This window comes from Hakea prostrata, chromosome 1, assembly GCF_041222555.1.
Source record: "Hakea prostrata isolate BN-2017 chromosome 1, UWA_Hpros_2, whole genome shotgun sequence".
Lineage (NCBI taxonomy): Eukaryota > Viridiplantae > Streptophyta > Magnoliopsida > Proteales > Proteaceae > Hakea > Hakea prostrata.
Genome location: NC_142600.1, coordinates 49,402,116 through 49,474,204, shown reverse-complemented (window position 1 = coordinate 49,474,204; position 72,089 = coordinate 49,402,116). Strand labels below are relative to the sequence as shown.

Sequence of the window (72,089 nt, the reverse complement as noted above, 5' to 3'; positions counted from 1 at the left end):
AGTCTCTAGAATCAACCTGATACAGAGAAATTATGATCAGACCGGGTTCATACCTGGTTCGACCCTCGACCCCGGTCGAGACAGAGGGAACCGACTCGCTCCCAAGCGAACCGGATCCAGAAGATGGCTTGCTGAAGAAGAAGAAAACTGATTCAGCTACAGGCACGCCCTGATCCTACTTATGGATTAGGGTAATTACCCTAATGATGGCAGACTCGAATTGACGGCTGCGGATAATCATTATCGAAGGGATAATCATCACATAACCTAAAGGTTATCTCAGGAGTCCTCTACTAGTCCAAACTAGTAGAAGTCTATTGCTCAACGGATCTAACTGTTAAGATCCAACGACTACCCGAAGAAGGCTCAAGTGCATCCAACGAAGGAGATTCGAAGGTACACTCTATATAAACCTCACTACCATATGAGGTGAGGGGATCAAAAACACACAATTTGAGACTCAGGTTCAGATACATACTGATAGACTTAAACTATCAGCGCCCTGCTATCTAGATCACCTTTCCCAGTTCTTCATTCCTTAGCTCTGTGCTTCTAGCAGAGCCGTTTGTGATTAAGTTTATCAACTGACTTAGCCTTCGGAGGTGGACTCCCGACCCCAGCGGTCGGGCCACATCTGACGCTTTTGTTTTGCAGGTCATCACGAGGAGATCTAAGGGCTGAGCAGATTTTGGACGCATCATTTGGCGCCGTCTATGGGAAACGACTTGAAAAGCCATGGTGACTAGATCAGCAGCCGCAACAGCCGCTGCACAGCGTAATTCCGGTGTTCAGATCCCTAAAGCGAATAATCCAGATATTCCCCAGGGAAGCCAAAATCCTATCGAGGTAGATGGTGGCCAGGGAGGACGTAATCCTCCTCCTGATACACTCCAAGATCAATTGGATCAGGTAAAGATTCAACTCTTGGAGGTGAGCCAAGCACTCCGCATGCTCACCAGACGAGTGGTTTTACCACAAGAACCTGATCAACGCGATTCAGGGAGACGTGCATTGCCACGTGATCAGAGATTGGCTGAAGACCGGAATATCGGTCAGAATTTTCGTGAAGGAGACCGAGGAACTAGGAGGATGGATATGATCAACCTAGGCGAGACGATCGGTTCGACAGATCACAAGAGAGTACAACTGATTCAAATACAAGGTTGGATACAGGGGTAAGAACTCACTCACCCACTGTCATTCGGAAGACTCCCTTTGCCAATCCAATTACAGGATATCAGTTTTCCCATAACTTCCGTTTGCCTACCTTTTCAACATTCGATGGCTCCGGAGATCCAACAGCTCACATCGGCTATTACCAACAGACCATGGCAGTTTCGGGTAATTCTGATGAAATTTTATGTAGGGTTTTTGGTTCATCTCTAACTAGAGCAGCACAAAAGTGGTTTTCGAACCTCCCCTCTGGAAGGATCGTAAACTTTGATGAATTGGCGCGCAAATTCATAGGACGATTCCAGAGTGGAATACAGGTCAAGAAAACGGAAGAAACCTTGTTTATTGTCAGACAAGGAAAGAACGAATCAATCAGAGAGTTTCTGAAAAGATTCAACAAAGTAACGATGGAGATAGAAAATTTGGATGAGCAAGTAGCCAAAACTGCTCTATTCACGGGACTCACTAATCGGAAACTCCTGGAGTTATTACTACAGGATATGCATGCGACTTATGCTGAGTTGGTACAGAGATGCCGAGAAGTGCTGAAGTCATGGAGATTCTAGACGCGCACCAAGGAGATAATAAAGTCTCCAATAAGGAACTGAAGGCTCCTGAGCAGAAAGAAGCCAAAGAAAAATGTCCATGATCGGGTTGGAAAATCTCAGGCTTGGCGCCAAAGATCTCCCGGTAAAAGTGAGTACACTCCATTGAATGTTCCTCGGGCTGATATTTTAAATATCATCAAAAGAAAAAATATCTTGAAGTGGCCGCCTAAAATTCTTTTGAAACCCGGAGAGCAGCAGGATCGAGAAAAGTATTGCCGATTCCACAAGGACTATGGTCATTATACTAATGACTGTCGTCATCTGAAAGCTGATATTGAGAGATTAATATCTCAGGGACATCTGTCCAGTTTTGTTAGCAGAAGGAGGGAGGAGCCACGTGAGCCACGTACGGCTGCTCCTAAAAGGGATCGTTCGGTTAGTTTGGAACGATCAAGGGAGGCCTCGAAGTCTAAGAAGGGCAAGGAGGTGATTGAAGCTACTCGGTCACCGATCCTTACCATCTTCGGGGGACCAGAGCCCGAATCACTCCGGAGTCTGAAAACAAAATCCAAATTTGTTGGAACCGGAGAGACGCAGAAGCGGAAGAAGCTGAATGGTGAAGATTCTATCACCTTTAGTGAGGAGGACGAAAGAGATGTTTGTTTACCTCATGATGATGCCATAGTCATCAAGGTAGAGATTGCACGTCGGGAAGTGCATAGAGTGTTGGTTGATACAGGGTCTGCAGCTGACCTAATTTCTTACGAAGTGTATCAAAAATTGAAGGTGGATCAGGACTTGATGAAACCTTCATCCACACATCTATATGGTTTTGCAGGGTCATCTGCAGTGGCGGAAGGATCAGTCCAGTTGGACTTATCTATTGGAAGTTTTCCTAAGGAAACAACCGTCCGAATCAATTTTTTGGTGGTTCGGGAACTGCCAGCTTATAATATGATCCTCGGGCGACCATCTTTATCCAAGCTAGGTGCTATTGTTTCGACAAAACACCTGAAGATAAAATTCCCGACTGATATGGGAATTGGTCAAGTCTCCTCTGACCAGAAGATCTCTCGGCAGTGTTACGTTGCCTATTTAAAGGACAAGGAGGGCCTGAGGAAGGTAACTACCCTACCTATAGAAGTTCGAGACGATCGGGAAGAGGCAGAGATGCAAAGACCTGAACCAGTGAAGAAGCTGGAACAAATCCAGCTGTGTACCGAGGATGAGAAAAAGATTACTTATATCAGGTCTGAACAGCTGGAGGAATTTAAAGATAAGTTGAAGTTATTTCTTCAACAGAATAAAGATGTATTTGCATGGTCTGCTGAAGACATGCCAGGAATCGATCGGGCTGTCGCAGAGCATAAACTCTGAATAGATCCTAAGGCGAAACCAGTGATACAGAAAAGGAGAAATTTCTCCATTGAAAAATATGAAGCCGTTCGTAGCGAAGTTGAAAAACTCAAGAATTCTGGTTTCATAGAACCGATTGAATGCCCAACTTGGTTGGCCAACGTGGTAATGGTAAAAAAGGCGAATGGGAAGTGGAGGATGTGTACAGACTACACAGATCTTAACAAAGCTTGCCCTAAAGATTGCTATCCGTTGCCTCAAATTGACCTCTTGATAGATGCGACTGCAGGATATGAAACTTTAAGTTTCATGGATGCCTACTCAGGGTATAATCAGATCCTTATGAATAAGGAGGATGAGAAGTTTACGGCTTTCATGACTGATCATGAAGCTATTATTATAAGGTCATGCCTTTTGGCCTGAAGAACGCAGGAGCAACATATCAGAGGGTCGTCAACAAGATCTTCAAAGAGCTGATAGGAAAGAATGTTGAAGCTTATGTTGACGATATGCTAGTGAAAAGCTTTACAAAAGCAAATCATATTGCAGATTTGACTGAGGTTTTCTCAGTACTGTAGAAACATCAAATGAAGCTAAACCCAGAAAAGTGCGCCTTTGGAGTCTCCTCGGGCAAATTTTTGGGCTTCATGGTATCACAGAGGGGAGTTGAGGCTAATCCTGCCAAAATACAAGCTCTGGTTGATATGGAGGCTCCCAAAACTGTTCGTGATGTGCAGTGTTTAACAGGGAGAGTTGCTGCTTTGAATCGATTCATCTCCAAGTCTGGAGAAAAATGTTTGCCTTTCTTCAAGGCACTTAAAGACTTGAAGGGCAGCAAGGAAGCAAAATGGACTGAAGAGTGCCAGAAAGCTTTCGAGGATTTAAAAGAAGCACTTGGACAACCACTGATCTTGTCCAGACCAGAGAAGGGGGAAATATTACAACTATATCTAGCGACGTCCCTTTCAGCGGTCAGTGCGGTACTTGTTCGTGGAAAAGATAAAAAACAGTGGCCGATCTACTATGTAAGCCACGTGTTGCTAGATGCGGAGACAAGATATTCGCAGATTGAGAAGCAGGCTCGGCTCTCATGATGGCCGCCAGGAAGCTAAGGCCATATTTTCAGGCTCATCCAATTGAGGTATTTACAACTTTTCCTCTTAGTAAAGTTCTTAATAAACCTGATTTGTCTGGAAGGATGGTGGCCTGGTCAATTGAACTCAGTGAGTTCCAAGTGAGTTTTAAGCCCAGAACTGCAATCAAGGCTCAGGCATTAGCCGATTTTGTAGTAGAAACTACTGCACCGGTGGAACCCACCATCGAGGATCCCGTTATACCAACCACTTGGGAGGTATATGTGGATGGTTCAAGTAATAAAGATGGAGCAGGAGCTGGAATTCTATTAAAAAGTCCAGCGAGGATTTATTATTCGATATGCTTTGAGATTTGCATTTGAAGCAAGTAATAACGAAGCGAGAATATGAGGCTCTGATAGCTGAACTTCGGTTGTCAAAAGCATTGTCTATTGCAGATGTTACTATTTATAGTGACTCTCAACTTATAGTCAACCAAGTCCAGGGGGAGTATGGTATTAAAGAACCTCACTTGCAGAAATATCAAGAGATAGTGCAGGCATTTCAAGGCCAATTTCGGAATTTGAAGATATCTCAGATTTCGAGGAATGAAAATTCAGTGGCAGATGAGCTATCCCGACTAGCCAATGCCAAAGAAAAGAATCTAGACCCTTCGGTCTATATTGAAGAGATAACTTTTCCAAGTTATCATGAGAAAGAAATTTCTTATATTGAAGCGAACGTTCTTTGGATGGATCCGATAATCGAGTATCTGAGAGATGATAAATTACCTGAGGATCCGAAAGAGGCAAAGTTGATCAAGATTCGATCAGCTAGATTTGTCATTCAGAATGGGAGACTATACAAAAGATCTTATTCTGGACCCCTTATGAGATGTATAGGCCCCGAAGGAGCAAAATCAGCTTTGGCTGAAGTTCATGAAGGAATTTGTGGAGCTCACATGGGTGGACGAGCCCTGGCTCACAAAATTCTGAGACTTTGGTTATATTGGCCTAAGGTCCAAGAGGCTGCTATGGAATATGTTCGTCGATGTGGTAACTGTCAAATTCACGCTACAGTATCGAAGCGCCCGGCGGAAACCATGACTTCAATTCTAGATCCCATTCCCTTTGCGATGTGGGGAATTGATATCATGGGCAAATTCACCAAGGCATCAGGCGGACAAGAATATCTGATAGTAGCAATTGATTACTTCACGAAATGGGTTGAAGCCAGTGCACTAGCAGCAATTACTGAGAAAAAAGTGGAGAAATTCGTGCTTGAATCAATCATATATAGCTTTGGGATTCCAAAGATTATCGTCACTGACCATGGTACTCAGTTCGACTGTCCGCAATTTGAGCAATTTTGCGGAACATATATGATCGAGCATCGTATGTCCTCAGTGGCATACCCCCAGAGCAATGGACAGGTAGAGGTTACTAACCGAACGCTACTGGAAGGAATAAAGAGAAGACTCGAAGCTGACAAAGCTTCTTGGGTCGAAGAACTTCATAATGTACTGTGGGCCTATAGAACTACGGTTCGAACACCCACAGGAGAAACTCCATTTAGGTTGGCATATGGATCCGAAGCATTGGCACCAGTGGAGATAATGGCAGGGACATTACAGGATCGTGAGTTCGAGGAAAAAGCAAATGAACAAGGACTGCTTGATAGTCTTGATCTGTTGGATGAAGTTCGGGCAAAGGCAATAGCACGAACTCAACATTATCAAAGAAGGATAGCGTCTCATTATAATACTTGAGTGAAGAATCGTCGGTACTTATCCGGAGATTTGGTGTTGAGAAACACCCTAGCTTCCGACCTGCGTCACCAAAGAAAATTGGACCCTTCCTGGGAAGGACCTTATATGGTTGTAAAACCAGTCGGTTCAGGAGCTTACAGGCTGAAGAACATCAACACCCAGAAAGAGTTGGATCGTTCGTGGAATGCCAGGCATCTCAAAAAGTTTTATCCTTGATGATGATTTCAATTTTGTTCGCGATGTAATCATTTTCAACTCAATCAATGCAATTTTTGGCTTTCAACAAACTATCTTTTGATTGGGGGGCATCATACACCACATTCAAGAACAAGATCCAACTATAAGGCATCGGATGAAAATTCGTGTGGGTCCTTCAACACTTATGGAATTTTTTCGGACTTTCTTAAGTCGAGGCATCGATTGAAAATCCGAGTGAGTTCCTTTTGCAAGGCGTCGGTTTAAAACCCGAGTAAGTTCCTTCAAGACTTATTGAATTTTTGAATTATCCTTAAGTAAAGGCATCGGTTTAAAACCCGAGTGAGTTCCTTCTCAGACTTATTGTATTTCTCCGGAAATCCTTAAGTAAAGGCATCGGTTTAAAACCCAAGTGAGTTCCTTCTAAGACTTATTGTATTTCTCCGGAAATCTTTAAGTATAGGCATTGTTTCAAACAACTAAGACCTAATTCAACAGCGATTCAAGTGGCTAGCAAAGTTCAAGATGAAGTTAATTTCTTATTTCTTCAAAAGATCGAAAGAGGCAATATCAAAACAACTACAAAAGTTGGATACAATCTTCGGTCAAAAAAGAAAGTCATCATCGGTGACTGTTAAGAAGTTATACAAGATCGACATGACTTTGCTAGAACAACATATGAGTCAACCATTGGTGTGGATTCAAGGAAAAGAAGAGGAGAAATGAGGATTACAAAAAATATTTCGGTATGCATAAAATACTCCGCAATTTCATACTCTTTGTCCAGCTTGTCCAGGAGAAGTATGGTCCTCGACCAAACTTGCATTCAAGACGAGCTCGTCATAATTGACTTCTTCCAGGGGAGAATAAACAGGAGAATCTTCCAGATAATGCATAATATCTGGATCGGAAGGTGGAGGATCAATCTTATCTTTGGTCCAGTCAGGAGGAGAAATACCCAGGTTGGTAAATACTTCAGGATGGCAAACAGCATCGTAGGGAGTCGTATCAAAATGAGGATCCTTCCTTAATATTGATTCCCATACTTCGTTCTCACCATCCCGGTACGCCTGCAAGTTATAAGCATTCAGCATATCAACAAAGGGCTTACTGTGTAAATACTTGAAGATGCAGGCTCTGCGAACATCAGTTTGATGGGATTCGGGCAAAGGAACTACAGCTTGCCTTTGAGGTAATGTCTCAGATCCTTTGGCTCCTGACTTTCCAACTGCTCGCTCCAGTCGCCGGATCTTCTCCCTGACATCATCCAAGTCCGACTGAAGACGACCGATCATCGAATTCTTTTCTCCTGCCACCTCCCAAGCTAGTTTCCGAAGGCGAGCAATCTTAGCATCTTTAGCTTCAGAGATTTCCCGAAGCCTGGAAACTTCATTGCTCAACCTACTGAGCCTAGAAACTGCTTCCACTTGGTTGTGGAAGTTACTAGTAAGACTCTTGCAAACAACTTCCGAGTTAAAAAGGAGCAGAAGAGTAATTTTTCAGAATCGAAAGATAATGAAGAAAGACTTACATCACCAGTGACTTCGTAAAGACTTCATCTGGAAGTTTGGAAAGAACTGCGCTCTCGAAGTCATTCGAGCAGCGAAGACACCATTCCAACGCTCTGTCAAACTCGTTTGACACTAATTCAGGCGAAGGATGAGAAGGATGAGCTACATCAAGAGAAGGATGAGCTGCATCACTTGTCACCCGACGGCGCTTCCTGGTGGCAAAATCCTCCAACTCGGAAGGAGAGGAAGAGGATGCCAAACAAGCACTAGAGTTGGAAATAGCAAGAGCACCTGCTAGGACCACACCTTCATCAGACGCCAACATAGTTGCCTCAGATGCCCCAAGAGTCTCCTTCGGGGGTGCACCAACAGTCTCACCAAGCAGGGCGTCGGCAGCGCCATCAACAATGGAGTGATCAAGATCTTCCTGGGAAAGACGAGCGATCACTTTGGGCAAAAGAGGCGTACGGGCGGCATCAATAGAAACTGTGGGAATCTGACTTGAAGATTCACCAACAGTAGTCGCCTTACGCTTGGAGGATTCACTAGCTGAAACCACCTCACTGGCCCCAACCACCGCCGACGGAACGATTCTCTTGCTAGATTTCGTTCTGATAAAGTTCGGGTTGATCTTGGGAGCCACTATGCAAAAAGAAAAGCCGTATCAGGACAGAAATCCAATGACGACGACAAAAAAGAGGGAAAACCCCAGTTCTCTATCACTTCTGACAAACCCGATTAAATAAACCCCAAGTATTACTACTGTGCAGTTTACTCAGGGGGGAAGTGGGGAAAGAGATGAGTAATCAAAAACAAAAACTCACTTGTTTAGAAGTTGATAGAGCTATTGTTGGAGTACGAGAAATACGGTCGCAGGCAGAACGACGGAATGTCGCTTCAGCACTTTAGCAAATCTAACTTGCAGATAGCAGGATAGATGGAGAGTACCCACGAAGGCTTTAAATAGCCTCAGGTATTAAGACGACGGTTGAAGGCTAAGGACAACCAACGACTCAGATCGAAATGACGCTTCGAAATCCGCAGAAAGCAAGATCAACGGTCGGAGGGATGCCACATGGAAACATGTGGAAACGAGCACCCGATGCAGAGATACCTCCAATCGTCGCACCGCCATTATAATAATGGATGTATTTCCGATTCATTGGAAACAGTGAATGGTATACAAAAGCAAGAAAACGCTTGAACTTCGCAGAAGGGAAACGTGTGGACTTTGCAATAAATGAAGTAGTGGGGAAGATTAATGCATCTTTCCGAAACGCATCTTCACAATATTTCTACAAGATTATCATTCGGCAAGGAATGTAAAGTTAAGTGATAAGTTTTATCATTTATACTTTGATATTCAAGGCAAGATTTCGGCAGGAGACAGGGAAATGGAAAGGCCAACATGAAAAAGAAATGTCTATTCATTAATAAGGAGGTCAATCTTTACAAAGAAATAAAAGATAACTCCCTAAGCCTCTTCTTCATTGTTGCCCGAGGGACCCTGGTCGGGAGGACTTTTCTCAGGATCTTGAGAAGAGCCTTCCTCAAGAACAACATTGGCTGAGTCCTCTACAGCAGCAACTTGAGACTCGACTTGTGATTTCTCCTCTGGAAGCGCCGGCTCGTCAGCTAGGTATGCCTCATATTGAGGGTCAGCTGGAAAAGGATCATCTTCTTCCCGAGCCCAGTCTGGGAGATCCATGCCAACTTTCCAGAAGACCTCTTTATGGCACACCTCATGAAAGGGAGCAGTATCGAAGGAAGGGATTGATGCGAGAATTCGCTCCCAAACGTCATTCTGCCCCAAGCGATAAGCTTGAATGTTGTAGGCACCTAGCAGCTCGGAGAAAGGTACGCTGTTCAGGTATTTCCGAACACACTCCTTCCGAAGCTCTGGCTTTATATGCTCAGGCTTGCTAGGGATCGCCAACTTCAGATATTCTTCGTTCTCCCTACATCGGAATTCAAGCCTATCACCAAACAACGTGGCAGCTGCTTTTTGCTTCCTGGCCTCGCGCTCGGCAGCAGTGGCACGAATCTTCGAAGCATCGAGGGCTTCCTTGAGGGAGATCATTTCTTCCTCATGCTTTTTCTGCAGCTCCTCGACAGCTGCAGTCAGCCGGTCTATTTCAGAATTGGTCTTGGCCAAATTCTCTTCACAGGTTTGCAGCAAGGAGCTGGTGCGACCAACCCGGCTCAATGCTTCCATGTGTTGATAAAAGTTCAACACAACATTCCTGGGAAGGCGGAAAATATCAGAAGAAGTCATAAGAAATTATGAAAAAATAAGTAAGCAAGAAGATTGGTACCTTGTGGATTGACTAACAAGGGAAATGCCATCCAGGGCTTCAAATTCTTGGCGATCAGAAGGAGCAAGACTGAGGGAGCTCCACTCTGCAGCTTTCTCAGGGTCCCGAGTCACCCTGTCGGTCAACTTCAGGGTCCACTGGGGGGTGAAGACCTCCTCACAATCCGTTGAAGCTTTGGATTTTTTATGGGAGGAAGCATCAATTGCGTCATGCCTCCTTTTGGTCCGGGCGGAGAAAGAGACATTAGACCTCTCCACCATCGGCTTCTTCCCTTTACCCAAAGCATCAGCCACGGGCCTGATATTCTTGATACCCCTATAAGAGGGGTCGGGAGAGGGAACAGAAGCCTATTGATCTACAGTCAAGGCTCTGGGTGATCGTTGCTCGGTTGTCACAACGGCCCTTGCGGCCTTCACTCGCAAGTTCTCAGGGTTCATTCTTGGAGGCACTGCAAAGAAGAATGACGAGAGTCAGAATTAAAGACATATCACTTTAGTAAATTTAAAGGATGATGGTTAGAAGCTCACAATGAGCCAAGCCCCAGTACTGAAGAATGGAGTTATATTCCACTTCAAGTCCATGTATCTCTTGATACCATGGAATGGATTTGATCTTCCTGACGGCCGCCTCGTCTTCTCTGGATAAGTGAAGGCCTTGGTTATTCTCGGAAGAAGAAGTACACCTCCTCCAGGCGGTTGGGAAGTTAAGATCTGATGGAGGCGCTCGACAGAAAAAGTATAGTTCGCGCCATCTTTTGTGGTTAGAAGGGCAAGTTCCTTTAACAAGGATGTTGCCCCTCCAATCAAGTTCAGCCTTATTGCGTTTAGACAGAAAAACCATCCGAGAGGATGGGAGATAGAAAGAACATGAAAATGTACAAAGAGAGAAAGAGATGGCGTAATGCCAAGTTCAAAACACAAACCCAAGAAGCCGACGATGAGACGCCAGCTATTGGGAAGGAGCATTCCGGGACAAATGTCCCAATGATTCGAATGCATGGAGAACAAAGGATTAAAAAAGGGAAAGCGAACCCCGCTTTCAAAGTGCATCTATTTACGAGAGAAAATTCACCCGAAAGGGTTGAATCAACCCTCTCATCGAAAGGGGAGCCCTAACCTGATAAGAGGAAGGAAAATCAAAATCTTGGATGGCTGAAAGAAGGGTTTCCTCATTATAAATGGAGGGAACAGAGCCAGGTCCACCATCGGACCTGGAAGTTTGAGGCTGCCTAGAAGACTCGACAATCTTGGAAGATCCAGACTCGAGGAAGGCAGAAGGAGTTTCAGTTTTTCTCTCTGAACCTTTCTGAGAAACTTCAAGCAAACTCGCGCCAGAGGACAGTTAGGGTTTTGTTATCACTATCCGACTGTTCGGGGACGGGAGAAGCAAAAGCCTCACTGCTATTACCGACATTGGGTACCGAGAGAAGCCCCGTCGTCCGCCATTACTTGTTTCGAGAGAACTACAAAAAGAAAAAGACCAAGTAAACTTACCGATTCGGTGAGGCAGAAGCTTGAGAGCAAGAAGGCGCGAAGCAGACAACAAAGGTTCAAATTCCAGACAGGAAGAATGAAACCTACGAAGACAACGAACCACTTTTAAAACCCCCGCACGAGTGTTTGGGAATCTAAACGATCGAGATTGATTCAAAATCAACGATCGAGATTGAAAGACGTTTTGAAAGTTTGAACTCACGAATCCGAAATAGGCGTTCGGAAACCGTCGCTTGGATGACGTGAGCCACGACAGATCGACTGCAAGGAGACACGTGGCCTTACCCTCACAACGCTCGAGGAAAAGTGACCATCGCATTAAACGTGATATGACATTTAATGAAGCACGCAGAGATTAACGCCTGACGAAGAACCCAGTTAAAAACCAAGCCCTCGGGATCGACCGAATGCTTGGTCTGGGGGGCTCGTGATACGGAGAAATTATGATCAGACCGGGTTCATACCTGGTTCGACCCTCGACCCCGGTCGAGACAGAGGGAACCGACTCGCTCCCGAGTGAACCGGATCCAGAAGATGGCTTGCTGAAGAAGAAAACTGATTCAGCTACAAGCACGCCCTAATCCTACTTATGGATTAGGGTAATTACCCTAATGATGGCAGACTCGAATTGACGGCTGCGGATAATCATTATCGAAGGGATAATCATCACATAACTTAAAGGTTATCTCAGGTTTCCTCTACTAGTCCAAACTAGTAGAAGTCTATTGCTCAACGGATCTAACTGTTAAGATCCAACGACTACCCGAAGAAGGCTCAAGTGCATCCAACGAAGGAGATTCGAAGGTACACTCTATATAAACCTCACTACCATACGAGGTGAGGGGATCAAAAACACACAATCTGAGACTCAGGTTCAGATACATACTGATAGACTTAAACTATCAGCGCCCTGCTATCTAGATCACCTTTCACAGTTCTTCATTCCTTAGCTCTGTGCTTCTAGCAGAGCCGTTTGTGATTAAGTTCATCAACTGACTTAGCCTTCGGAGGTGGACTCCCGACCCCAACGGTCGGGCCACATCTGACGCTTTCGTTTTGCAGGTCATCACGAGGAGATCTAAGGGCTGAGCAGATTTTGGTCGCATCACAACCAAAACTCTAAGCTCACTCTGATTGAACTCCATTACTAGCATTTTAGAAGCTCTAGAGAGCTCTAAAAACACCATCGACACTATACTGACTAAATCGTCAGAGATGAGACGCCGATCAAGACGATCGGCTCCGTTTCTTACTGGTATTCTGTCTTTTTCAGGAGTGAGAGGTTGATCGATTGAAGAGCAAACCAGATCGAATCAGATCTGAGGAGTTCGGTGCGGCACACTACGGTTCGAGGCGATCGGCAGAAATAGCACCAACACACATGAGGGTTAAATCAACTGATTTAATCCAAGAGTCGAAAGCATTTTGAGGGCATCTAGCTCAAGCTGCAACGAAACCCGAATCTTTGAGCCGACCCGATACGAAGATGCAAAGTTGTAAACAAACTCCTCCACAACCAGACCGCAGTTGGTTATGGTTATATGATGCTTCGTAACGACCAATGAATCGACGAAAATACTTTTCAGGTGACAAGTTCTGGTTTGAAGTCTCATAGAAGAAAGACAAAGATCACCGAAAATGGCGGCCTCTGCGCCGGTCCCAAGCAGTAGTAACGACATCGCCACCACTACAGTCAGCGTCAATGGCACCATCGCAGCAGCCGCCACTTTACAGCGTTCCGACGCACCGAAGCAGAACCTTCGTGGCCTTAACAAGCCCAAGTGCTCCAAGTGCGGCAACGTCGCTCGTTCCAGGTTTCTCTCACTTCATTGTTACCCTTTTATGAAGAACAAGCGAATTGTGAATCTACATTCCTTAGGAAACCCTAATGTTTCTTTCTAGGGCACCTTTTTCTCTGATGTTGTTCGTCACTCGAAAATTTGTTTTCTGTAAGTCAATTTGATTCGATGCCTATAACGTTGTTGACATAATTCGTTGAATCAAGCTATATTTTCTGTTTTCTTTCTCTCCACCTCATGCGAACTTGTTTATCAGTGTATGCTCATCTTCTTTCCTGGGTATCTCCCTGCATCGAGCGAACACAACTGAAGCTTTTACTTGCTAATGTGTGTTCCTTTCTTACGATATAATTGATAAAATTCCTCCTGGGTTAGCTCCCCGTGCATTATTGAGACTGTGATCCTCTATTTGGATGGTACTGTCATATCTGAATTTGTATACCGTATATTTCGTCATGGGTGTTTCAGGACGTTTTACATTTTCTCTTCTGGTGACTTATTGCCAGAGAGTTCTCTAAACCTCACAGAATCAATTTGATATTTTACCCCCGGAAAAAAAAAAAGAAAAGAATCAATTTAATATAGGTCAATTTAATTAGCTGGATGAAAAAGTGAACTTACAAACTTACCATTAGTTTAGTTGGAAGGGTTGATTTATATATTGTACGCAGCTCATGTGTTACCAGGACCATCCTTGGTTCTTTAACCTACTTAGAAACAAAAACTTTTTAACAACTCACTGTCGGAATAAAATCTGCAGAGGAGTCTTGATGTGACTTAGTCAAGGCATCGTTGTAGATTAGTACTGTTTTGTAACCATTGAGTTCGTTGTTATCGTTGGGGGAGATCGGAACCTGATGATCAAATTAGAGTGTGAAAATTTGAAACTAGTAGCCTACCTTCTTGTGGACTGTAATAGCCTGCCATCATGGGATGTTGGCATTAGTTAGCGCAGATCCTTAAAAGAGTACTTATCATTTCGTTGTGTCTCTCTAGATTGAGTCATTGATGGGGCAAACTCGATGTCATACTGTGGAATGATCCAATGAGGGACTCAAGATTTCTACTCTATATGTAACTCTTCCAACTTCTCCCACTAAGGAAGTTGAGGTGATGCAGTTACACTGTCCTTGACTGACCCAAACCCATTTGGTTTCCATGTGAAGATGAACAAGTTTAATCAGGACTTTGGGTTCAGTTAGGTGATTTACTTTATTTATTGGGTTTTTATTAGCTAAGATTTGTTCTTGTAATTTTTTATATTTAATGTTGATAGGTTATTTAGTGATATAGTTGTATTAGGATTTTAATTTTAGTTAAAATTTAAATTCTAGTTCTCAGCACCGAATGATTAGATCTGAAGAATGAATCTATTGTTGCTTGAAATCATCATTTGGGTTGACTGCTTCTATGAGCTTCTCTTCTTCTTCTTTCTCTTTTTTTAAGTTATTTCCTTCACTGTTGATGCTCTGTTCTTGGGTAACAGTTGCAGCCATGTGTGAGTAACTGATCTTTGTTGTACACCATCTCTTTAGATTAGAGTTTTGGGTTGCTGAACAACCTTCGAGGCCAGTTATAACGTTAGATCCCTATTCTCAGAGCCCTCTATTACCCCAATATTCTGTTGCATCTCAGACCTGCACCTCCATTGTTACTGCTGATCCACATTTAGTTCAGAGAAAAAAACATGCTTCACTTGCTGTTTGGGGTTTGGTATTTCTTTTTAAAGATTTGAAAACCCCAAGTCAATTAGGCTTGCTTGAGGGAGGTTTTCCTTCAATTCCTATATTTCTACTGGTTCTGTTGTTGAAATGTAAGGAAGAAGACAAACTTCTTAATGTAGTACTGTATTTGATTGGTCAAAACAGTAGCCAAATAGGACCTTTCACAGGGAATCAAGTTCAGATTTGATAGACTTAAGAGGAGGCAGAATTTAGATGTGAAAGAGAGCTGAAACTAGAGTGGTATTATGAGGATAATAACATAATAATACGGGCGGAATAGATCTTCAAAACAGGAGCAGAAATATGATGAAGAAATTGAAAGGACAATACGAGGGAATTGAGAATAACAATGTAACACCTGGGCTTCACACCGCAAGGTGGATCGATTGGATCGAACACCAACCTACCTTGATCAAACACAAGGATTCTTCATAAAGAAGGAATGCTAACAAAGCAATTTGATTTCAATTGACGAGTTGTGTTTTCACCTCTTACATAAGTCTCTTTATATAACATTCTAAAGAGACATAAACATTAATGGTAACATCCAACTACTAGCTAACACTACCTACCTATTAATAATTCAACTACTACCTAACTATTGATAAAGGAAAACTCTTTTGACAATGAGTTCTTTTATTTTCAAACCACAACCCCTTTTATTGACTTTTCAAAAACTAGACTTGGGCTCAGCTCTAGACTATGAAGTTTAACATATGTGGGCTAACTTTAACCCACTAAAACAGTCTTAGCCTATGAAAGCCATGGGCTGATTCAGGTGATGGCTTTAGGCCTTTGATGGGCCTAACCCAATGGGCTTTTTATCCCTTAATTATGTCTTTAATTCTGCATCAACTCTCCCCGGCTTGAAAACATTCGTCTCCAACAAATGAATGAATGACGTGTAACGTTCATACAAATCGGGATCGAGTTTATTGAAATCATCAGCATGAATCCAAGTACTGTCATGTTGTGGACGATTCTTCCATTTGATGAGGAAAGCATGGTATGCCATGACGAGTGGTTTTGTAAGAGTCATCCAAAACCTCCTCAATAATGTCAGTGATTGGTGGCTTGAGTTGGGGCAGCGTCAACATTTGTTCAGTGTCTCCATCATCAAAGTGATGTCCTACATAAAGATGTTAGTCAACCACGTTGAAGGCAATGCTTATGTTCATATCTAACATGGCATCAAGCTGCGGTATAGGAAACCTATACCCAACTGTAATTTTATTGATTGCTTGATTGTCCACACACTTATGCCATGAGCCGTCCTTCTTTGGAGTGAGTAATGTCGGTACAACACATGGACTTAAGCTCTTTTGAATGAATCCTTTATGTAGTGACTCATCCACCTATTGTTTGAATTCATTGTGCTCTGCTAGGCTAAGGTGATAGGCCGGTAGGTTTGGTAACACCGAACCCGATACCAAATCAGTGGCATGCAGATTATCGCGCATAAGAGGTAGCTCATTAGGCAACTCATCAGGAACCACCTTAGGATAATCAAAAAGTAACTCTTTGATAAGTGGAGGGAATGTCACCTTAGGTTGAGGGGTAACTTCTCTTGTAACAAGAGCCAATACCAGCCTTGTGTTATGGCTAGTGTGAATGAACTCTTGGTGTTCAAGCTTTACCTTTTGAGAGTCACCAACATGCTCATTAAATGTAGGTTGTTCTCTAGTGAAATAACTTCGTATGTGCTCTTCGAGGGTTGGTAGCACAACTGGAATCCTTTGGGGCCCTCTTCCTATATTCATCCGGGTAGGAAAGTTGGCTATAAAGTGAGTTGGTTGGGATTCTTCACCAAGTGGAGGGTGTGGAGCATGAGTAGAGGCAACAACTCTTAACCTCCATTGTTGAGAACCTCTCTTCCACTTGCTTGTGGCTTGTAGTGATTTGGTTGCTCAATTGTTGCAACATCCCCATCATTGCTGCCATAAGGTCAGTATCCAATCCAAAGTTTCACTCCCTGTCATACCTCTGATACCAAATAATGTAGTATTGTATTTAATTGATCAAAACAGTAGCCAAATAGGACATTTCACAGGGAATCAAGTTCAGATTTGATAGACTTAAGAGGAGGCATAATTTAGATGGGAAAGAGGGCTGAAACTAGAATGGTATTATGAGGATAATAACATCACAATATGGGCTGAATAGATATTCTAAATAGGGGCAGAAATATGATGAAGAAATTGAAAGGACAATATGAGGGAATTGGGAATAACAATGTCACACCCAGGCTTCACACCGCAAAGTGGATCGATTGGATCGAACACCAACCTACCTTGATCAAACACAAGGATTCTTCATAAAGAAGGAATGCTAACAAAGCAATTTGATTTCAATTGATGAGTTGTGTCTTCACCTCTTACATAAATCTCTTTATATAGCGTTCTAAAGAGACATAAACATTAATGGTAACATTCAACCACTAGCTAACACCACCTACCCTATTAATAACTCAACTACTACCTAACTCTTGACAAAAGAAAACTCTTTTGACAATGAGTTCTTTTACTTTCAAACCACAGCCCATTTTATTGACTTTTCAAAACTAGACTTGGGCTTAGGTCTAGACTATGAAGTTTAACATATGTGGGCTAACTTTAACCCACTAAGCCCATGAAAGCCATGGGCTAATTCAGGTGAGAGCTTTAGGCATTTGATGGGCCTAACCCAATGGGTTTTTTCTTCCTTAAATATGTCTTTAATTTTGCATCACTTCTTTCCAACAAAACCTCTCTCTCTCTCTCTCTCTCTCTCTCTCTCTCTCTCTCTATTTGTTCTTTCTTTAACTTTCCAAGTGTACCATAACTTTTGTATTTATTCCCCTATTATCTCTATTCTATTTACTACCAAGTTTTACCCTTCTCATTTTCTACATGACTTCTCCTTTGTTCTTTCTTGTGATATTTATCTCCATAAAACTACCAATTACCCTATATAAGATCCCCTTCAATTCCAACACTGGTGTCCCATTATAACCTTCTATTATTTACCATTCTGCCATTGCTCGTATTAGGATGTAATGTTTCACTGCTTGTGCTTATTTCTAGAGTTTTGTACAATTGGGTATGCCTATAAACAATCCTAGTTGAGTTTTTTGAACCCTAGATCTGCTTCATGTGGGAGTCACACAACTTCACCACCCATTTTAAAATGGATTGGTAGTGCTATTGTGGCAGTGAAATGCTATGTCAGCCAAACTTGCATAAGATAAGCGCTGTAGTTATTTAATGCCCAATTTCTGTAATGTTCAGTGGGTGTAGGCTTCGAATTGGATGTGGTGATTAGGATTGTGGGTTTATATCTTCTGGAAGAGTATTGCCTTAAGCAGTTGATTTATGTGATCTTTGTCAAAGCTTTTGGATTGATGAGACCCAAGTGGGGATTAATACCAAATTAGAATCATGGAGAGTAGCTTTGGAATCAAAAGGCTTTAAACTTAGTAGATCGAAGACAGAATATCTAGTTTGTAACTTTAGTCATGATCGGGCAAATAATGAGGTGGTGATACTTGACGATAAAGAGATTCCTCAGAGTGATTGTTTTAGGTACCTAGGTTCAATCATAAGTAAAAGAGGTGATTTAGAGGATGAGGTTTCCCAAAGAATTAAAATAGGGTGGATGAAGTGGAGAGGTGTGTCCGGGGTCTTATGTGATTGGCGTATTCCATTAAAGCTTAAAGGAAAATTTTATAGGACCGTTGTTCGACCAGTTATGATGTACGATGCAGAGTGTTGGGCTGTTAAAAAGAATCCTATAGATAAACTCAGTGTAGCAGAATGAGGATGCTAAGATGGATGAGTGGCAAAACTAGGATGGATAAGATAAGAAATGATCATATTAGAGTTGGTCTGGGAGTTGCTCCCATAAGTGATAAGCTTCGAGAGAGTCATTTGAGGTGGCACGGCCACGTTCAACGGAGACCTATAAATGCCCATGTACGGAGAAGTGATATTATCCAGATTGAAGGAACTAGAAGAGTTAGGGGTAGACCTAAGATAACCTTAGGAGAAGTGGTGAGAAATGATATGTATAGCTTAGGCCTTGTATCTAGCATGGCCTCGAACATAACTGATTGGAGGGCAAGAATCCATGTAGCCGACCCCATTTAGTTGGGACAAGGCTTGTTGTTGTTGTTGTTTGTCAAAGCTTTTGAGTGCTGCTGGTTTTGGAGTAACTTTCATTTTGTTGGTACACATGATTGGGAGATGTTGTAGTTCCCAAGTGTGTCATGGTCCTGGAGCTTGCTTTATCGGCTCCTGTGCTAGATGTTAGGGAGTCGAACTCTTGGATGTAATCAGTTATAGACATGGTACCTTGTTTTAGTTTGTGGAACTGCTCCTGGCGTCTTGCTTTGTAATGCTCTAAAAGGTTCCTCTCTTTTAGTTCTTTCCTAATTTGTTTCCAAGTGGTTGGTTCTTTACCTTCATTGTAGAGTTCTCTTTCCATCGTTTTCCACCAATCGCTAGCTGCTCTTACCAATTTGGCTTTAACTAGCCTTATCTTCCTGTCTTCAAATAGGTTATACCAGTCGAAGTAATCATCAAGGGTAGCTCTTTCAGTCATAGAAAATTAGGGGATCCAGCTAACCCTTGAACTCCTTCAGCTCATACTTCACCTTATGGTGGTTGGCGCCTCTTCTCTGATCCTAGACTCCAGTGAAGTAGGACGAGTGTGCTCCTCTAGTGATGGTTGTGCTGCTTGGGGCCTTCTTGGTTGTTAGTCTTCCACGTCATACCTATCGTTCATAGGGTTGTCATGTTTGGACTCTCTGGTGTGTCCATTCTTGTCTCTGGAGCTCTTGGGGTGGTATGGCTCAGCATCTTCCTCTTCTCTATACCTCTGGGCTCCACTAGCTTCTTCTTTGTGGGGTATATAAACCTACGAGTTTAGCTTTGGTGGTGGCATCTCCATTCCTTTCCCGCTCTAGCTGAGCCACCCTTGTATTTAGATCTGCAACTTTATTCACTAAACTTCTAGTTTTACCATAATCTCTTGTTGGGTCCTCAAGATTTGTTCATTCTGTTTAGAAATCGCTGGTTCATCCATTGCTTTAGGGGTGTCAACGGTTTAGGGCAGTTTCAGATTGGGCTTGACGGCTTCGGATAAAAACATCAAAGCCCAAACACGGACCATTTGCAAAATAGCGTTTCGGTTCGATTTTGGTCTGGTGCGGTTTGCATTCGGGTTGGCTAATGGTTTGGACTAATAGTTTGGATTCGGGTTGGGTCCATTTTGAGACCATTACCAATCCGTTATGAAACCTTTACCATTTTAAAGTTAAAAATTTATGTGGGTGTTAGATCTTGTCTCTTGGGCTAAAGGTCCAAACAAAACCACTCTCTTTAACTTGTGTTCCTCTTTTTAATGAGTAAAATAAATGTAAAATCTTATTTAAAAAAAAAACACATGGGATGCTAATATAGAATCTTAAATAGATACAAAATATCATTTTAGTGGAAAAAAATCATTAATTGTTATGAAAAGGTGAAAATGAAACATGTACGTTTAGCATAAAAATTTCAAAATGAAAGCCATAGCTCCCAAAGATTAGGCGAGAATAAAAAGTTGAAACCAAAAGATTACTGAATGGTGGGCATGATCTAGCTAAGATCTTAGTGGCTGAGAAGATAGCAACAGAATGGTCCCAGATTTGATGAGAATTGCGATCACTAACACAATAGTCAACAAAACTTATTCACATAGTTATCTCACATTTGAGGTTCTGGAGAGAAAGGGTATTCATGCCAACAAGATGGAGAAACTGAGAAAGGGACAATGTAATTGTAAAGATAAAATTGTAAAAGGGTAAAAGCTAAAAACTAAAAACTAAAAACCAGCATAATTATAACGGTTCGGTTTGGGTAATAGTTTGGTGTATTTGGTTTGGGATAATGGGCCACTAATGGGTTGGCTTGAGCCAGCCCAACGGTTTTTAACCCCTCAGCCCATACCCGTCCAATAAGCTTTGGTTTGTTTTGGTTCAGCTATAATGGGCTGGTTCGGTTCGGTCTAAACTTTTCGGGCTACAATTTGACACCCTTAGATTGTTTTGATACCAAATTGATCTAACCCAATTCTAGGGTTAAGGATTCTTTGAAATAATTCCTTAGAATTTAGGGGAAGCCCAGAATTTTCTTTATTGAACCAGGAGTTGGATACCTGATCCTAGGGTTTAACAAAAGCTAATGGGATGATTTAAGGTAACAAAGATTCATAGGGATGATTTTGAGACACCAAAAATCACCCTAGGGTTGAAAGAGAATAAAGGGGGTTGATCTTAGGTGGGGAAGTGTTTAACAAAATTAATATTGAGTGATTAGGGGAGGTCTTTGGGACGATGAAAAAGGGATGAATCAAGAGATGGATGATGAAAAAGGGATGAATCAAGAGATGGGATGGTTTCTTGGGTTTCTTGAATGGATCTTGGGCAGTTTTTTTATTCTTTTCTTTCTATCTCTTCTTTCTTTTCTTTTCTTTCTTGTCTATTTTCTTTCTTCTCTTTCTTTTTCGTTTTCAGTCTTGCCGCAAGTCAGAGAAGGGGAAAGAGAGGGGCCAAAAGAGAAAAGAAAGGTGGGAGGGGGTGCCACAAGGGTTAGGGGAGGGTTTAAGGGTGTTCCAGGGGGTGTGGGAGGGGTCCTTAGGGGCTGCGATGGTGGGGAGGGGTTTCTAGTACTGTGATGGGAAGGGAAGGGGTAGGGGAGGGCTGCAAGTGAGAGAGGAGGAAGGGGAAGGGGGCTGGGGTGCCGTACTTACTTGAGAAGGCTGCTGTTGATGAAAGAATGCTGCTGAAATTGAAGAAAGATGCTTCTAATTCTGCCATGACCCTCCCAAGAAAGCCACGACTTGTTTCCCACAATATTCTTGACTTTTTATTCAATTCAGTCTCCTTTACAATGAGAGGAATGGCCTATTTAGCCTTACACATGGAGAGAAAGAGTTAAGACTCTATCTAGGAAATAAGGACTGACTCAACTGGGGTTTCCTTTATAGACTAAGATCCTCCTTACACTTTAGGTAAATAACAACCACACAATTTAAGTTGTTTAACTTGTACTAAAAGACCTAATTACCCACAAGGAATCTTAGTATAAAATAGATCTCCAGTGGCACTAGAAGTCACTTGACTGACTCAAACAAGGAAGTAAAAAAAGATTTGGACTCCAGAAAATAAAAATAAAAATTCTGAAATCAAAATCATTAATTAATTATGAGGAGAAATGACCAATTTGCCCCTAGAGTGTTTGGCCAGTCCCTAGTTGCACTGTGTTGGGGGCTTTGGGGGCAAATTAGGGTTTTGACCAGGGGGGATTTTGTATCACAACATGTGTTGGATTTTTGTTCAGCAAGAGGGCAGGAATATAGTGAGAGAGGAAGTGGTCAGCATCCTTAGGACAAAACAGGATGCATTTAGAAGTAGGATTTCCCTCATTGATATATGTAATCTGCGACCTTAATATCCTTGGACTTAGCATCCTTGTAGCCCGCCATTGTAGATACAGGAAGAAGGCTATCTTTTTAGCCCACAGAATTATTCACCATTATTTCTTAACAGAAGATTTCTTGAGAGTTGTGATTTTCCTATTGCCATTGGTCCACCATATTTTGCCTACACAACTGTTCTTGTGTTTTTTCCCCCCCTCTTTTTCTTTCGTGATTCCTTCTTTTCTTGCAAATGTTTTATATTATTTGGTCAAAGTGACTTTTTTTGTCTGTCAGTGACCCTATTTAAGTCAATACCTGCTCCTTCTTGGGTTTGCATGACTCCTCTCAGTCCACAACATCCAGTTAGTTTCCTACTTCAATTCAGATTACAGTAAGTTAGTCTGAACTTGTTTCCATGAACACTTGAAGCTGGGACCACGGATAAAGATTGAAAGTGGAAATAGTTACTAGAAAGGTCTGACAAGAGTTATGTTGCCCACTTTTGATACAATATGTAGTTTGTGTCCACTCACATTTTCTATAATTTCCCAAGTGGAAGCTATGGATCCTTTGTTTTCATAAGAAGCGCCCCCCCTTCTCTCTCTCTCCCCCTCCCTCCTTCAATCCCTTTATTTCTGGTGGGAAGCACAAATGAACTGATGGAATAAGACCAACCCATACTGAAAACTGGCTGGTAGATGATCAACATCTGGCACTTCAGTTATGGTGCACTTTTACTTTCAGAGTGATTTATGTTCATCTATAGAGAAATAGTGGCCAATATTATGCAAAGAATTAGAAAGATGGGATAAAAAGAGGGTTGAGATCATCTGTCCACATCTATCCCTTCAGATGTAGCAGCAATTTTACTTTAGGAGCATTGTGATATTATACAAAGAAGTGAATATGCTGGATGAAATAGAGGATATGTAATCAGGGTCGTCAGGCCTAAGATGGCCCAAAACAACCTCCTGGGCTTGCGGCAACGAGGCCTGGCCGAATGCTCTAAGGGATATTTGGTTCATTTTAATGCCCCTAGGGTGGCCCAAGTACAATAATATTCCTACCTCTTGAGGAGTCTAAAGGTATTTTGTTTTCATTAATTGTTCATGCCATGGTTAAGATAATTGGGAGTCCTAGTTAGAATATATTTGCAAGGTTCCTTTTAGCTAATTAGTATTTCATTATTTTATTATTTTTTGCGGTCCTAGTTAGTTGGCAATTACTTATTTAGTTTACTAGTGTTTTGAAGATTCTTTCTTGTGGCTACACGTAGTTGAGTCCAATTAGGTTTTCAAGATTGAGTCCAAGTCTAATTTCTTTAATGTAAGGCTATATATTGCTACCCACCTCCTTGTGAAGAATCAGTTGAAGATTAATGCAGATTAAAGGCTTGGAGTCATGGGCAGCTGCCTCGCGACCTGGGCTGGGAAGTTTAAGTGAATTTCTGAAATTTCCAGCGTTGTTCTTGGTGATCACCTTCTTCAACTCAAGTGCAACAGCAGCCTCCTAAACCAGTAAGTGCATGCCGGCCTTCCTCCCCTTTCCCCAGCCCATGCAAGAACAACCACACCCCCTCCCCTCCATTGCAAGACCTCCACATCCCTCCCCTTTCTCTTGCACCTTCCTACAGCACATCCCCAATCCTGTGGCATCCCCGAGAAACCTCTCCCACCCCTCCTAAACCCTGCAGTAGCATCTCTTGCCCCTCTTCCTCATTCCCTCTGCCTTCTTACCCCTTCTTTATCTTGCGGCAGCATTAGAGAAGAAAGAAAAATAGAAAAAAAGTAAGGAAAATAAAGGAGACAAGATCTAGGTTCTTGAAGAATCCCTAGAATCCATCCCTTACCTAACCGCAAACTTCCCTATCCCCCTTCTCCCTAATTGTTAAACCCTTACCTCCTCGCATCACGCAAGTTGAACTGTTTTCCTTCCAAAGCCCCCCCCTCTAAGGGTTTTAACAAAACTTATCTCATCTCAAACCCAACACATTGATTTTTTAAAACCCTAATCCATCCAATTTATCCCCAACTCATTTAGGTTTTGTTGACTGAGCTTTCTCCATATCTTTTCCCAAAACCCTAACCTTCCAAATTTCATTATCAGACCCATCCCATCAAGACGTGTTAAAAACCTAAACTCCCCATACCCAAGGTATAAATTTCCAAACAAATCCATCTCATCTATGGGTCTTTCTCTTCTCAAATTATCCATCACTCTCTCCAAAATCATCCCAAAGCCATACCCAAATCATCCCATAGCTCTAACCCTAACCTTATAGAGAGCCGATTTATTAGCTGGTTTTCAGTAAAGAAAGATACAGAAGGCTAAGCCAGGCCCTGGGTTACATCAAGAGGGGTGCATCCAGAGTGTTGTTGATCAGCTTCTCTATAAAACTCAAAATTGAACATTTTTTAAGTTAATTACATGTCCATGATGTAGGACAGCCCTAGATAGTAGAATCTAAGGTATCCTACAAAAGGGATAATTAGGACACTAGGAGGGTATGGGGATGGGCATTGCACAGCACACACTTACTAACAGCAAGAAATAATTGAAGCAGGATTTATTTTCATCAAGTAACAGTGTTAGTAATGTGTAAAGTAGCCTATAGCCCAAGGAGAAAAATCAGATATCAAGCATGCTGAACCCTCACAATTAGGTAAGGGGCATTGGGGCATTGCATTCAAAATAACAAGAACCACTATAGCAGGTCATAAAGATCGATCTTTCATTCAATTTGAGATAAAATATTATATTAAATGCTAAAACCCTAACCCAAATCCAAGCCAACACTAACAGGGCATCAAATAGGCATCACAGTGCATGTAGTTCTGAAGCTAGCAATCTCAAATAAATAGAGTAAACAAAACAGCAAGGTACTGCTATAGAGGAGAGAAAAAGAGGGACTGGAAGAGAAGAAAACAGAAAATTCTATTGGCAGAAAACTGCAGCAATTAATATCGAACAGAAAAAATGGAAAAAAGTGGAAGAAGGGGGCTGAATGCAAAGCCTGCCGTTGGGATGGCAGGAATTAACTCCTGTAGAGAATAAGGTTGTGAAGAAAGGACACTAGAAAAGAGAGGGCCAATAGGGCTGCAACAGGAAGAAAAGAAAAGCCAACGGCAGCCAAGGCTGCCTTACAGAAGGTAAGGAGGGAAGAAGAAAGAAGAGGGAAGAAAAAAAATAATGGCAGTAAATTCCTGCCGTGAGTTTGTGGGAACAAGGAAGAAGGGGAATCCAGCAAAAGGAATTGCTGGACTGGGAAGGGGAGGGTAAATGATGCAATCTAGGGTCTGGGCCAACATTCAGGATCCTCTCTAGTGAACCAGCAGTACAATTAGGGTAAAAAAAACTATTGTTCTAGGTGAAGTCTTGGCGGACAGCAGCTCAGGGTTAAGTTTAGGGTATGGCCAAGGGTTGTTTTCTTGTTTTTCTGTAACCAAGTTGGTTTAGGACTCTTAAGGTGTAGGGCAGGGTTAGGGTTTAGAGGGAGGCTAGAGAAGTTATAGGAAGGGTAATCCTAAAAGGGTTTAGGGTTTGGTTGAGGGATTAGGGAGATATTAGAGTTTAAGTGAAATTAGGGTTTAAGGTTGCTAGAGAAGAAGATGAAGTGCAGGAAATTCCTGCAATTAAGAGGGATGGGGCTGTGTAGGGCTTTAGAAGTAGGTAAAGAGAGGAGAGAAGTACATTTCTAAGGGAGGGTAATAGGGGAAAGGGGATGGGGGTGCTGCTGCCGTAGGGAAGGAGAAGGGTCGAGGGATGAATTGCGCAGGGGTTATGGAGGGGTGTTAGGGTTGGGGAGGGGATAGAGAATGGGCTTACTTGATAGGGAAGAAGTGCCTCCAAACTGGTTCTGAATTTGATGAACTCTCTGATTGCCGCAAGCTTGCAGAAGCTGAAAAATAACTGGAAAATTCATATCCCTAAAAAAGCCCATGTTTGTGGGATTGCTTCCCACAACTCGAAGTTTGCTGATTTGTGGGGCTTTTTATGGCCTTCCAATTGAGGGAAACCAACTAAGACTCAACTTAGAGAATTCAATTACAAGTCAACAACTTTAAAGGGACTCTCAAAACAACTAAAAAAGAGTCTTATAGAGAACTCCTGATCAAAGATAACTTGCAAAATAAACCGCTAACTTCTAGACGGAATTCTGCTTGAAAATTGGATTTCATTTGGGATTGCTATTTAGACAATGACTATTCAATAACTTGATCAAAACAAAATCAAAATTAAAAAAAAAAATAGATGCAGACTAATAACAGCATTCTGCACCTAGCTAGTCCTAGTGGGCTCCAAAAGAGGGGTAAATGATGAAAATACCCCCAGTCATATTCGGGTAGGTGCTGCATGGTCTGGGGGTTGTTATGGGCTTAAAATTTGAAGTTCCCTATGCTTGCTGATCCTGGTTTCATCAGCTCTCTGCTTCTTGAAAACATTCATTACTTGATGAGTGTGCTTATCATGTAGTGGATCAATCCTTAGAGATCTTCCATGTCAACTCTTCCTCGAATCTTGCAGTGATGAGGAAATAGCATGGTTGCACCATTCCAAGCAATACTTCGTCAAAGTGGGATTGCGAGGAATATAGTCTTGGAGGCTTGGGGCCTTTCTTCAAAGAACCCTGGGGGCATGTTAGATTTGATATGCTCTGGCTCAAAATCAGTAGTAAAAATTTGACCTTGAATCTTGTAGTGTGGTGGAGAAACAACTTGTAAAGAGCAGCATGAACTATTCCTTGGTGGAACTTTGGCAATATATGAACACTAGGAATGAACTCCTCAACTTTCGGAACTTTCTTTTCGAAGAACCATAGGGGCATATGACAAATTCAACATACTCATACTCAATATCGGGTAGCCATGTCCATGGAGTCTTCTTTAGGAACCTCCCCAGCTGGTGTTGCTGCTTCGACCATGTCTTTGTAGCCTTTTGTAGCTCCTTTAGCTGTCACATCTTTGTCATTAAGGGAGGAGGTTGCCGCTGGATCCAAGAGGGAGAATTGGCGCTGCTTCTTTCTCTCTTTCATTCTCTAATTCATATACTTTAATGATGCCCTTATATGTTTAAATAATAAAAGAAAAGAAACCTTAGAAAGACAAACCCTTAATGAAAAATTAGATAAGCTTCCAAGAATGCCCTTACACTTCCCTTACACTTAAAACATAAAAATAAATGCAAAAAAGGTGGTCCTATGGGTCCAGGAGACCCTCTACACATACGTAAGCATAGTGGTCAAGGCGACTCCAAGCAAGGGATGAGGCATCGCCTAGGTGACAAAGCGAGATACCAGGTTACCTTGACCCAACGAAGGACCAAGACACCTAGGCGTCGCGTTGATAACTATGTATGTAACAACTGGAAGTCCTCAAAATTCTTTGCCAAACCAGATCAAAGGGTTTCGAGGTGGTGAACAATGGGGGTACATGTGATGTCCCCATCAATCCATCAATCCAGAAACTCATCTGAGGTGGCATTGGCATGGGCATGTGCATGTGCTATGGAGGCCTGTGAATGCACTCCACTACGGGGAAAGTGATTTATTTTTGAGTTGGAGGAGTCAAGAAGAATGCTTGAGATACTCCTAAATAAGCTTTAGAAGAAGTGATAAAAGAAGGAAATATATAGCTTAGCAATGTGATCTTGACTCTTTATATAGAACTGTTTGAACAATACGATTCATGCAGCCAACTCAATTTAGTTGAGGATGAAGCTGGTGCTGGGGGGGGGGGGAATTTTCCTATGCAACCTTATCCAGCAATTTTGCTGAGAATCTGTTTCAATGCTGAATTGAGTCACCTTGTTTTTTCTTCTATGCTGATACAGCCTCACAAGGCCAAGAGGAAGATATTGAACCATGTATTGACATCCTGGAAGCATGAATAAATTTATGACATCATATACTACCTAAAATATAGACGTATCCAGATTCTTCATTGCATTATAAACATCAGATGAAGATCTCCTCTTGTCAATGGTTCTCTGATTGAGCTAACCATTAATATGCAGGTGTCCATACCAGTCATGCAAAAGCTGCTGTGCAAAAGCCCAAAATCCATGTCATATACACGGTATGTAACCTGTTGGTGATGATGCGGTTGCTTTCTTTCGGATGCAATTTTTTTTATGTGAAAGTTGGATCATGAACTTGATGGGTAACTTTCTATTCCGAATGGCCGGAGACTGATTGAAGTATCCAGTGATGAAGATTCTGGATAGCCCATCAGAAGAACAATTCAGATAGTCCATGGTCCAGTATCATGTATAACTGTAAAATAGGCATTTTATAGTGTGACTTTGGTGGTTGCTTTTGTTTAGGCAGTGAATCAAGTTCAGGAAGTGCTTTTGAGTAAGACTGTCTCCTGTTGTTATCAACATTTTCTCCTGCTTAGATGACGAGAGATTCACATTATGTATCAAATGATGCCCAGAGAAACAATAGTTTTCCTTCTGTCTTCATCATTAGATAACGGGGAATTGTCTATTCATGGCCTAGTAGATTTTGCAATTTCTGATGTTTCATAAGTTCTGCTGGAATTATGTGCTGAAGATGAGCAATTTAATTGTTTTTTGATTTTGCATTGCAGTTCTGAAAGCAAATGCAACTTTTCCAGACAAGACACCGTCGTCAAGCTCTCCTATGTTTAATCAGCAGTCGGCAGAGGTGTCTTCCACGAGGTAAGACATGGAATTTCTGTATCTGACTCCCTCGGAACTGCAGAATGACTTGCATTGTGAGCTTAGTTCCTGGATATGCGGTTACTCAAGCTAAAAGTATGCATTTGGTCTAACCGAGTTAAAAATCATGACAGATGAAAATATGAAGCCTTTAGTTTCAGAGTCTGCATAGACATTGATGATTCCGGAAATGGTATCTGATACAGTGATTAAATCTGGCTGCTTAGTTTTAATAGGAGTGCAACCAATTTCTAGCAACTCCCCCGCTCTTTCTGCCTCTCTTTTAACTATTAGCATCTAAATCAGTGGCTTTTTTTTTTGGTGGGGGGGGGGGGGGAAGGGCGGCGGGTTGGGAAGGTAAATCCAGTCGTTTTTCTGGTTATTTGTTTCAGATCTGTTTTTCTCAATACTGCTTTTCCAAAGAGATCTCCTCGCAAATAATTTTTGTTTGAATTTTTTAATCTGCTCAGGATATTGCTCACCAAGCAAAAGTTTTCTGGGTGAATTTCCTGGTTTTGAGCTTTTCTGTTTTGTGTTTCCAGTTCTGGACTTGGTTTTAGGGCCTCACTGAGGGCCTCTTCAATTCGACAACTTTCCAACAACTTTGCACAATTCAATGGAGCCCAAGTTCCACTCCGTTCAAGGAGGCCGCTCACTAGAAAGGTTGACATACTATGGCTGGTTACTATCTGGTTACAGCTCCAACACCCCCCCCCCCCCCAAAAAAAAAAAAAAAAAAAAAAAAAAAAAAAAAGAAGAAAAGAAAAGAAAAGAAAAAGAAAAAGAAAAGAAAAGGAAAACACACTCACAGAGACTGTAATCCTTTCCTCTTTTTCTCATCTTCGGTTATGAACATTATTTATTCTAGTTCAACCTTTGAGCTGGACATCCTTATCTGTGTTTCAGGATGCTGCGGTTATAAATCAGTGGAGGTTTTCCAAGCTGAAGGAGTACAAGGAACGAAACATTGAAGCTGAAAATGAAGCTTTTGATAGATACATGCAGAATGTAGGATTATTGGAGGAAGTCTTCCCTTTAAGTTTTTCTGGGGAAGAAACAGCTGCAGATATGTTGCATCCATTTGAACTTACCTTGAGTTCTGGAGAAGATGGAGAAGATAGCACAGAGATAATGATCTCAAGGTTAAAAATTAGGTTTAATTCAAATCAAGGAAGAAAAGATGCCTTCAGATGGAAACTAAGAGAACTCGTCGACGGGGGATTGAAGAAGTTGCAGAAGTCAGAGTGCAGTTATGAGGAGGGACAAGCCACTGTTGATGATATGGATGACCAAAAGGAGCATAAGAGGCCAAAGCGATCAAAAGATTGGCAAGCTGAAAGGGTTTCAAAAGTAAATGATCTTATTGATAAATTGACTAAGGCTAGAAATGAGGAGGATTTGAAATCCTGTTTAGTGATGAAGTCAAAGTTGTTTAATCAGTTTGGGATAGCTGATCTGACACCAACGAAGGAGGTTGAGATTCTTAAGGAGACAAATGAAGAAGATAATCCCGCACCCAAGCAAGTATCAGATAAAAGTCTGCCTAGATTGTATACAGAGGTTGAAATTAATCCAGAAATCTTATCCAGTGTTGACTTGCATTTTTCTTCTCTTGATCAAATAGGAATTCTTTGATATTAAGGTGGGAATTGAACTGTACAACCTCGAAGTTATATGGAGTTGGGCAGCCACCTTGGAAGATGTATGATTAACCTTGATAAGGTAGAAAGTTGTTGATATGGAGGTGGGGATGCGAGTGTACAACCTGGAAGTTTCATAGAGATGGGCAGCTAGCTTGAAAGATGTATCATTGACCTGAAGGTTGCTTCAAGCTGTGATTGGTTTATCATGAGGATCGAAGTTTTGTTGGTCTCAAATGAATTCATTAGTTGATTATCATGCTGTGGTGTTGTGGACTAAGTTTATTGTGTTCCCAGAAAGCTCAGTTATGGATATGAGATGGTTCTGACATAGAGTTATTGTTGTAAATTCACCTTCTTAACTGCCATTCTTGCAAAAATGTGTAGTATTTGCATAAAAATTCGCAATTATAGATTTTCTTCCTTTCTTTCAGAAATTTGAGTACCTTTTGTTTCAGTGCTTAATGGGGTTATATGCTTAAAGTTGCCAGTGTTTAATGATGCCCAGATGATTATGGATAGCTGTTCTTGTTCTTCGATTTGTTTGCTTTATCGAATTGTATAGAAAAGGTGTATAAGAATTTATCAATGAACTGTATCAGCAGTTCGAATTCAATTTCGATAAGGTTACAGCTTGCAAATGGATCCAATTTTGCCTGTGACAGCTGACTATGGAGTTTATTAATTACATGCTCAAGGCACAGAATAAAACGCCCTTCAATGTCTGAAGAGAAGTCCAGTCAGTTGTGCTGGATTGAACACAGGCTGGTACTGGTTTGTTTGATGGGGATTCCAAACTTGTTCTTATGTTTGAATTCTCAAGCCAATGGGTTTGATGTTTGAACTTGGGCTGTGCTGTCAAAAGGAAAAGGTCGAGCAAACATGGAAACTGGTTCCTAATTAATTGTTAATCCAAATAGAAAACTCTGAGCAACTTCAATCAAGGTCAACAAAACCCTGCATGCCTATACCCAGATCATTGACCCTCATTTTTCTTCTCTCTCCCAAGGTTTGACTTTCAAAGAGAGACTTAAGGCAGGTTTTTCAGTGACTGGTGAAGATGTCAACAGCAAGAAAGAGACCTCCAAATTACCCTTGTGTTCTCTTCTTTGAAGTCTCTCTCACATGCTCTCCATTCTTTCAAGAAAGCCCAACATGGAATCAAGAAAATATCATGCCTTGGAAGGTTATTTCTCAAAAAAAAAAAAAAACAACTTAAATTTGATGCCTTATTTTAGGGAATTCATATGCTTAGAACAGTTATCTTTCAATGGAAGTCATTTTAGTTTTGGATGCGTAGGTGGCTGTGGTTCCCCCATTAAGAAGAATCCAAGGACAAGCTTAAAAGCACAGACCATCATGACAAGGGAATTCCATCTTTCTTATTACTTTGTGAAGCTCTTCCTTTAAACCCCGTTTGATTTGGTGGGTACCTTCATGGGGGCAGTAGTGCTTTTGTTGCTTTATTCTTCTCCTACTCCTATTCCTCACCTTTCTTTGTGGTGCTCTTCTCTTTCCACGACACACTTCTTTCAAAACTGGCCTTTCAATGCTGCAATTCTTTTGCCTATGCTCATCATCTACACGTCTAAAGATCTACTTTTCAAAGGCCAACTGGATCAACCACATTACATTTGCAATCAATGTTTTCATGATCTTTCATCAAGATTCCTTCAAATTGTGGATTGATTAGCAGTGGTGGGTGGGCGGGCGCGCGCCGTGCTGTGCCGATCGAAAATAAATATTCTTAGTTAACCACTAATTCCATATCAAGTATAGGGAAACTAGAACATACCAGTTTCCTAAGTAATGCTAAGTTTGGTATGCATTTTTGAAACACATTCTAAGGATCATACCAAGCACACCCATCATTTCTTAGAATGTATTCCAAGAATGCATGACAAACACAGCTGAAGAACCTGTTCTTTTTGGTACATGTGCTAAACAACTCACATGCCTAGCTACCCCAAGTGCCCCACTTCAAATCCTCCCCCACCTTGATTTTAAACTACTGAACCAACTGAATTAGACTGAGTTCATCCGATCTGGCGATTCATGGAACTGATGAATGATGATTCCTTGCCTGATTTGGAGTTTTTAATCAATGCAGCCCATCCTTCTAGGAGGGCACAAAGAAAGAGAAGAAAAGGCTAAATGATTCCCAGTTCCTTTTGTGAAGCATTCATGAAACGCTTCTTGATTTGAACAAGCTTATAGATGATCAATGATATCTACATGTCATAGATATAGTTTATAAAGCTGTTCAGAAAATCATATTCACCCAAAAAAAGGAGGAAAACAATTTAGAAAGCAAGAAAAAAGAAGAAAAGAAAGATAGTGAAATCACATGATAATGGCATCTTCTCAAGGTTGAAAGTAGAGACATAATAATAATTATTTAATGGCATGATAATTTGGGGGTTTAATATTTAATGCTCCAAACCATATTAGATAGAGATGCATGACCCATCTTCACTGGTTATGAGTGATTTGATTCTTTTTAAGATTTTTACAGATGCAGGTGTGGGTTATCAATCCCATCTCAAGACTAGAGCCATTCCACCCAGAAAAGTGACTTCTCTAATATTGGTTCACAGTGAAGTGAAGAATCATGCTTGTCTGCAACTTTTTTCACAATGTGTTTGCATAAATGCGCCACTGAAGTACTTTGCCACTACTTGGTGGTTGAGCTATATATATATATGTTCATACGAACAAGCTAGGATATTGTTTCACAAGCTTTTCAAGTTTGTACTACTAGCGTATTACAGTGCCACCCACTGTTGGTGTTGTACATGATTTTGGAGCTGAGGTCCCCTTTCTCTCCAATATTATTAGTGTCTTAGTACAAGTTCTCCTAAAATGGCCTTGTACCCCTCATGAAACTCATTGATTCTTGAATCACTTCCTTTCAATATGGTCCAAATGTGATAAGATCTATATCAATTTTTACCACCTTTCATGGACCCTACAAGGGTTCCTCCAGCCCACCAAAAATTTAAAAAAATAAAAAATAAAAAATAAAAAAATCAACCTTTCACACCAAACTTTGTCCATTTCAAAACCATGATAGCAAGATGGTCCAACAAGAACAGCTTATTATCCTAATCTCATGAAATTAGGGGATGATTGATACATTGTCAGCTCCTACATGTTTATGTTTAATGGTCAAAAGAAAGTGGTTGCATCAACCATATATAGATGATATTAAGTCCTAAACTTGTTGCGTTTTCAGAAGGATTTATATTCGAATAATCATCCAAACAAGAAAACTCCAACTTCAATCAGGCTGTCACAAGTCTTACATCTTAATCGATGTAGCGTGAATCTCGGCCCTTGATTGCACCTTCCTATCTTCATAATGAATTACAAGAAAACTAAGCAATAATCAAATATTATCAAATATAATATAATATAATTGTTTGTGTTTAATGTGAACTCCAAGTGTTGAGCATATATATACATATTAAATTTCTTTTGAATTGGGTATAGTTAGCTAGAGGATTATTTTTCTTTAATCCATGAGTCACTTGCCTTCCCAAACAAGTATAGAAAGGAGAATCAAATGCTGATAGTAACTACTTTTGCAAAAATACAAAAGGACTTAATTTAGGAGATGAGAGAGATCGAGATGCGTATATATCCTTGTATGAACATGCTATGAAAGTCCTGTTGGCATTTTCTAAAGCCAATAAAAGAAAAAGAACATTGGAATCTAGAGAGAGAGAGAGAGAAAGTCCATGGTGGCAAATAAAAGAAAGCAACATGGGAATATGCGTGGCGTGACGAATAATACCACCAAAGGCTGATTGATTCTATATCAATTTACCATTAAACCGACGGTGTTGACCCAAGAACAATCTTCATCGATAAATGTCATTTTCGAATGAAAATCCACACATATGTCTATGTCTAGATATATATATTTCAAATCGTAATGGTATGGTAGAAGTCATAGTGCCGATTGCCAACTTGACGCAATACTCTACATGCACCTTTATCTGGACTTTGAAACCAATGATGTCAAAAGCACTAATAGGTAGTCCTTATTAGTGCTTTTTGCATTAGAAAGGGAATATATTTTTGTGTATAGTTAGGGATAGATTGATCAGCCAGAACCTCAAGACCTAATCCAACTTGAAGGAAACTATATATTTAAAGGTTACTACATGTTGTGCTCTTACTCCCAAGCCACCTTTGAAACTAGAGAGACAAAAAAAAAAAAAAAAGTGTCACCTCCCACCCTAGCTTTATAATTAATAAAGAGAGAATCAATTAAACCTTTTGTTATGTTGGCTTGGGAAGATGATCATCCTGATCAGTTGAAGTGTTAGGGGTAATCCACTACTGTGATTTTTTTTTTTTTTTTAAATGTTTAATTAGATTAAAATAGAGAGTGAGTGAGGAAGCAGAAGTGATCTAAGTAGGTGTATTTGCATTTTGATGTGTCTAGAAAGAAGTCACATCACATGTATGGCACATGCAGTGTCACGTATGTATGGTCACCCTAGCTAGTTGATATTTTATGTTTTATGGTTTTGAAGGTGTTTATCCATATGCCATGGAAGTACACTGTTTGAGAACATGGTGCTTTCTCTGAAACTCAGTTTTTTTAACCTTCATTATGGAAATAGAGATTTGTGATAGGTATTACTTAAGTAGAGATGCTAATTAAGTGTTTGATGAAACTTGGGGAATTGATGAGAGAGAGAGAGGAACATGTTCTCGGAGAACAAAAGATTGAGTACTAGGTGTTTGTTAAAACTGTTCATTTTTATACATACAAAAAAGAAAAGAAAAAAGAACTAGTGAGAAAATTAAGAACAGTTTTTGCAAAAAACATTAAGTCCTATTCTGTTGCAAGAAAAGAAAATTGATAAAATAGTTTCTGTGATGGTCTCTCGAGACCACCAACCCCACTCATATTATTAACCCTCATTCCCTTGCTCTAAAAGTAAAATTTTAAAATTATTAATCCAACTAGAAATGTTTCTATATAAAATTTATCAAATTCTCATTTCTAAAGAAAGAATAACCTTTCAACTAAACTGATAAACCTAATGAAAATATTACTAAATGCATATTAAAGAACCCTTTAATAAATCATTATAAGTATTTTATTTTTATTTTTTAATAAACCATCATAAGAACCTAAATCCATGTAATTTTATTTTGAATTTTCTTACTGAAACTATCTAAATACCTAGACTAAGTAGGTGACTTTAATGACATGATCTGTAGATAGAGATTTCCTTCATTTAAGGTTAATGTATAGATAAAGATAGCATATATGATTATACTAAGATATGCCAAAGAAGCAAAGCAGCAACGTGGAGGCCAAGTGAAGGAATCCTGACATGAACCATTGCTTGGATTTTGTACCAAGGGAGAGATTATTCTTATATATATATATATATGCTCCTTCTATTCATAATTCATAATTCATGTTGGTTGGAGAGAGAAAGTGGTGAGGGGGGATGCATTGACCCCAGTGGCATCTCAAAGGGAAAATATATAATCTCTCCTATATATAATTCACATTCATGTCTTCACATCTTTCCTTTTCTAGCAAATAAATTAAAAAAAAGAATGATTAATTTGAAGGTTCATGACCAAAACATTAATAGGTGCAAGACTGGAACTAGATGGTTTTGGAAGATTTTCCTTTTCCATGACAGTTACATGTTTTGTTTTACAATTTAAACTTGAGTGGCAGCCCTAGAAGCCCCTTTAAATTATAGATTTTAACCTTTTTTTTTAATTATATATTTTGTTGCAAATAATAGAAATTAGGTAATCACCTTTCTCTTTGTTCTATGCTTTTACTTGTGATCATTCAAAATAAATTAAAAAAAAAGTTCCTAAAAATGCAAATGTCACATGAGACGTAATAGTGTAAGGGCTATTATTTTCTAAATGACTAGTTTGGTGATAAGATGAGATTTATAATCCATTTTCAAAAAGAAGTTTGATCACAAGCATTTTGACTATTCAATTATGAGACTTTTCTTTGACATTATGTTCTCAATTTTTAGAATCGAATGGAAAATATAACAAAAGGTTGATCCATCACAATGTCCGTGAGTTCAATGTAGGAGCTGATTTTTTGGCGAGTAGTCATACTTCTAATTATGAATTGTATTATATTTTCATAGATCTCTCAAGGGTCCTCTCCAATACTATAAAGGATTGAGGACGTCAAATGGCAAGGTTTATTGTAAATTGTAACTTATTTTTCTGTCTCTAATACAAGCTAGTTTCCCCCAAGAAAAAGAAGAAAAAAAAGGGCGAAAGACTTGATACTTTATACGTCAATTTCTAGCCCTTTTTCTTTTTTGAGATTTGAGATTCATTCATGTTAATTTGTGTGCATCTTAACTACGTTCTTAAGATAATTTTTGTGCATAATTTAAATATATTGTAATTGACTCGAAGGATATTCTAACTTAAAAAGAAGTGAAAAAAATTTAAATAAGGTTTTTATTAATTTCTCTTTCCAGACTTCCTCCACCCCAAAAAAGTCTTGTTTGACGTTCTTGAGGCTATGTTTAAATTTGGTTGATGTAATTATAATTGACATCCAATCTTTTAACGTTGTGTTTATTTAAAGAGAAAATGACATTAACCAACCACGTTAGATACTAGGACAATCAAAAAAACTTTAGAAAATATTTTGACCTAGCTCATAAGCATCACAGAAAAAATAAAAAATAGAAAAACAAAAGAAAGAAAACAAAGATATATGGTAACAACAATAATTATTCAAAGAGAAGAAGAAAGAAAGTCTGGGGCATTTCTTCTCTTTCTTTCTTTTTCCCTCTTTTTTTTTTGTCCAAAAGCTACTCGGGTGGAACAAGTTTCTAGTTTCTACTCTACTGTTTTATATCATTTCAAATCTTTCCTTCCTCCCCTTTCCAAAGTTTTTCACCAGTCAGTAAATAAAACTATGAAAGACTGAAAAGAAGGGTGAAGTGGGTGGAAACAAAAACAAACAAAAAGCCCATAAGATAGGAAGATGAGGGCCATTAGAGCATTGTTTTTTTCTCATGTGTGTGGGTCAGTGTGTGTGTGCGTCTACGCGTGAAAGCTATTAATGCGTCTCGTTTCCCCAAGAGAACACCCAAATAAAACAGTCATATATAGCTCAAGAAACTGTGACTGATAAAAAAAAGAGAGAGAGGAGAGAGCAGTCTACACACGGCTCTCTCTTCCCTTATTAGATTCTGAACAAAACTAGTGGAGTTGTGGGAAATTGAGGCCTCAAAACAATTATAATTGGAGAGTGAATCACGCTTAAGTGCAATTAACAACCCCCAGCCAAGTGAGCTTTGTGCCCTACTACTACTACTCCCTTTCCCTCTTTCCCACACTCGGTGATGATCTATCACCTGCATCTACTCCCCAGTCACTCACTTTCAAACAATCCAAACACTTATAATATTCATGATCTTCTTATACGTCTGACAAAAAATCTTTTTTGTTCTTATACCAAAAGTGTAATGTATGATTTTAATTCTTATATTAGGTTTTAAAGAATATTTTGATATATTTTGATGGATGATCAAAATGATTTGTTTTATAAGAGCTGTGGAGATAGTAGAGCATGGTATAATCTGATTTGATGGGTCGATCTATTTACTTGATCAAAACTCTATGAATATGTATCTTTTTATTGTTTATTGTGATATTTAAGGACTATTTTGATGAATGATTAAAATGATTTGTTTTATAAGAGTTATGAGGACAGTAGAGATGTGAAGATAGTAAATATCATTCCTCCTATACAATTCTTAACACTTAATCATACACCATATTGTAGACAAATATATTATATATTTAGAAAAATAACATGGAAATATTCAATATCATATATATGGTTTTTTGGGGTAAGATTCAATATTATATCACTCCTTGTAAGTCTGATTTCTGACATTAAAAAGGTGAATTTTTTTTTTTCTTTCAGAAAGCAAGGAAAGGGTAGAAAATTAAAAGAAGACTAGAAAATTGACGGGTATCGGACAGATCGAGATGTTTGTTGCTTGCCTTGTTTTTTTGCTTACCTGTCTGCATAGCTATATGAATTCATTCGAGAATTCAAATTAATTTTTTCCTCTTAAATTTTCAAGTTCCAACCACTCTCCCCACACATGGCGATTACTGGGCCCCCACCTTACTGATAACTAAGAACAGCTAGAGGCTTTTGTCATTGCATATTCCAAGGATTCAAATCTTCTTTGTTTAAATCTTTTGTTAGTCGTTTGGATGGATGATAGATGTGGATGAAGAAGATAATAATTTTTCGATGGAAAAGAATTATATCTGGTTTTATTTCAGTCTTTTCATTCAACGGTTAGAATTTTATCCGTTTATATGTCGTCCATCTCATGGTTAAACGAACAAAACGAGAAACAATACAGCACAGCACAAGGAGGATTTGAATTCATATTTCTATGAACCTCCTTCTTCTTCTTCTTCTCCTTGATTCCATAAATATCTTTTTCTCTTGCAACCAAACCTTTCTCTCTCTTGAATTTTGGAACAAGAGATAATGTTGGGTAAGAAAAACAAAATAGTTTATCATTATCAATTTTTTTTCTTCCCTTTCAGAGAGAAAGCTACTTGTAATTATTATATTCTCTTGGCACCATTTGTTGAGGAGAGTGCTCGTCTTGTTTGTATCTAGAGTCAATGTATTACCAAGAAACAGTCAATACAGGGAAACCCAACCATTGATGGATCGGTGGATGAATTGATTCCATCCCCACCACCTTCTCCTCCTCCTTAGTCCATTGCTTGTTGGTCCCATTTGATTGAGAGAGAGAGACAGAGAGAGACTAACTACGTGTATGGGCCGGGGGTGTGTAGGGATTGGTTGGGTTGAAAATAATTGTGATAAACAAAGGAAATCAATGAAGGGTTGGTTTAGGGTTAGAAGAGAGGCGGTTTGTGATGTGGGTGATGACAACATATGGGCTAATTTCTGAGCAAAGACAAACACCTCAACCCAACTTGATTGGCTTCTTTCAACATAAAATAAGGGGAAATTAAGCTCATGACTTTGTAGATGCCTTTCTCTCTCTTTCTTTCTTGGAAATCTTTAAGTCTCAGACACGTTTCTCTCTTACATGTACTGATGTACATCGATCAGAAACATGTACAGTAGCAGTAGCAGTAGTACTGATCATCATGCCATGCATGCATGGTGGCTTCTAGATCTCTGCTGCTAGCTGATCATGCCATGCTCCCCTGATGATCAGTACTTAACTGTTTAGCTAGAACCATTGATCATTGTAAGAGTTTCAAAGGGTGAGGTCACCATTCATGGATTATTGCTAGTTGGAGCCTAGCCTAGCTAGCTAGTGCCTCTCTCTTCCCCCATTAAGAGCTTTTACCTATTTTCCCATTTTTTGTGCATCGCTTTCTCTTTACCTTCTTTTCTGAACCGTGACCTGTATGTATTCTCAGAATTTAACTCCCCTTGTTTATGGTTCTTCAATTTCTTCACAGAACCCTTTCTATATATCTATCTAACCCTTTTTCCTTTATTAGTTAATTGCATCTGGGCCAGTAGGGTCACCAGACAACTGGGTTCACTGTCGGTTCTTTTTGAACCCATCCCAATATATATGGTGGTCCACTGCTTTAAGGGACTGTTTGGCCAATTGCCCAACCATCCGAACCAAACCAATCAGAACCTTAAGAAACCCGGTTCAATTATGGACCAGACAGTAGTTCAATCCTAAAGATAGAGAGAGTCTAGAAAAAGAAAAATCAACAAGTAGCTAGGTTCTTAATTCTGAGTAAAGGTGCATGGTTGGATGGAACCGATCAATTTCGACCGATCCAATCACGACATTTATCATATACACTTTCTAGAACACTTGTTCGACATGGAATGGAATACTATGGCTTGATGAAGAAGCGTATCTAGAAATGGGTCCAAACTTGTGACCACAATGAATAAAGAGAGGTTGGGTTGCAGAAAGCTTTAATTTTTTCTTTGAAACAAAACATGAGAAACCCCACATACTCAACTCTGATGTTGCTCCTTTCTCCTGTCAATTCATTCTCGATCGAATCCACTTCTTGCCTCTCTCTCTCTCTCTCTCTCTCTCTCTTTCTCTCTCAACTGCTTGTGACTTGTGAGTGACAGAAAATTATAACAAGAGACCAAAGTACCATTAAGTAGCTCACAAGTAATGTGCACACACACACCCCACCTTCCCTTCTTGGCTTTCTATAGGCAATCTATCTATCTAACTCATAAATATAGATCTCTACCTCCTTACCCATGCTCCATTATTTGAAATCTATCACTAGATTTACAAACTTGATCAGTTATGGATCACCAAGTACTGTTACAGATCTAGAAAAGATAAATGATTCGTGACTTGATATCTCTATTCTTAAGCATGCATTATTTACTTTACAGAAATGGAAAAAGATAGCTAGCTAGCTATCAAGATTGATATGACAAAAATAAAACCATTTACTCAAGAAGCTGGCCCCCGAGGTCATTAGCTTCCCTAAAGACAAGAAAGGAAAGTTAATGCTTTCAAATTAGCTCCTTAAAGCCTCAAACTTAGGATCCATTTCTAGGGTTCATGATAATTCATGGATCGCTATCTTCTTTAGTAATGAAAGAAATTCACCGGCCACCTACAGTACTACTTCATCTCCATTTCCTTTATTTGTTAATCTTTACTTGTTAACTCAAGTCATGTCCATGCGAAGATAAATAATAATAATAATAATAATAATAATACAAGAAAGATCATATGCTAGAAGGAGGAAGCCATCAAGCAAAAAGTGAGTCCTTTGATTATGGATGGTTGGAACTGCTTTTGGTGTGAGAAAAACCTTAGGTAGTGGGTAGAGAGTACTGTAGAATGGTGCGGGAGATGGGGAATGAATATGGTGTCATCTCCTTCTTAATTAAGAGAGAGAGAGAGAGAGAAAGCGCTTTTAGGGACCAATACAATATAATGCAAGGAGAATTGGAGGATTAAGAATAAGGAAAGAAGGCTAATTAATTGGTTTTGTCTGCAAACACAAAAGAATGGTGCCTTATTCATGAGACTTTGTTTTGAAATGATTATTAGCATTTAGGGTTTTAATCCCACTTGGTTACTACTCTCTCTCTCTCTTTCACACCCACATAAAAAGGATGGAATTTTTTTTAAGGGAGAATATACAAATTAATTAAAGATTATATTTCTTAGATTTATTAGATTAAAACGATATATAAGTATAAAATAATTAGTTTCACAAGAAACTAAATCCTACTCATTTCTAATTTATTATCTTCTCTAGCATATTTATGTAATTGTTTCACAATTAAGTCTAAGACCAAGTTTTCATCTAGTCATGATGATGCTCACTATAGTTTTTGGGTTGGACAATAGGTCATATCATGAAATAATATGGAGGTACCTTCTACCATTTGTAAATAAGGGATGATTTAGGACCCAAAGGAAATTAAAGTTTTAATCAATATACTTCTTGATTTAGTTAGGCATGATGGAATGATGAAATGAAATTAATGTAATTAAAAACTACACTTTCAAGATTGAGCTTAAAGAGAGGATTAGGCCTCTCGATGTCTTAAATTTTTTTTTAAGTATATCTCTGGCTTTCTTTCCATATGTAAAATACCAGCACTTAGACCCCTTTCTCTCGATTTGTTGAAATTTCCCTAAGGAGAACTCTTTGGCCCTCTTTCCATGTGTGACACACAAGCACTTGGCACCCCGAATTAGAGATAAATTTTAACAACGAAGATGACAAGTAGAAAGATCATTGTCAATAAGTCACTTTTAGGATATTAGACTGTATATAGAAACCATATACCACACAATTCAATAATATTCGATCTCTTCATGTTATATTGATTTTGCCCCGATGAAGATAGCAATAAGAGTTGTAAGAAATATAAATTCTCCAATAGCATAAAACATACAGCTAGTTAACTAGGGAATTTATATATGGTAAAACAAAATTAGAAAAAAGCAACCAGAATTAATGTAGTCCCCCCCCCCCCTAAATACGTATGATATTAATTGGATTATGAGGTATACATTTGATCTCTATCTAAAACTAATTCTATATACATATGTCTGTTTCATGCTCAGGTACGTAACAACTAACAACTAAGATAATTTGGTTCCTTTTAAACTATCTTACCAAAGGGGGAGAGAGGGAGAGGGAGAGAGAGACAGAGAGACAGAGAGAGTTTTGTTGCTGTGCAGCGTTGGCATGACCGACCTGAGGGATTTTAATAGAGAGGGCGCTTTAGTGGGTCCAAAGCAAAGAAATTGCGTGATAGCATAACATGTACTCCTTGCTCCTTTTCATATCTTTTTCTTCTTCTGTTTTTATGCTAGCTTCTCGCCTTCTCCAGATCTTCTCTTTCTCTGTCACCTCAGAATAAAAGATTGAAAAAAAAAAATCCTTTTTCTATATTTTTCTTTTATGGGTACAAGAAATTTGCAGCAGATGCCAACAGCTTAAAAATTAGCTTAGCTTTCATGAATTGACCTCAAGTCTCTGCTAATCTTTACATCACATACATAATACATAAACACCCTTCCTCAGCTGCTAGTTATATATTTGTGGATTCCATTCATCTGTTTTTGTTTCTTTCCATCTTTTCTGTTAAAACCTTATCCACATATCACATTCTCTAGATAAAATTTTCAAATGGGGTCAGACAACCATAAGCCTCCTAATCTGACATGAGGATCGAGGAGATTAAGATCAATGGATAGAACAAAAGGTCTGTTTGGTTTGATGGGTCAGAGTCAGAATTGTTATCTAAGAGATCCAAGAGAAGGAAATGATGATGATGAAAGGAGGGGTGTGGTTGTAATCAAAGTCAGTTGATGAGATTGGAAAGCTTCTCCATCTCCATCATCTATGCCCTAAATGAAGGGGTTCTATCTGACATAGTCTTCTTGTCATGGGAACTTATTAAGAGAAACCTTGGGAGAAGGAGAATTTTTTTTCTTAAAAAAAAGGGAAACGTTAACAACCAAGCAATTAGGTCAGAGGGTAAGCCATGCTAATCTCTTTTACTTTCTCTATTTTCTAAGATAAGGAACGAAAAAGAGAAGGAGGTTGCAACTTTGAATCTTCAAATCCAAGTAAAATATTTAAAATTTCACTCAAAATTTGTTGTTATTATTTAAAAAAAATATATATTTTTTCGTAATATAGGGCCGTGGGCACCTGCAAAGCTTGTACCCCATAACATTGATTGTAGGTTCTTATTATATGTAATATAGCTTACAAGCCTCTATAATCTATTTTCATAATTGAAAGTTTATGGTTTTATGTTTTCTTTATCAGCTTCTTAGAAATATTTGGAGTTAATTTACACAAAGATAACATGTAAACAAGATTATTACAAGCTTCTTGGTAGTTGGGCTCTACCTTATCTCTTTTTATTTTTTTCATTAATAATAATTAATTAAGATTCATTATTTATTTAATTGTTACTAAAATAAGACAGTAGACACAATTGGTTGAACGTATATGTAAGTAATTGATTTTAAAATAAAAATTAAGGAAAGAAGAAGAAAATTAATAAAAGATGAAAAAAAAGGAGAAAGCCAACCACACGAGAGAGAGAGAGAGAAGAAGCAAAGGAGGGGGAGGAGAATAAGGAAGGTGTCTCCTTAGACTGATTCCTATCACATCTCTGTTTCTTTTCTCTAATGTATGTGTGTGGAGAGGAAAGAGAGAGAGAGAGAGAGAGAGGAAGGCAAGCAAACAGAGGAGCAAGTTTCATGGATGCCATCTGTTCAATTAATTTACCTCAAAGTAAGCATAAATATTAATTTTTAAAATTAAATTAAATCTTAATTAAATGATAAATATAGTAAAAAAAAATGCGAGTTAAGCTCATGTGTTCACACACAAAATCACCCTTTGGTCTAATTTATATCTCATACAAGTGGAGGATGCTACATTCATGGTCTCTCATCTCTCATCCAAACGTAAACTTACATTACATGTATGTATAAAATTTAGAAACCTAAAAATATTATCAAAATCCCTCATATTTGATAGATGATTTCAGTTAAAAAAAAAATCTTTAAAATCGATAATAATTACATGGACGACCCATAGATACTAAATAAACTGACCAAACGGGTCCATGATAAAAGCTTTTGCCAACCAAGAAAGTTGGGTGAAAACAGAGAGTGATGAGATGAGATGAGATGAGATGAGATGGAAGGGAGGAAGATCCTTTCACAATATTATTTCTTTTCAGATTTTTGTTTCCATAATTATTATGTGGATTCCTCATTTCTATTTTGATCTTTCTCTGTAAGATCAATTTTCAATCTTTCATTGAAGAGTCCGCCTTGGTTAATGGCTTCTCTTTCTCTCATGCTCCTTGTGTGTTTGCACGTTAATTGACCTGCCCCCACTCCCCCTCACATCCACATCGCTCCATATTCGCTTACCACCTCTTCTTTTACCTCTCTTTTACCCACTATATATATTTTATATACCCTCTCTCTTCTTCTTCGTCGTCTCCTTCTTCTCCTTCTTCTCCTTCTTGTTCTCCTTCTTCTCCTTCTTGCATTGCCATCTACAATGGCTGTTCAAGCTCAGTACCCATCAAATGTTCTCCTCCTAAATAGGTACTTTAATCTCTCCCCCTCAATCCTTTTTTTTTTCTTCTCTTTCTCATCATTTCCTTCATATTTCGATTGCTCATTCTTCATTTCTTTGTAATGGGTTTTGCAGAAACGGTCAGGATCAGAAGAACTTGCTTGGGAGTGATTATACCTTGCAACCTCAACTGGGTGGATTCCTTGATCAATCCCATATGTTTTTCAATAATGGAGGTGAGTTGGGTTTTGTTAATTTCAGTTTTTCTGTTTCAGGTATGCTTCTATTGTATTCATACGTGGGTATTCTCTTTCTGTAGTGGGCGTTAACCCACGCAAGAGGGCAAGAGAAACTGTTCCTTCAGCACCCACCGCCACCGCCACCGCCACCACCGCTGCCCCTGCAGCACCAATCAATCTATTCACTCTCCAATCTCAGCCTCAACCAACGCTTGTGAGCCTCGCTCAACTTCAAAACCAACAGCCCAACGTTGTCTCAACTGGTCTTCGTTTATCTTTTGGAGAACAGCAACAACAGCAAAGGCAACAGCAACAGCAACAGCAACAGCAACAGCAGCAGCAGCAGAGTAATTTATTTTCTTCTTCTTACAGTAATCTGACATCCTTGATATCAGAAGAACTCGCTCCACAAATCAAACAACAGAGAGACGAAATCGAGCAATTCCTTCAAGCCCAGGTAACCAAATCTCTTCAATACCCAAATGGGCTTCCCTTAATTCTCGCTTCTGAATACAAAACCAATCCGAAAATGAGGTTGATTCAAGGGATGTCATTGTTCAGGGAGAACAGCTAAGGCGTACATTAGCAGAAAGACGACAGATACACTACCGTACCCTTCTAGGCGCAGCGGAAGAATCCGCCTCAAGGAGACTGAGGGAGAAATACGCGGAGGTAGAAAAGGCAGTTCGCCGGAACGCCGAGTTGGAAGAGCGAGTTGCACAACTCAGGGTTGAGGCTCAGGCATGGGAAGCCAAGGCGAGAACACAAGAAGTGACCGCAGCTTCCTTACAGGCGCAGCTACATCAGGCCATGATGGGCGGTGGAGTAGCGGAGAATAGGGCGGAGGAAGCCGAGTCCGGTGGTGGTGGTTGTCAGGGGGGAAACGCGGAGGATGCAGAGTCGGCTCATATTGACCCGGACCGAGTTGTAGTATCAAGTGGGCCGATGTGTAAAGCGTGTTGGAAACGTTTGGCCTCGGTGGTGCTGATGCCGTGTAAGCATCTCTGCCTGTGTACGACCTGCGACACCACCGTGCATACCTGTCCTCTCTGTTACTATCCTCGCAGTGGCAGCGTTGAAGTCTTCCTCTCATGAAAACTCTCTCTCAATGGGCTCTCAGGCCCACATCATGGGCCCAAATCGAGTACAGAGTAAAGACCCTTCTTCTTCTTCCCCCAAAGAGTAAATTTTAAATAAAATTATAAAAAAAAAAAAGGGAAAAGAAAAAAATTGCAGCTCCATTTTCATCTTCTTTCTTTATTTTTTTTTATTAGGGAGATCCCAAACATTTAATGTACATTGGCTGATGCCATTTTTTTTTCTTCTCTTTCTCACTCTAGGGCTTTTGAACTTATATTCTGATATAAATTCTTTCATTCTATAAGTTGGATTTGTGGTGCTTTTGTTAACTTCTCTTTCTCTGTGGTGGTATTATTAGCATGGTACATCGTGCCGGCGATATATCGCCGAGTCGTTGGGGGGCGATACGACTCCCTTCAGCGACTCGAAGTTTGCAAAAAGTCGGCGACATTTCAGCAATATATCACCCAATTCACATATTTAATAAAGATTTATTCGGGTTTTTACCGATTTTTCGTTCAATTTTTGCCAAAGTGATGTAGGACCTCTACAGGCTCCGCGGGCGCTGCCCCCACACCCCGCCGGGGCGGCCTCTTTGGACCCCCGTCCGCTCACCGGGGAGCGGGACCCCGTGTCTGTCGACAACAAAATGTGAAGCATGAACCATCCTCAATATAATTATATAATGAATTGTAAACTTTAGTACATCTATTCGCTAGTTGCGCATTGTGTTCGCTTTGCATTGTTTACATTAGTTTATATGCATTTTCCAAACTTCCAGTTTTATCCGCATATAGCCAGACATGTGCCAATCAAAAACTTTAGATTAAGTGATGTTTCAGGCAAAAAATAATGTTCCCAATATGTTTATTGGCCTCAAATTAAGCTACACGTCAAATTTCAGGTCAAAATGACCTGAAATACCCTTCGAAACAGGGGTTCGATTTTTCATTGAACCCCAACTAAAAGTCGCCCAACTTTTGGCGACCTGTTGACCGAGTCGCTGTATGACACGGCGACTCGGGCGACATGTCGAACCTTGATTATTAGTAGGTCTCGTCAAAGTGAAGGCACAACTGAATTGGGTGGCATTGTAAGAGTGTTCCATGTGTCTGTTTTATAACCTTCTCCTTCTCTTCATCAATCAATTGTCACTCAAGTTGGGTTTGGGAACGAAAAGAAAGCGGTTGTGTGGGTATCTTCCGTGTGACTCTCGGATCGCGATACGTGATTGATTTTTGTAAAATCTAATGGTTGTGATTGCAAGGACAGGAGAGATGGCAACTTTTGGATTTGGAAAAGCCACATTTTACCATCCCGGCCCTTATGGTAATAGCCAGTCTAACATTAGCGCTACCATTGGTAATAGAAGATTAGGTCCTAAGCAAACGTGTTCAAACTTCAAAGTTCAAACCCATTAATGACCTGGCCTTGCCCTTGCGGTCATTTTTTTTGAAGTGAGCAAGTCTATTTCTAAATGGGTTGGGATCTTTTATCCGTAAGGGTCTGTACACCTCTCCACCACATATTTTTAAACCTCTCCACCACATATTTAAAAATGAATTCCATCTCAAGTTCTTTATGTTAGTATTCTAAAATAAATTTCATCTCAAGTTCACCATGTCAGTGCTTTGGCCTCTGAGGTAGGTTTTCTTAGTAACATGTGATATAAAAATATGCCGGAGCAAATTGTGGAAGGTGAGGACTCCTAAATCTTGGCAAGGCTATGTCTACATTATGACTTCCTATTAGTAACTTACACGGGAGCCCTGTGCATTTTCTACGCCCTTGAAACTTGTAACCTATTACATCATGAATCTTTTCCACGGGGCCTGGGGCCTTAATTCTTGATAGACTGGGCAAAATTTGAAAATGCCTACTTTTCACTTTTTGTAAAATTCTAAGTTATTTCCTGTTAGAATCTAAATGTTTGACCATTAATTTTTCAAATTTTATGGGTTAACTGAATAAATTATCCGTCGACTAATCAAATTACTAAAATGTCCTCTCGCTTACTTAAGTGGCCCAACCCCTATATGACCCATCCTTCGATGGAGGAAATTCTAAACCTTCCCTTCATAATGCCTCAAAATTTCTCATCATACTACAATTAAGGTAGTGACAAGAGATTCTCTCTTCACTTGCATGTGTGGATTAGAATTAATTCATACTGATGCGTCCAAAATCTGCTCAACCCTTAGATCTCCTCATGATGACCTGCAAAACGAAAGCGTCAGATGTGGCCCGACCGCGGGGTCGGGAGTCTACCTCCGAAGGCTAAGTCAGTTGATGAACTTAATCACAAACGGCTCTGCTAGAAGCACAGAGCTAAGGAATAAAGAACTGGGAAAGATGATCTAGATCGTAAGCCTCTGATAGTTTACGCCTACCAGTATGTATCTGACTCTGAGTCCCTCACCTCGTATGGCAGTGAGGTTTATATAGAGTGTACATTCGAATCTCCTTCGTTAGATGCACTTGAGCCTTCTTCGGGTAGTCGTTGGATCTTAACAGTTAGATCCGTTGAGCGATAGACTTCTACTAATTTGGACTAGTAGAGGACTCCTGAGATAACCTTTAGGTTATGCGATGATTATCCCTTCGATAATGATTAGCCGCAGTCGTCAATTTGAGTCTGCCATCATTAGGGTAATTAACCTAATTCATAAGTTGAATTAGGGCGTGCTTGTAGCTGAATAAGTTTTCTTCCTCAGCAAGTCATCTTCTAGATCCGGTTCGCTCGGGAGCGAGTCGATTCCCTCTGTCTCGACCGGGGTCGAGGGTCGAACCAGGTATGACCCCGGTTCGATCATATTTTCTCCATATCACATACATTTTCATTTATTTTATTTTATTTTGCTAGTTATAGTATTTAGGACATACCTTGTTGGAAACATCTTCCAAATAATAGGATATAAAATTATTTTAGGTAAATATCACTTACCACCATTCTTCACTGGACAAAAAACACTTACACCATCTCTTACTTGGATAATATCACTTACCTCCTTTCTTACCTGGCAAATATATCAAACACCTCCCCTCTGTTAACTTTCTCGGATAAAATTAACTTTGACCGTTAAATATTTTTCTAAACTCCAAAATACCCCTGGCTAAAAACATTTTTTTTTTAATTTAAACCCCAAATTACCTTAATCACCCTAGCAGCTAAAATACTAAACTATCCTCAATTAAAATAATTGTTAAAAACCAAAATACCATACTTAAAACCCAAATTATCTTTAATTATTAAAACCCCAATTTACCCTTTTTTTAAATTTTTTTTTTATCAAACAGCTAAAAGAACTCGAATTGCTTGATATCAAAATGCAATTTCAATACTGAATTATCAAAAGGGTATGTTGGGCTTTTAATAATAAAACATAATTTGAATTTTAACTATGATGTTTTGGTTTTTAACAATTATTTTAATTAAGGGTAATTTAGTATTTTAATTGCTAGAGTGATTACGCTAATTTAGGGTTTAAACTTAAAAAAAATATTTTTAACCAAGGGTAGTTTGGAGTTTTAGAAAAAAATATTTAACGGCAAAAGTTAAATTTAACCGAGAAAATTAATAGAGGGGAGGTGTTTGATATATTCTCTAGGTAAAATGGGAGGTAAGTGATATTATCCAAGTAGAAGGGGGTGTAAGTGCTATTTGTTCAGTTAAGAGGGAAGGTAAGTGATATTTACCCAATTATTTTTCCATACATGTGCTTCGCCACAATGGTGATATTCTCTTATAAAGAAATAGTAAGACCTAAGAAGTATTGGGTTTGAATTTCCATCCCTCCACACTCTTCTCTCCCCACCTTCCTATCATTTGGGCCAATGGCCCCTAGTCTTTATGCCTTGTTTGACGATGATAAAAAATAATAATAATAATAAAATAAATTTCTCTCGTATTATTTTTTTTATGAAAAAAGAATCCTAACATCGTAACATCTTGAGACAGCCACACATGGCCATATAAGAATAATGTTCAGATTTCAAGGAACTAATTTTTTTATTTGGCTAAAATATTTTTGCACTTAGTCGTCTTATGGACCTCAAATTGGTGCAAGAGCTACTGACTAATAATGATCTCTTGTCCTATTTTTTGTAAAGGACGATCTAAATTAAAATTCAATAGAAGTATTTAGAGTTTAACAACTTTTTTTTAATTATTTTTCAATTGTATTATTCTAAATTTTTACACAAAAATTGCAAAATTTTTCTGAGAGTTGGTGGAGTCGGAGGCTATCAAAAGTGTAGTTAATCAAGACAATTACCTCCAAGGTACTATCGTAGTGGATAAGGAATGTTGTGTTATGCAACAAACACTTGTGGGTGGTGTTATAGGTGAAGGCATCAAAAAGGCCAAAAGAAGCATTTTGGTGTTGTCCTCCAAGGGGAAGGGTGTTCAATACATATAGGTGTTTAATTGGTGTCCATTATTTGCATTTCAGCTTTTATTGAAAAAGAAATGATTTTGAAGCTGAGATGGAAGTAGTCATAAGAGGCCTGAAAATTTTAAGGGAATGTGGTTTGCGGAAAATTTAGATGGAGATTGATTAAGTGGTAGTAGCTTCTTTCTTGTCCAAAACAATGCTCCCATGGTTAGCAAGCAGTGATGGTGGGGTCTTCGACCATGTCTTGATGTTGTAGACTGGGTTATCACTCATTGCAATTCAGGAAAAAAATGTAGTCGCTAACTTTTAAGCAAAATCAACAACTAAAGAGCAATTTTCTACTCCAATTCAATCATGGCTAGTTCAGGACTGTTTTAAATTAGAAAATGACGCAATGTGTCGACGTTGGTTTAGGGGCTTTGACTAGGCTGTAGATAACCATATTAGGTAATATGATCAAATACATGTAGCCAACTTCTACTCCAATTCAATCTAGTCCCCTCGCTTTTATGCTAATCGGGGTCTCAGACAGGGTTGTCCGATGTCGCAGATCCTCTTCAACCTAGTGCTGCAATATTTTACTGACTCCCTTGCTGCAGCCGCTTCTGCAAGGTCCTTTGAGTATCATCCCTTATGTCGTGGTTCGTCCATCACTTCGGTTTGCTTTGCAGATGATATTTTCATCTTTGGGCGAGCTTCTAGAAGTAATGTGGTGTTGTTGCATAATATATTTACCAATTTCTCAAATAATTCTGGCCTCACCATTAACCAAGGCAAGTCTTTGATATTTTTTGCTGGGGTGACAGTGGAAGATAGATCCTTCTTTTGTGATGTCTTGGGTTTCAATATTGGGACCCTACCAATTACTTACTTGGGAGTGCCTTTGACTTCTAAGAGGCCGTATCCATCGATTATCGCTGGATTGATCACCAAGGTGGAGGGGAGGTTAAATTCTTGACGAAATTTAACTCTATCTTTTGCAAGAAGACTTACCCTCATCCGCTTAGTCATTTTGGGGATCATTGGTTGTCTATTTTCCAATTACGGCGGAGTGTTACTGATTATCTCAACAAGGCTATGGCTAGGTTTCTTTGGCGGGGCTCAGCAGATCATGGTTCTTTCAAAGTCTCTTGGAAATCCATTTGTAGGCAAAAGGATGAGGGTGGCCTTGGTTTATGGAGTATGGAGGATTGGAATAGGCCAATAGGGCTTGCTTGATGCGGCAATTGTGGAGACTAGTGAGTGATAAATCTCCAGCTTGGTCCAAGTTTGTTCATCATAGATGGCTGTGCAAGAACTCCATTTGGTCTCTCCCTGTCCCTTCTAAATGCTTAGGTTCTTTCAAAGCTATCTTGAGTCTTCGTGACATGCTAGTAGATGTATTACCAATTTGATTCATGATGGGAGAAACACTTTGCTTTGGCACGATCCTTGGTTACCAGGTGGTCCCCTCAAAGTCAATGACAAGGACCTAATTACTGCTCTTGGACGGGATTCTAAAGCCACAGTGTCATTGATTCTTAGTGATTATGGGGGTTGGCTTGCAAGGACAGAGGATAGCCTCATTCTTAGTAGATGGGGTGAGATTGAGAAGACTCATATTCATTGAAGTCTACCTTGTGACACTGCTATATGGAGGCTTCATCCTTCTGGTAAATTTACTTTGCAATCAGCTCTTCTTCAAGTTAGAGAGCCCTCTTCGAAGATCAATTGGTCAAAGGTGGTTTGGGGTAAAAAACACCATCCTCGTTTCTCATTTATAACTTGGCTTGCTATTCTCAATCGGCTTCCCACAAAGAAGCGTTTGGCCTCTTGGGGAGTTTTGATGGATGTTACTTGGCCCTTATGCAATTCAGGTGAGTAAGACATTGATCATCTCTTATTTAGTTGCTCTTTTTCAGCTGATCTTTGGAAATGCATCCTTGATCTCAATGGGTTTCCTACGCATGCCCCTATGCCATGGGGTGAGACGGTGCAATGGGTATCGGAACACTTTGCTGGGAACTTTCTAATGAGTGTTGTTCGTTGCTTTAGTTTTTGTCACACCCCACCCAGCCGGATCCGGTCATACCCGAATGCCCGTGGGGGTGATACACCGCAAGATCTAGGTTCAGTGACAAATCCATACAAAACATGATATAGCGTAATTAAATGGACAAGAATAAATCAAGTTTATCATATTAAGTTATCAAAACCGAAATAATGGTTACAATCCTCCATTACTTCAAAATAAAAATATAATATCAGAGTTTTGAAAAGAAAAGAGAGTAATTTTCAACGCAGCGGAAAACTAAACTAGACTAGTTCTCTAATGGAATCCCACCCAAAAGAATAGTCTTGATACTGGCATGAAGCTCCATGTGCGTCCACTTCTTCTTCGATCACTCATTCAAGAAGACATATTGGTAACTCATCCTCCATTTGGAAGAAGTCCTCATAACCTGCAGCATAATCTAATAGAAAATAAAACATATAAAAGGAATGAGTTCAACGGAACTCGAGTGAGGTCAACTCAACATCATATCACACATTCATTCTCAAGATTTCACACCACACATATAACATGAATATCAATAATGTAATTAATGACAATGATATGATATGTGAATGATTATGCTCCTAACTCTATCATGAAGTCTCTATGGTAGACACGCATTAAGTCATACACCAGTCTTCTTTGGGCGGTCTCATCACTCTTCCCTCACGGCACTCAAGCACGTCTGTTGGGTTCTCCGCGGTTGTTGTGTAAAGTCCTGTCAAGCCATGGTTGGGGATTAGGTCACCACTCTCTCACATCACCATTGGTATAAGATCTGGCGCGTGTCAAGGATAATCTTAGGCCCAATGCAAAGTCATATGGTCTCGTACTACATATGGTCCGGATATTTCCCCTCACGCCTAGTGCTCTGTTGGTTCAATACCTTCCCACCTATGAATGGAATCCTCAATGGAGGCATCTGTTGGACCCCATTCATTAACCCAGTGGTCATCCACATATAATAGACAGGATGATCTCCATGTCCTCTCACGGGTCATTTCACCGGTCTTGAGTGTCCATGAGCCCTTATCTATTATATGCAACCCTACCTCTCTATGATGATAGTGGGCCTGCTTGACATACAGACGGGACCCAACCACTAACATCACGGGTTAACCGGCTTCAATACCCCCGCCGAAAGGGTAGTAGTACTCATTAGGTCACCTAACCAAACACTTCTAGACATGCCCTAAATATGTAAATTAGTAATCGGGAAAGAGCCAAGGGCACCATAGGAATGCGTCCCATACCGCCTCCTTTGGTATCCTATGGCAGAAATGCCCAAAGGACATTCCCAACCATAATATAAGCAATCATATAATATTACCAGGGCAATGGGTGAACCCACAACCCTAGTAGAAAATACAAGGTAGAAGAAATAATAATATTTCTCCTCTCATACAATCACATTCCATTTCATAACAACAATAATTGATTTCAAAGCAAGGAGCAACATCAGAAGTAATAATAAACATAAATCATAGCAATTCATATTTAACAAAAGACATAAAATAACCACAAGATAATACTAAAGCAATACAAGATATCAATAATGAAAAGTAACTGACATCATTACACATGTAATATAAAGTTAAGTATATTCCTCACCTTTTACTTTGTTCTTCCTCCAAATCCAAGAATCTACTCCCACAAATTAGTGATTAAAGATATATTAACCTATTCATGCAAAAGAAATAATTATCACAAATTAGAGCCAATTTGGGTTTCAAAGGATATCCTAAAATCTTCCCACAAAAACCCAAATCTGAAAACTAGGTTAAAAAAGGTAGTTCTCAACCTCACTAGTGAATGGTCACTAATTTGCCACCAACTCGAAGTTTATAATGAAACAAAACTTTGGGAAAATCTAATTGGAAACAAAAGGATCCTACGGGTACCTTCAATTTTATTAAATTTGACCAAAATCAAAATGCCCCAAATTTGGCTCTCATAATTCACCCGTGGGTAACTTAGAGAGTCAAATTCTAAAATCTTGCAAGGAGATAAACCAATACTCCCAAACTCAAGGGAAACATTAATATAAGAAAATATAAGCATCTAGGGTACCTAACATTATTCCCTTTCACAGATCCCTCAATAGAAGAGAAAAGATATCACTCCCACAAACTAGGAAGGGACATTAAAACAATAAAGGAAAGCAACCAAGATACCTAACGACCTTCCCTTTCAAGATTCCTCAAAAAGAAAGGAGAGAAAATACTCACAAAATTGTAAGTAAGAGAAGCATTAAGGAAAATTAACCTTTCGTAATGATTCTGCAAAGATTCGGATCACAGACACCTTCGGAAGAATGGAAATCGCTCTTCTCTTTCGTTTCTCCTTTTCTCCAAAGCCTCCGCCTCTTTCTAGCCTCCAAAAATGCGTTTACGGATGAGATAAAACATAAATAGGGTTTAAAAATCCGAATTTCCAATTTTGCCCCTAAATAGAAAATAGGGTGGGGGTTGGTTCACCTAAACGGCTCAAACTTCTGACTCATGGTTGGACCCCCAAACGAACTCCGATTTTGATGATTTTTGGCTCGTTGGAAAGGTCTTTCGACGATCTTCGATTTGATATCTTATTTACGTCAATTGAATTCTCCATCACTGATCTACAAATATTCCAAAATTACCCTTTTTACACTATCGAGACTAATCTTCTCTCTTTACTTAAACTTTAGGAGAATTTTTGAGTCATTATAAGGGTCATCTACCAACATTTGTTTAATTTCCAATCCTTCGGGCTCGAATTGAATGGTCCACAATTGTCGCCGAATCAAGGCCCAGGTTCTCGGTCTTAAAACCACGGGTTAAAGGGGTAGAAATCCGGGGGATTTCACATTCCTCCCCCCTTAAAAGAAATTTCGTCCTCGAAATTGGGAGAGTACTTGGCTTCCAAAGAGATGGAGATACATTGATTTTATCTTGACTTTCTTCTCCCAAAATTTACGGGAAACAAATAACAATAAGTCTTTTGTAATAAAAACAGAGGAGTAAATCTAACATGCTTTGAAATCAAATCGAAAGTATGATCATGGCTTCATGAAGATTTCACAAGGATCATGGCGAAGATTAATATGAAGATCACAAAACTTTAAGAATGAAAGGAGATTGTAGAAGAGATGGTTGCAAGGATCAATATGTTGCAAGGATGCAACATCTACTTCATAATCTCAATCTCAAAGAATAAATCATAGCAAGAGTAGATCAATACAACACAAGAGAGATTAAAATTCTTTGATTGAAGAATAGGAGATGAAAAGCTTGAAGTCTTGAAACAATTAGAAGGAATAACAAATCATGAAGATCACACTTGATTTCTTTTCAAAATCATCATGTGGAGAATTCACAAGGTTATAGAGTGTATGGAGATCCACTCTAGAACAGCAGGGATATAAGGATCAATCATGAGAATGACTTAAGATCATCCTCCTATCAAAAGGAATAGAAGGCACAAGAAGAACTCGAAGAGAGAATATGTCAAGTTTGGGGTAAACTTCTACTAAACGAAATTAGACAACTCATATGATAGAGAATAAATCGAACAATGTATATGGTAGGTATGCATTCGGCACAGCAACAAGGTTAGGGTTAGGTGGGATTTTACAATCTCCCCCCCTTAAAATAATTTCGTCCTCGAAATTGAAAGCATACTTGAACTCCCAATAAGATGAGGAACTTCTTCAGGGGTGTGATTGTTCCACCGAATTTTTACAAAGGGGATGGAAAGTACAACGAAGAATAGGTCTAATGGGTAAAGAGCGCTGGACTCTAGGCTGACTTCTTAAACAGCTAAGAGGAACTCAAAACAACACTCATAGACACTTCATACAGATTATCAAGATCAACAACACAAGAAAACCTTCATTCTTACCTATCTTTCTTTTCAATTTCATTATCAACAACATTATTTTCTTCAGAACTGGAAAATGCTTGCTGATATTGGTTAGAAACATGCCTAGGGGTGTTTAGAAACATGCTCCAACCAATTTCTGCACAAGCCAAGCTTCAACAAAAAGATTTCCCACACTTTGCACCAACTTCACTATTCACTTTACCAAAATCTCAACTTCACAAACACTTGTCCCATACATCCATCTCTTGTAATAACCACTAGCAAACCAACCAACCATTTGAGCTTAAGACAAGAATACATATCAATTGAAGCGCTTAAAAGGTTCCCCAAAAATTAATTAATTTTATATTATTATTATTATTATTGGAAATCAATAGAAGTGCTTGAAGGATTCCAAATTTCTTTTTAATAAATCCCATGGGGTCTTTGGAATAAGAGGGCCAAAAGAAAGAAAAAAAATAATAATAATAATAATTTCAAAACTTTTTTTTTTTCCAAGAGTACTAGGGTTTCTGAAATTAGGACCCAAATTTTTTTTTTTATATAATAAATAAATACCCAATCTTTGAAATCAAGGGCCCGAAAAAAGATGTTCTTTTTATTTTATTTTATTTTTTTATTTTTAAAGGAACCAAATGTGGGTTTTGAAATCACATGCCCAAAACCAAAAGAAGAAGAAAAACTTTCTTTCAAATTTTTTTTTTTTTTTTTGGTGGGACCCGGGAGGTTTCTGAAATTAAGGGCCCAAAAAAGTGTTTTTATTTTATTTTATTTATATATTAATTTATATTTAATTTATTTTTGTTTATATACATATATAAATATATATTTCTTTTTATTATTGTTTTATAAACCCACGGGTCTCTACAAACAGCGCCCCGAAATTTTATTTTTTAAACCATGGGGGATTGGACCGGTGGCTTCAAGCGCCCGGCCACCCGCCCGGTAGGTCTCTGGAAATCAGAGACCTGCCAAAAGTAAAATTTTTTTTTTTTTTTTTTTTTTTTTTTTGAAAAACAAAGGGGGGTTGGGCCGGTGGCTTCAAGCGCCCGGCCACCCGCCCGGTAGGTCTCTGGAAATCAGAGACCTGCCAAAACAGAATTTTTTTTTTTTTTTTTTTTTTTTTTTTGGGTATTTCCTTTCTGGTGCGCGCGCGGGCGCGCTGGCGTGGCCGTCATGCGCTGCGCGCGCGGACGTGCGTGCTGCGCATGCGCGTCTCCCCCCCCCCCTAATTTTTTTTTTTTTAACCTTTTTCACATTCTCTCACCCTCACTCTTGCCTTGGGGGTGGTTCTACTACACTTCTAGGTTAGATCTAACCCCATGCGACGCTCAAACATGATATTTAACTACATCTCCTTCACGAAATCAAATGCAAACTTTTTCCAGACATCATCTTCGCTTATATGTGAGATATCCTCATTGATCTCACATATATCATTCAACATGCAGCACCCCAAGGTATCCAACCTTGGCTACGGGTGTCTCTTGACCCATATCTTCAGACACTTCGGAATGGATTTCACTAACACAGAAAAAAAAATCAGGGAGAAAATTCGGAGAACTTCCTTCGTCCAAAATGCCTCAACCTCCACCCAAGCGTTAACAACCTTGACTCTACCTTCTACTATCACAGATGTACCGGGATACTTCACTCGGCTTTATTATGTTTCAAACATATTTTATTATGCGTGTTTGTCCACGCTCTTTCACTTGATATTGGGTTATGATATTTTAGAATCTAAATATTTTATAAATTATGCACTTTACTGTTTCATATGCTTTATTGTGTTTTATGCTTTTATTTAATTAATGACATTCATGACTTTGTGTTTCATATACTTATTGTATCTTATTCAAGTTGATCCATTATGCAACATTATAATAAATTTTCTAAATTCATGTTGAGCCTATTATTCACTCCTATTAGGTAGAGTCATTTATGGATCGATGACTCAGGATTCCCCTACTGTATCACATAATGTTAGGACTTGTATGAACCTGGCTCTGATACCACTTCTGTCACACCCCACCCAGCCGGATCCGGTCATACCCGAATGCCCGTGGGGGTGATACACCGCAAGATCTAGGTTCAGTGACAAATCCATACAAAACATGATATAGCGTAATTAAATGGACAAGAATAAATCAAGTTTATCATATTAAGTTATCAAAACCGAAATAATGGTTACAATCCTCCATTACTTCAAAATAAAAATATAATATCAGAGTTTTGAAAAGAAAAGAGAGTAATTTTCAACGCAGCGGAAAACTAAACTAGACTAGTTCTCTAATGGAATCCCACCCAAAAGAATAGTCTTGATACTGGCATGAAGCTCCATGTGCGTCCACTTCTTCTTCGATCACTCATTCAAGAAGACATATTGGTAACTCATCCTCCATTTGGAAGAAGTCCTCATAACCTGCAGCATAATCTAATAGAAAATAAAACATATAAAAGGAATGAGTTCAACAGAACTCAGTGAGGTCAACTCAACATCATATCACACATTCATTCTCAAGATTTCACACCACACATATAACATGAATATCAATAATGTAATTAATGACAATGATATGATATGTGAATGATTATGCTCCTAACTCTATCATGAAGTCTCTATGGTAGACACGCATTAAGTCATACACCAGTCTTCTTTGGGCGGTCTCATCACTCTTCCCTCACGGCACTCAAGCACGTCTGTTGGGTTCTCCGCGGTTGTTGTGTAAAGTCCTGTCAAGCCATGGTTGGGGATTAGGTCACCACTCTCTCACATCACCATTGGTATAAGATCTGGCGCGTGTCAAGGATAATCTTAGGCCCAATGCAAAGTCATATGGTCTCGTACTACATATGGTCCGGATATTTCCCCTCACGCCTAGTGCTCTGTTGGTTCAATACCTTCCCACCTATGAATGGAATCCTCAATGGAGGCATCTGTTGGACCCCATTCATTAACCCAGTGGTCATCCACATATAATAGACAGGATGATCTCCATGTCCTCTCACGGGTCATTTCACCGGTCTTGAGTGTCCATGAGCCCTTATCTATTATATGCAACCCTACCTCTCTATGATGATAGTGGGCCTGCTTGACATACAGGACCCAGCCACTAACATCACGGGTTAACCGGCTTCAATACCCCTGCCGAAAGGGTAGTAGTACTCATTAGGTCACCTAACCAAACACTTCTAGACATGCCCTAAATATGTAAATTAGTAATCGGGAAAGAGCCAAGGGCACCATAGGAATGCGTCCCATACCGCCTCCTTTGGTATCCTATGGCAGAAATGCCCAAAAGGACATTCCCAACCATAATATAAGCAATCATATAATATTACCAGGGCAATGGGTGAACCCACAACCCTAGTAGAAAATACAAGGTAGAAGAAATAATAATATTTCTCCTCTCATACAATCACATTCCATTTCATAACAACAATAATTGATTTCAAAGCAAGGAGCAACATCAGAAGTAATAATAAACATAAATCATAGCAATTCATATTTAACAAAAGACATAAAATAACCACAAGATAATACTAAAGCAATACAAGATATCAATAATGAAAAGTAAACCGACATCATTACACATGTAATATAAAGTTAAGTATATTCCTCACCTTTTACTTTGTTCTTCCTCCAAATCCAAGAATCTACTCCCACAAATTAGTGATTAAAGATATATTAACCTATTCATGCAAAAGAAATAATTATCACAAATTAGAGCCAATTTGGGTTTCAAAGGATATCCTAAAATCTTCCCACAAAAACCCAAATCTGAAAACTAGGTTAAAAAAGGTAGTTCTCAACCTCACTAGTGAATGGTCACTAATTTGCCACCAACTCGAAGTTTATAATGAAACAAAACTTTGGGAAAATCTAATTGGAAACAAAAGGATCCTACGGGTACCTTCAATTTTATTAAATTTGACCAAAATCAAAATGCCCCAAATTTGGCTCTCATAATTCACCCGTGGGTAACTTAGAGAGTCAAATTCTAAAATCTTGCAAGGAGATAAACCAATACTCCCAAACTCAAGGGAAACATTAATATAAGAAAATATAAGCATCTAGGGTACCTAACATTATTCCCTTTCACAGATCCCTCAATAGAAGAGAAAAGATATCACTCCCACAAACTAGGAAGGGACATTAAAACAATAAAGGAAAGCAACCAAGATACCTAACGACCTTCCCTTTCAAGATTCCTCAAAAAGAAAGGAGAGAAAATACTCACAAAATTGTAAGTAAGAGAAGCATTAAGGAAAATTAACCTTTCGTAATGATTCTGCAAAGATTCGGATCACAGACACCTTCGGAAGAATGGAAATCGCTCTTCTCTTTCGTTTCTCCTTTTCTCCAAAGCCTCCGCCTCTTTCTAGCCTCCAAAAATGCGTTTACGGATGAGATAAAACATAAATAGGGTTTAAAAATCCGAATTTCCAATTTTGCCCCTAAATAGAAAATAGGGTGGGGGTTGGTTCACCTAAACGGCTCAAACTTCTGACTCATGGTTGGACCCCCAAACGAACTCCGATTTTGATGATTTTTGGCTCGTTGGAAAGGTCTTTCGACGATCTTCGATTTGATATCTTATTTACGTCAATTGAATTCTCCATCACTGATCTACAAATATTCCAAAATTACCCTTTTTACACTATCGAGACTAATCTTCTCTCTTTACTTAAACTTTAGGAGAATTTTTGAGTCATTATAAGGGTCATCTACCAACATTTGTTTAATTTCCAATCCTTCGGGCTCGAATTGAATGGTCCACAATTGTCGCCGAATCAAGGCCCAGGTTCTCGGTCTTAAAACCACGGGTTAAAGGGGTAGAAATCCGGGGGATTTCACAGTTTTAATATCTTAGTCTACTCCATTTGGCAAGAACGCAATAATAGAGTGTTTGGGAGGGGGCAAAACACTATCTCTCAGCTGTTTTGCATAATCACTCGTATGGTACAATATAGGTTCTCAGATGATGTGCTTTTGGTGGAAGATACCACTTTTCATCGTGACTTTTTTGGGAAGTGGGGTCTTTCTGTTTCTTATGCTCTCCGATTGCCATCGTTTCATCATTGGAATCCTCCGGCAATGGTTGGGTAGTCCTTAATACCGATGGATCGGTTAAAAATAATAGGGGTGGTTATGGTGCTCTATGTCGTAACCATGCTGGTGATGGTGTTTTTGTTATAGCAGGTGGTGTTGAGGTGCAGGATATCACTTTTTGTGAGCTCATGGGGATGGCTAGTGGCCTTAGGGAGGTTGTCTCTCAAGGATATAGTAAGGTGGTGCTTTATTCAGACTCGAAGTATTGCGTGGACATGATCAAGAAAGTGGTGAATACTCACTGGATCGTCCTTTTTTTACTTGAAGAGATTAGGAACTCCATAGGGAAGCTGCAACAATGTAAGGTAGTTAATCAAGTTAGAGAGACGAAAGAGGTGCTGACTTCTTGGCAAGTCTGATAAATGATAATGAGGAGGTGATTTTTGATCCGGGAGGGTTCCCTGAACGCCTTAAAGCCATTGTGGCTGAGGAGGCTGGTGGGAGAGTTTTTATGAGACTATAATTTGCTTTATAATATCATTGTATTATTCATTTTATATATATATTTATATATTCTCTTTGGTTTCAAAAAAAAAAACTTTTACACATTATTATTATTATTTTCATTTTCACTTAGTACAATAGATCTTTTACCTAAGAAAGTATTTATAGAATTCTAAGGAGTGACTTAATTGGTAAAAAACAAACCCACGTAAGATGTCAAAGTTCAAATCTGCATGGGACTAGAGGTGAAGCCCGTTTATATTAATTATATAAAAACTCCCCTAAAAATATTGTTGAGGTATTCTAGGGTTTATTATTATTATTGTATTATTTCATGCTGCTTGTGATTTTTAAGGTCCACTCTTCGGCTACTTTGTCTTGTAGATCGTGTACTTCTTTGGGTTTGGCTCAGTCAAAATAGTTCTCTCTCAATTAAAGCTTATTTTTACTAATAAATTAAATTATGAATCTTCCTTGCACTCTCATACCTTGACGCGTACATTTAACTTTGAGATGTTTGCGAATGAGTTGTTTGTAATTTTAAAATTCATATAGGTCTATATTATGGAAAAATGAATAATATCATGCCAAATTTAAGACTTTAGTTCTTTTCTTATGCATCGCATTATATCACTCTTTGAATTCTAAATAACAATCTCTTTCGCATTTGAAGACAAAACAACATGTAAAACTATGACCACCCTAATTGATTAGAGATTGTTTTTAAAATGTAAACTTAAATAAAAATTATGATTGACTACTTTATCCTTAATTATTGAAAAATTAATGGCTAACGTGTAGCATCCTCATCCAGATATTTTATTTTAAAAATGTTTAGAAGAAAATAATACTTTAAGGTTCATTTTTATCGAAGATTCAAAAACTAAATTACAAAAATTTAGACTATCAATGTATCAGATAATAGTTAGGCCACATGAGACAAAATGTGACCATATCTAATTGATATTGAAAACTATTGGTTTCTCTCATACCTCAAACTCTTTAATTTGGAAAGTGAAAGGCACTATTTTTCTTGGTTTTTCACCTAAAAAATTCAAAAGAAAAAGATAGTTGAAATGTTATCATCGATCCCTCAAAACAATCACAATGTTGAAAAGGAATAAACTGGAATCTAAATAATTCCATGCATTTGATCATGTAATAGATAATTTGAAATACTCTCTCTCTCTCTCTAACCTAATGGGACTGATTTGTGACAAATCAAGACCTTCTTCTTCTTTTCTTTTTTGCAAAAACAATCTTAAGTAAGGGTGGTTAACGCTAGCTTCCTTCTTTCTTTTTTTTCCTGTATGTTTTTATGTGTTTCAATTTCATCTTTTAAATGAACTGGTGCTTTGGCATGGCTTTGAGTCCACTTTTAAAAAACATAAAATTAGTGTTCCTCACAAAAAATAAAAAGAAAAAAAGAAATAGTTTTCTTGAAAAGGCGAAAAAACGTCTTCCAACAGGGGCATTCTTGTCTTTTACAAATCATAACATGACATCCGATTTTGAAACCCTATAAACTCAGAGTTTCTTCTTTGTTGGACCTTTTTTTTTTTTTTGGTGTGTGTGTGCTGTGGTTACAAAAATATTTTTCTTGTATAACAAATACGATTTTAGCACCCAGAAACAACGAAAAAGGGTAAAAATACATAGAGACAAGAAATATTATCTTTTACTCAAAAATAGAGAAACAAAATAGAAGCGTTACTATCAAGGTACGACACATCGACTGAAGTCGCTGTGTCGGTGGCTGGTGACACCACCGACACGGCAACAATCGCCGAAATGTCGGGCGACTTTTGAAAGACCAAAAGATGCTTCAGCCTTCAGTAGTTCAGTGCTAGCGACGTGGGCGGTGGGGGTGAAGCCGTGAAGGGTGAGTTCCCGTAGGTAGGACGTAGGATGACTAGATGAGATGATGAAGTTGTTGGGGGAATGAAGAAAGTTCGCTGAAATCGACGTTTATTTGGTCCAGTCCGACCATCGTCACCAGCACCGACGCCCGGCTTCGCCAGCAAGCAAATCCAAGCTATCCAACACCAGCACCGATTGACCTGCGCCACCCAATCCACCACCCCCACCACCACGACACCACCAAACCCTCTGCCTCCTCTAGCCCTGCTTAGCACCGACACTGCCGCCCAGACCTCCACTAGCTCCTCCTCCCAGTCCCTGCCCTGCACCTCCTCCAAGTCCACCGCCACCCCCTCCACCAAAGCAACTTATCCACCCCTCAGTCTCTCAGAATCCTCTCTGGCTCAGAGCTGCCAAGCACAGACGGATTCCGGCATGTGACAAGATCTTTGCCCCGAGTCTTCGAATAAGTCGACCGTCGGCGATATGTCACCGATAATATGTTAAAGTCGTGTTGCCCCCTAGTGACATCTTGAAATTTCGCCTCGTGTCGGCGATAACCTATACAACCATTTAGGTTCTCGATTGTAATCTTAATTTAAATTAATAACTAATTATTTTTAACCTATAAGTCTCCACTACCACAATAAGAAGATTATCAAAATAACAATAATAAAATGTATCCAACCACATGTGTTGTCCATGAAAAAATTTAGTTGCTTGGCTTATGATAAGAACGATTTGAAACAAATGGAACTAAATGTTATGATATTCTTGTAAAAATCCTCTTTGTGGCAGAAAAAAACATAAGAGAATATTAATCTTCTACGACATGAAATAAGATCCAACTATCATGATATGGAAGTTAAACAAAGAATGACTCCTACTCATTCTCTAGTCAAATATGAGTCAATCTTTTTTTTTTCTTTTTTCCCACCCAATTAGAATCAAATAAAAGGGTGCTCTAAAAAGAAGAAGGAAATCAAAGATTTTATTCAATCAAAATTAGGTAAAATATGTCTGGATGTTAGTTATTTGTGTAAGAGGTTGGCAATGGATACAATATGATAGTACTAAAAGAGAGTTTGTTTTTTGGATTGCTTGGGATTTAATAATGGAGATGGTAATCTCCTGATACGGAGAAAATATGATTGAACTTGGTTCATTCATGGTTCGACCCTCGACTCCGGTCGAGACGAAGGGAATCGACTCGTTTCCGAGCAAGCCGGGTTCAGGAGGTAGCTTGTTGAGGAAGAAAACAAAATCAGCCACAAGCACGCCCTAATCCAATACTTATGGAGGAGGTTAATTAACCTAATGACGGCAGGCAGAATTCGGCGGCTGTCACTTATCGCTTTCAAAAGGATAACCATCAGATAACGATCGAGTTATCCTAGGAGTCCTCTACTAGTCCAAACTAGTAGAAGTCTATCACTCAACGGATCTATCTGTTGAGATCCAACGATTATCTGAAGAAGGCTCAAATACATCCAACGAAGAAGATTCGAAGGTACAATCTATATAAACATCACCTCCCCACAAGGGAAGGACACACACACTTGGACATGAACACTCAAATGCTTACTATCTGAATTGTATTCCAGTTATTCATTCCTTAGTTTTGTGTTCTAGCAGAGCCGTTTGTGATTAAGTTCATCAACTGACTTAGCCTTTGGAGGTGGACTCCCGACCCCAACGGTCGGGCCACATCTGACGCTTTGTTTTGCAGGTCATTCTCAGGAGATCTAAGGGCTGAGTAGATTTTGGACGCATCATTTGGCGCCGTCTGTGGGAAACGTTTCAGAAAGCTATGGTGACTAGATCAGTGGCAGCAGCAGCAGCTGCTGCAGAGCGAGATGCTGGCGTCCAAATTCCTGGAGTAAACAATGCAGATATTCCTCAGGGAAGTCGGCCGCTCGAAGTAGATGGCGGTCAAGGAGGTAATAATCCTCCAGATTCACTCCAGCATCAACTGGATCAACCGAAACTCCAGATGCTAGATGTAAGTCAGGCACTCCGTGCATTGACCAGGCAGGTGGTGGTGCCACCAGAGCCCGATCGTCGTGATGCAGGAAGGCGCGCATCACAGCGAGACCGGAGACTGATTGACGAACAAAATGTCGGTCAAAACTTCCGTGAAGGCGACCGAATACCTAGGAGAACTGAAAATCTCCCTAGGCGTGATGATCGGTTCGACGGACCACAAGGAAGTACTACTGATTCAAATACAAGGTTGGTTACAGGAGTAAGAACTCACTCACCAACTATTAGACGTGTTGTTCATGATGATCGTGTTGTTCGTGATGATTGTGCTGTTCATGATGATCGTGTTGTTCATGATAATGATCGTGTTGTTCGAGGTCGTGATCGTGTTGCTGAAGATCGATCGACACATATTGGTCAGGAATTGGCTAATATCAATCAGAAGCTCGGGCAATTGGCGAGAGGTAGGATAACTGATGATATCTATTCAGTTATTTGGAAGACTCCGTTTGCCGGATACCAGTTTCCTCACAATTTCCGTTTGCCAACTTTTTCTACATTCGATGGCTCCGGAGATCCCATAGCCCACATCGGTTATTATCAGCAAACAATGGCGGTTGCAGGTCATTCTAATGAAATCTCTGCAGGGGTCTTTGGTTCGTCTTTAACTGGAACGACACAAGAATGGTTCTCGAACCTCCCATCGGGAAGGATCGTGAATTTCGACGAGTTGGCACGCAAGTTCATCGGGCGATTCCAGAGTGGAATTCAGATCAAGAAGACCGAAGAAACCTTGTTTACTATTAGACAAGGGAAGAATGAATCAATTCGGGAATATATGAAAAGATTCAACAGGGTTACAATGGAGATAGAGAATCTAGATGAGCAAGTAGCTAAAACTGCTTTGTTCACTGGACTCACTAATCGAAGACTCTTGGAGTTATTACTTCAAGATATGCCTACAACTTATGCTGAGTTGGTACGGAGATGCCAAGAGCAGGCAGAAGTCACGGAAATCTTAGATGCACGCCAGGGGGACAATAAAGCCTCCGCAAAAGAGCAAAAGGCTCCTGAGAATAAGCAGAAGCCAAAGCAGAATATTCGAGATCAAGTTGGAAAGCCTTATCAGGCGTGGCGGCAGAGATCTCCCGACAAAAGTGAGTATACTCCATTAAATACTCCTCGGGCTGATATTCTGAATATTATCAAGAAGCGGAATATCTTGAAGTGGCCTTCGAAGCTTCCTTCAAAACCAGGGGAGCAGGATTGAGAAAAATATTTCCGTTTTCATAAAGATTACGGTCATTATACCAATGATTGTAGACATTTAAGGGCAGATATCGAGAGATTGATATCCCAAGGACATTTGTCCAGCTTCGTCAATAGAAGGCGAGAGGAACCACATAATGCGGGGCCCAAAAGGGACTGTTCGGTTAGCTTGGATCAACCGGCAGAGGCTCCTAAATCTAAGAAGGGCAAGGAGGTAACTGATGCTACTCGGTCACCGATCCTTACAATCTTTGGAGGTCCTGAGCCTGAATCACTCCGTAGGCTGAAAGCAAAATCAAAATTTGTTGAAACTGGAGAGACGCAGAAGCGTAAGAGACCAAATGGTGAGGGTTCGATCACCTTTGGAGAAGAATATGAGAGAGGCGTTTGTCTGCCTCATGATGATGCTATAGTCATCAAGGTAGAGATTGCACGCTGAGAAGTACACAGGGTGTTAGTTGACACCGGATCTGCTGCAGATCTTTTATCTTATGCAGCCTATCAAAAACTTAAGGTGGGTGAAGACTTGATGGAGCCATCATCCACACATCTATATGGCTTTGCAGGATCATCTGCAGTTGCGGAAGGATCGGTCCAGTTGGACCTATCAATTGGAAGCTTCCCCAAGGAAGCCACCGTTTGGGTAAATTTCTTCGTGGTTCGGGATCTCCCCGCTTACAATGTAATTCTTGGGAGACCATCATTGTCAAAATTATGTGCTATTGTTTCAACGAAGCACCTTAAGATAAAGTTCCCAACTGAGCTGGGAGTCGGTCAAGTTTCATCTGACCAGAGAATTTCGCGGCAATGTTATGTTGCGTATTTAAAAGATAAGGAAGGGCCGAGAAAGATAACGGCGTTACCGATTGAAGTACGAGATGATCGGGATGAAGCAGAAATGCAAAGGCCCGAGCTAGTAGAAAAACTGGAGCAAATCCAGTTGTATCCCGGTGATGAAAAAAGAGTTACTTATATCGGGTCTGAGCAGCTAGAAGAATTCAAAGGGGAGTTGAAGTCTTTTCTTCAACAAAATAGTGTTGTGTTCGCGTGGTCTGCAGATGATATGCCAGGAATCGATAGGCATGTTGCAGAACACAAACTCTGGCTAGATCCCAAGGTGAAACCAGTTATCCAGCGAAGGAGAAATTTTTCCATAGAAAAATATGAAGCCGTTCGGGGCGAAGTCGAGAAGCTGAAGAGTTCTGGTTTCATCGAACCAATTGAATGCCCCATCTGGCTGGCCAACGTCGTGATGGTCAAAAAGGCAAACGGGAAGTGGAGAATGTGTACAGATTACACAGACCTCAACAAGGCTTGCCCTAAAGATTGTTACCCGTTGCCTAGGATTGATCTGCTGATAGATGCAACTGCAGGATATGAAACCTTGAGTTTCATGGATGCTTACTCAGGCTATAATCAAATCCTCATGAGTAGGGAGGATGAAAAGTTTACGGCTTTCATGACTGATCGTGAAAGTTTTTATTATAAAATTATGCCATTCGGCCTGAAGAATGCAGGGGCTACTTACCAAAGGGCCATCAACAAAATATTTAAGGATTTGATCGGGAAAAACGTCGAAGCTTATGTTGATGATATGCTGGTAAAGAGCATTGCAAGAACAAAACATATTGAAGATTTAACAGAGGTATTTTCGGTACTACGAAAATACCAGATGAAGCTGAATTCGGAGAAATGCGCCTTTGGAGTCTCGTTAGGCAAATTCTTGGGCTTCATGGTATCACAAAGGAGTATTGAGGCTAATCCAGCCAAAATACAAGCCTTGATTGACATGGAGGCCCCCAAAAACTATTCGGGATGTACAATGCTTGACTGGGAGAGTAGCCGCTTTGAACCGTTTCATCTCACAATCAGGAGAAAAGTGTTTACCTTTTTTCAAGGCTCTTAAAGACTTGAGGGGAAGCAAGGAGGCAAAATGGACTGAAGAATGTCAGAAAGCTTTCGAGGAACTAAAGGAGACACTAGGAAGACCACCGCTATTATCTGGACCCGAGAAGGGAGAAGTCTTGCAGCTATATTTAGCAGCATCCCCATCGGCGGTCAGGACAGTTCTTGTTCGGGAAAAGGACAAGAAACAATGGCCAATTTATTATGTCAGTCACGTACTACTGGACGCGGAAGCACGATATTCTCATATCGAGAAGTAGGCTCTAGCTCTTATGATAGCAGCTAGAAAACTACGGCCATATTTTCAAGCTCATTCCATCGAGGTAGTAAAGTTCTTCGTAAACCTGATTTATCTGGAAGAATGGTGGCATGGTCGGTTGAACTCAGTGAGTTCCAAGTAAGCTTTAAGCCTCGAACGGCAATCAAAGCTCAAGCACTAGCCGACTTTGTAGTAGAGACTACTGCACCCATGGAAAAAGTTATCGAGCCCACTATCCCGACAGTGTGGGAAGTATATGTGGATGGTTCTAGTAACAAAGATGAAGTAGGAGCTGGAATTCTCCTGAAGAGTCCAGTAGGATTTATTATTCGGTATGCGATAAGATTTGCATTCGAAGCAAGTAATAATGAGGCGGAGTACGAAGCCCTAATAGATGGACTTAGATTGTCAAAAGCTTTGGCAATAGCAGACATAACTATTTATAGTGACTCTTAGCTTATTGTCAACCAAGTACAGGGGGAATATCTTATAGTAGCAATCGATTACTTCGCCAAATGGGTTGAGGCTAGCGCCTTGGCAACCATCATTGAGGTGGAGAAATTCATGCTCGAGTCAATTATATACCGGTTCGGAATGCCAAAAATAATTGTTCCCGATCATGGCACTCAATTCGACTGTCCACAATTTGAACAATTTTGTGGAACTTACTTGATTGAGCATCGTATGTCATCAGTGGCATACCCCCAAAGCAATGGTCAGGTAGAGGTTACAAACCGAACACTACTTGAAGGAATAAAGAGAAGACTCGAAGCTGATAAAGCCTTGTGGGTCGAAGAACTGCAGAATGTCCTGTGGGCCTACCGAATTACGGTTCGGACACCTACAGGAGAATCTCCTTTTAAAATGGCATACAGATTTGAAGCATTGGCACCTATGGAAGTAATGGCTGGAACACTACGGGACAGAGAATTCGAAGAAAAAGCAAATGAACAAGGACTGCTTGATAGGCTTGATTTATTGGATAAGGTTCGTGCAAAAGCAATAGCACGAACTCAACATTATCAAAGGATGATAGCGTCACATTATAATTCCCGAGTACAGAACTATCAGTACTCAACAGGAGAAATGGTATTGAGAAATACCTCAGCTTCAGATCCACGTCATCAGAGGAAATTGGACCCTTCATGGGAAGGACCATATATGGTTGTCAAACCAGTCGGTTCGGGGGCTTACAAGCTAAAGAACTTGACAACCCAGAAAGAGTTGGATCATTCGTGGAATGCCAGGCATCTGAAGAAATATTATCCCTGAAGATTATCATTTTCGTTCACGATGTAACAAATTTCAAACTCAATCAATACAATTTTCAGTTTTCAACATACTGTCTTTTGATTGGGGGCATCATACAACACATTCGAGGAACAGATCCAGCGACAAAATCAAAAGGCATCGGTTTAAAACCCGTGTGGGTCCTTCTACAAGGCATCGGTTTAAAACTCAAGTGAGTTCCTTCTACAAGGCATTGGTTTAAAACCCGAGTGAGTTCCTTCTCAGACTTATTGAATTTCTCTGGAAATCCTTAAGTAAAGGCATCGGTTTAAAACCTTGTGGGTCCTTCTACAAGGCATCGGTTTAAAACCCGAGTGAGTTCCTTCTTAGACTTATTGAATTTCTCCGGAAATCCTTAAGTAAAGGCATCGGTTTAAAACCCGTGTGGGTCCTTCTACAAGGCATCGGTTTAAAACCCTAGTGAGTTCCTTCTCAGACTTATTGAATTTCTCCGGAAATCCTTAAGTAAAGGCATCGGTTTATAACCCGTGTGGGTCCTTCTACAAGGCATCGGTTTAAAACCCGAGTGAGTTCCTTCTCAGACTTATTGAATTTCTCCGAAAATCCTTAAGGCATCGGTTTAAAACTCGTGTGGGTCCTTCTACAAGGCATCGGCTTAAAACTTGAGTGAGTTCCTTCTCAGACTTATTGAATTTCTACAGAAATCTCTAAGTAAAGGCATTATAAGACCTACTGCAACAATGACTCAAGTGACTGACAAAGTTCAAAGATAAAGTTTAATTCTTTATTTCTTTAAACGACCAGAAGAGGCCAACCTTTACATCAAGCATACATATGAGACAACAAGTGTTGGGGTACAATCTTTGCTCGGTCAAAAAAGAAAGACATCATCAAGAAGTTAAATAAGATCGAAGGAGCTTTGCCAGAAATAACACAGAGTCAAGAAGCAACACGGATTCAGGAAGAAGAAGAAGAAGAACGGGGTCGGGAAAACATATATTATCATTTGTTTTCCCCCTTAAGGATTGTGAAGCATTCTGCAAGTACAAAATCCTCTACAA

At 39.6% G+C, this 72,089-nt stretch overlaps 2 protein-coding genes across 2 annotated transcripts; both read left to right on the top strand.

Moving 5' to 3' along the window:
• The first annotated feature begins 12,971 nt into the window (after window positions 1-12,971).
• On the top strand, window positions 12,972-31,695 carry LOC149029092 (electron carrier/iron ion-binding protein). The gene is made up of 5 exons (XM_089140347.1): window positions 12,972-13,246; window positions 28,405-28,466; window positions 28,983-29,073; window positions 29,616-29,736; window positions 29,980-31,695. Exons 1-5 carry the CDS (start codon window positions 13,071-13,073, stop codon window positions 30,706-30,708), a joined length of 1,179 nt encoding a protein of 392 aa, XP_088996473.1. The 5' UTR covers window positions 12,972-13,070; the 3' UTR covers window positions 30,709-31,695.
• Window positions 31,696-45,253: 13,558 nt separating this feature from the next.
• Window positions 45,254-47,143, top strand: LOC149029091 (BOI-related E3 ubiquitin-protein ligase 1-like). The gene is made up of 4 exons (XM_089149858.1): window positions 45,254-45,364; window positions 45,471-45,571; window positions 45,655-46,031; window positions 46,136-47,143. Exons 1-4 carry the CDS (start codon window positions 45,318-45,320, stop codon window positions 46,667-46,669), a joined length of 1,059 nt encoding a protein of 352 aa, XP_089005984.1. The 5' UTR covers window positions 45,254-45,317; the 3' UTR covers window positions 46,670-47,143.
• Window positions 47,144-72,089: the final 24,946 nt, after the last annotated feature.

Excerpts from the sequence above, each read along its gene's own strand:
- LOC149029092 (XM_089140347.1), top strand. The coding sequence starts at position 13,071 with ATGGCGGCCTCTGCGCCGGTCCCAAGCAGTAGTAACGACATCGCCACC. Across the intron at positions 28,467-28,982 it reads AAATCCATGTCATATACACG|TTCTGAAAGCAAATGCAACT; the intron begins GTATGTAACCTG and ends TTTGCATTGCAG. Across the intron at positions 29,737-29,979 it reads GGAGGCCGCTCACTAGAAAG|GATGCTGCGGTTATAAATCA; the intron begins GTTGACATACTA and ends TCTGTGTTTCAG.
- LOC149029091 (XM_089149858.1), top strand. The coding sequence starts at position 45,318 with ATGGCTGTTCAAGCTCAGTACCCATCAAATGTTCTCCTCCTAAATAG. Across the intron at positions 45,365-45,470 it reads AATGTTCTCCTCCTAAATAG|AAACGGTCAGGATCAGAAGA; the intron begins GTACTTTAATCT and ends TGGGTTTTGCAG. Across the intron at positions 45,572-45,654 it reads TATGTTTTTCAATAATGGAG|TGGGCGTTAACCCACGCAAG; the intron begins GTGAGTTGGGTT and ends CTCTTTCTGTAG.